This window comes from Melozone crissalis, unplaced genomic scaffold (genome assembly GCF_028551555.1).
Source record: "Melozone crissalis strain CALT ecotype California unplaced genomic scaffold, PUWL_Pcris_2 ptg000011l_1, whole genome shotgun sequence".
NCBI lineage: Eukaryota > Metazoa > Chordata > Aves > Passeriformes > Passerellidae > Melozone > Melozone crissalis.
The window spans coordinates 1,739,510-1,810,716 of NW_026535789.1; the positions used below are offsets into that span (position 1 = coordinate 1,739,510).

General features: G+C 53.0%; 4 gene segments (V, D, J or C); 1 reads left to right on the plus strand and 3 right to left on the minus strand.

The window, feature by feature from the left end:
• Nucleotides 1–6,983: 6,983 nt before the first annotated feature.
• On the minus strand, nucleotides 6,984–18,267 carry LOC128933561 (Ig heavy chain V region 914-like). The segment is given in 4 exon segments: nucleotides 6,984–6,988; nucleotides 15,766–16,133; nucleotides 17,300–17,309; nucleotides 18,210–18,267. Coding segments are annotated over 4 exon segments (441 nt in total).
• Nucleotides 18,268–25,879: 7,612 nt separating this feature from the next.
• LOC128933562 (immunoglobulin heavy variable 3-48-like) lies at nucleotides 25,880–26,278 on the plus strand. The segment is given in 1 exon segment: nucleotides 25,880–26,278. A coding segment is annotated over 1 exon segment (399 nt).
• A 20,792-nt stretch (nucleotides 26,279–47,070) lies between these two features.
• LOC128933563 (Ig heavy chain V region 914-like) lies at nucleotides 47,071–48,987 on the minus strand (the record flags this gene model as incomplete). The annotated part of the segment is given in 2 exon segments: nucleotides 47,071–47,135; nucleotides 48,651–48,987. Coding segments are annotated over 2 exon segments (402 nt in total), but the record flags the coding sequence as incomplete, so codon positions are not given.
• Nucleotides 48,988–49,485: 498 nt separating this feature from the next.
• On the minus strand, nucleotides 49,486–49,886 carry LOC128933564 (immunoglobulin heavy variable 3-64D-like; the record flags this gene model as incomplete). The annotated part of the segment is given in 2 exon segments: nucleotides 49,486–49,508; nucleotides 49,568–49,886. Coding segments are annotated over 2 exon segments (342 nt in total), but the record flags the coding sequence as incomplete, so codon positions are not given.
• Nucleotides 49,887–71,207: the final 21,321 nt, after the last annotated feature.

The window sequence follows — 71,207 nt, forward strand, 5'->3', positions numbered from 1 at the left end:
CAGAAGAGGCGCATGGACCCCCCCGGGTTGCTGGAAGTGCCCCCCCCACTCCAGCAGGGTCACGGCCGCCCGGAGCCCTGCGGGACAAAGGGGAGATGGGGATGAGGCAAAAGCTCATCCCTTGACCAAAATCCTGACTCTTTGCCCCAAATTGGGACCCTTGGAGTTCATCATCCGCCCCCCAGGTGGGTCCTGTCCCTTTTTTCCTCGATGGCCACGCCCACTTTGAGGTCCTCAACCAATCAGGTTTCTCACCCCCATCATCTCCCCTTTGTCCCGCAGGTCTCCGGGACGCCGTGACCCTGCTGGAGTGCGGGGGGGACCTCCAGCCCCCTGGGGGGTCCCTGCGCCTCCTCTGCCGAGGGTCTGGGTTCAGTTTTGGGAATTATGGCATGTACTAGGTGCATCAGAGACCCGGGCAGGGGCTGGAGTTTGTGGCGAGCCTCACCAGTGATGGCGCCACTCCCAGATACACTCCATCATTGAAGGGCCGGGTCACGATCTCCAGGGACAACGGGCAGAGCTCGGTGACGCTGACCATGAACAACCTCAAGGACGAGGATTCCGCCGTTTATTTCTGTGTCAAACTTTGCAATGGTTACGCTGGCAATGCTATTTATGCTGGTTTTGGCGTCACTTCTGGTAGTGACCATGATGGTCACCAAATGTCTCCAATCCCAGAGATCCTTCCCCAAAATCCCAGCCCTTCTCCTATAACTTCACCATTTTCCCCCAAACTCTGCCCCTGCAGACTCAACTCTCCGTTTTCCCCCAATTTTGCCCATTTCTCCCCAGTCTGGCCCTTCCCCTCCATCCCAGTGTGGAACGGGGATCGCTCCAGGGCCCTTTACACACAAAGTTTTTTGTGCAGCTGGCGCTCTTCCGCAGCACCCCGTGGCTGAGCTTCCCTCTGCCAAACACAGATGTTCACAGTGACCAAAACCAGGAACTTTCTGTTTCCTTTCCTGGCCCAGCCGGGCCCCGGCAGCTGCCGGGGAGGAAGCGGGGGTGTGGTAGATAGGGAAAAGGCGCTGCGGAAGATCTCGCGATGTCACGGAAAGGCAGGACCCTGTGTTCCCCTTAGGTAAGACCATCTGCTTCCCGTAGATAAGAAACTAACATAGGAAGGTAGCCTCCCTCAACCAAATACCGGTAATTTTCCATCCCCTACCCAGTAACAGTCCACCCCTTACTAACCATAGATGGTAAAGACAGACCCACGCTGATGTAGAGACCCGTTAGACTATAAAAACCCAAGAGAGGAGATAATAAAGGCCTTTTGACCGTCCATCACATTGATGCCTGCGTGTGTCATTGGCCCGAGCGGCCCTGGAGAGTTTGGGCCGCCGTGCTGTTCCTCTGAACCAGGTCGCCTGCCTTGCTCCAGAAGGCAATATACTAGTGCCGACACCCGGGAAAGCTGCAGGGCCTGGGGAACGGGAATTCTCCTGGACAGAGGACGGCGGCTGTAGCGGCGGGTCCGACTACAGCGGGAGGGATGCCTCCGGACCAGCGTGGACCATGGGATCCACAGTGAAGGTCGTAAGTCAGGCTCATGAGCAATGGGGAATTAAAGGTGAGCTCAGGAACTCTAATCTTGCTATTGCAAGGCTCCTAGAGCTGGGGACGATCGAACGTCTGGTAAATATATTATATTCGGAAGCGCGGGAGAAGTGCACTGCCACCTCAGCAGAGGACTCAAAGTCCGCAGGCAGTGGTAAAAACCTCAAAGCGTGGGGGAAAGTAGAAGAGGCCCTACGCGAGACGTTAGAAGAACAGGAGACGCGGAAAGCCGCGCGTACACGTTTATTAGCTACACCAAAGCTGGGGGTGGGGGCCGCGACACAAACCGCCTCTGAGAGCGATCGGATTGACGGCGGGAACATGCGGGGGCCGGGCGCGTTCCACCCCTCCCCGAGCCCGAGCTCAGACCCCCCGGAGCCCCCAGGAGACCCCCCATAACCCCCAGGGGACCCCCCGACCTTCCCACGGAGCCCGCCGGGTCCTAGCCCCCCTGCGGAACCATCCGAAAAAACCGCGGTTTCTCTATCCGTCCCTTCCCCGCCGGTCGCCCATCCAGCACAAGAGGCAGAGCAGCGCGCGCGATGCTTCTGGCAGAGACCCGCGGAGAAGGCGTGGAACGCGGCCGGATTGTCGGGCCCCATAGGGATCGGTAAAAACTCGCCCCCGCCATGTGCGTTTAAAAATGGCGCCGAACCACATGGCGAGGGCGGAAGGGAGGAGGAGAAGGGCGGAAATGCAGTCAGCCTGCTTAACAACGTATGCGCGGGCGAGCGGGAAGGGGGGGCGGTCCCCGCGGTAGAGTGCAAAACCAACCAGAGCGCTCTATTCAAATTAGGTCCTTATAGGGCAAGGACCTCCCCCGGCAGGAGGCAGGGGGACCCCAGGGGGAGGGAGCGGCACCACCCCCAAAGGGAGGAGCGGGGTCGGAGCTGCACAAAACGGCACAGAGCGCCGGAAGTGTACCGGCAGTCAGCTTCCGCCTCAGAGTCAAGTAACATCTGCTCAGACAGCTCCGAAGAGCCGACCGAGCCCGGCTGGGACTCGGAAACCGAGAGAGCAGAATCAATGCGGTTTCGAGCGAAACCGAATAAAGCTTCAAACAATATCGGGAAACAATCACAACACAAACTCACCGACTGGGGAAAAATAAAAGCAGCCTGTGGGGACCGGGCACCGGCAGCCTCCATGCACGCTTTCCTGGGGGGTGTTGCCTGAGCACAGGGGAACCAACAAAGGGCATATACCCCAGTTAACCCAAAAGAAGCCAAAGCGGTTTCAGAAATAGGGATCAACTCAGCTGTAGTACCCACTCTTGAGGACGACCTTTCTAGCAATAACGATCTGCTCACTTTTGATATTACGCAAATAAGCCGCATGCTTTTTGACGGGGCGGGGCGGATAATATTTAAGCAGGAATGGCAGGACGACTGCGTTAGCCCAGGCTTCTGGAGAAGGGCAGCAACTCAGCGAGCTGTCCCCAGCCGGCACAGCTTTCCCTGGCAGCACCCTCACTCCAAGCATCCCAGCCCTGGGGAAACGGGAGAGGGAGGGGGCGCGCGGGCCACACTCAGCCTCCTCCCGCTGCAAATGCGAGACGGCCCTGCTACAGCAACCCCCAGTGGGGCAGGGGATCCTCATACCCCATGTCCCCACAGGGAGCAGTCAACTTTGCAAAATTCTCCACCCCTGTTAGGAAGGGACGTCCTTTCCATGCTCGGATTTCGGATCACAAATTTACCATGAGGGCCACTGCCGTACACCCTCCGCTGCCAATCAAATTGACTTGGAAATCATCAGACCCTGTATGGGTTGAGCAGAGGCCCCTGACAGAGCCTCGAGCGGCAGCCTTGCTGGAACTGGTCGATCGAGAACTGCAAAAGGGTCACATAGAACCCTCCACCGGCCTATGGAACACCCCTGTATTTGTGGTCCCCAAAAGGTCCGGACAAGGCTATCGTCTTGTCCACGACCTGAGAGAAGTGAACAAGACTATCAGACCCATGGGTCCAGTCCAGACACTGCTTCCCGCGAACTCAGCCATCCCCGCAGGGCAGCCATGCGCAGTACTGGACATCAGGGACTGCTTCTTTTCAATACCCCTGCGCCCTGAGGACAGAGAGCGATTCGCCTTTTCCGTGGCACTTCGGAACGGCGAGCAGCCTAACCTTCGCTTCCAATGGAGAGTGCTTCCACAAGGCCTGGTCGACAGCCCGACCATATGCCAAATCACCGTGGACAAAGCACTGATGCTAGTCTGACACTCCTATCCCACCGCAACCATCATCCAGTATATGGACGACATCCTGGTCGCAGCACCATCGACAAGCCAAGTGGATCACCTGGTGACCACAGTCACGGAGACCCTTCAGGCCAACGGCTTCGAGATCGCGAGCGCAAAGATCAAGAGAGGACCCTGCATGACCTTCCTGGGAGTAGGTATCACAGGCTCCTACGTGACACCCCCTGAGATGAAGGTCAACCGAGACACCGAGACGCTCCACGACGTGCAACGCCTGGTAGGATCGCTGCAGTGGCTTCACAACATCGTCCAGATTCCTCCCGAGGTCATGGACCCTCTATACGACCTCCTGAAAGGAAAGAACCCCTGGGATCCCAAGGAGTTGACACCGCAAGCAACGAGCTCCCTCGACTTCATCGAAAACCAGATGTCCACTGGCACACTTGCCAGGTGGAACCCAGCCATGCCACTGGACCTGTACGTCCACTTTACACCGAAGGGGGGAGTGGGAGCGCTGGCCCAAGGATTTGCAGAAAAGGCCCGACCGATCCAATGGGTGGTCCTCGGAAGACCCGCTCGTGCATTTTCCCCAGCAATCGAGTGCATCGCCAGCCTCATCATGAAAGGCAGGAGACTCGCCTTGAAACACCTAGGGACAGAGCCGACAAGCATCCACCTTCCGTTTCGCAAGCAGCCGACCACAGAGTCAGCCGCAATATCGGAGCACCTGGCCCTTGCTCTCTCCGGCTTCAGAGGAGAAATCTCCTACTCCTCCAGACCACCCTGGACTCAGCTGCTGACCGTAGTCGACATGGACACGCCACCGAAGGTCAAGGACAGACCGCAGCCGGGACCAACGGTCTTCACAGACGCTTCCTCCACAACTTCAACCGCAGCAGCAGTGTGGCAGGCAGGAGAGCAATGGCACTGCGTCAAAGCGTGTGACTCCACGCTGTCAGTGCAACAGCTGGAGGCAGCAGAAATGGTTTTGGCGTGCGGGCTCTTCCAAGACGAACACCTCAACATCGTAACGGACTCTATATTCGTGGCAAGGCTCTGCCTAGCCATGGCAGGACCAGGAATGTCAACATCAGCAGCAGCCCTAATGCTGGAAGAAGCACTCTCCTCGCGACAGGGCACCGTGTCAGTCATCCACGTCAACAGCCATGACCCAGTCAAGGGTTACTTCCAGATCGGCAACGACAAAGCGGACGCCGAAGCAAAAGGCGCTGGGACCTTGCAAAGAGCTCGTCAACTGCACGAGTCGCTCCACATCGGAGTCAAAGCACTGGCGAAGAGATGCAAAATTTCAACAGCGGATGCAAAACATGTGGTAGCCACCTGCCCTCATTGCCAGAAGTCACCCCTTTGGACCTACGGAGTCAACCCGAGAGGTCTCAAGCCCTCAGAAATCTGGCAGTCAGATTTCACCTGGAGTCAACTGCTGAAGCCCCGAGCATGGCTAGCAGTGACAGTGGACACTTATAGCGGAACGACCATAGCTACACAGCACCCCAAAACTAACTCCAAAACCACAATTCAGCACTGGCTGACAGCCATGGCTTGGCTTGGTATCCCCAAGCAGATCAAAACGGACAACGGCTCCAATTTCACCTCCAAACAAGTACAGGAATTCGCCTCGAAATGGGGCATCACGTTAGTGCAAGGCGTCCCATATAACAGTACCGGACAGGCCACAGTTGAGAGAGCAAACCAGACCCTGAAAACCAAGATAGAAGTGTTGGCAAAAGCAGAAGGCTTTGCCAATGCCATTCCCCCAGGAGATCAGGCACGTATGCTGGCAACCGCTTTGCTGGCACTGAATCAATTCCCTAGGGGAGATGAAACAAACAGTCCCATCCAAAAACACTGGGCCACTCAAACGCTAGAAGAGGGCCCACAGGTGGTAATCAGAAACGAGCTAGGCGAGTGAGAACGAGGTTGGAGGCTGATGCTCACGGGGTGAGGGTACGCAGCAGTCAAAAAGGACGGCAAAATCAGGTGGTGTCTACTTAAGTCGATTAAACCGGACCTTCATAGCGAGCAGAATGAGACTGACGAGAATTGCAAGCATTTGTTTACAGGACCTGCTCATGAGACGTCCTCGTGACGCGCACATCCCGGTTCCAGATGAAAGAGACAGACCACCAAGCCGCCAGGCAGCACCCGAGAGACCCGCACGGGTGAGACCCAAGCACCAAGGGTTTCTGTGGGATTTTGCTGTTGGGGCTTGTTGCCAGGGAGCAAGCCAGCCCAGACCACTACCCCCATCGGCCCTTCAGGTGCGTCATGCGACACCTTAGTACGGGCAAAGTACTCAGAGAAATCGCCACACCGTGCTCCGCATCACCGACCGGTTTCCAGGACAGCCAAAGGTACACCCCTATTCCCCACACGTCACACACTCGTACCTATCCTACTGGTGCCCAGCCTCAAACCCTGGGAAAAGCTACTGCAATCAACCAGGGTGGGGATATTGTGGGCACTGGGGCTGCGAAACCATAGTTACAGATGCCAGACCATCAGGGCCTGGGTGGGATCCACAAGAGCCAGACAAATTCTTACAATTCACCTGGGCACCCATCGGCTGCAGAATACCCTTCTTCTCTCACGGAAACTTCCATCGAAACCAACATAAAATCCCTAGATTTCGGGCATGCACTGACTACAACATGACGGTCTTGTAGCCAGATCACCCTAGCTGGGCCACAGGCAAAACGTGGACAGCGGTCCTTCAAGGGTCAAAAGAGAGGGCGAACGTGCAAATTATCAGGCTCCAACTGTCAGCACCCCGAGCGGTCGGACCCAACAAAGCGACTAAAAGCGTACCGAAAGGTAGAAATGTAACCTACCCCAAAACCTTACCCACAGGGGTCAGCAAAGTCCCGAACGGTCAAGCGGAAACCTTTCAGATGAGCCGCTTAACTGAGTCAGACTCAGACCCAATCCTTCGTATGTTAGAAGCTACCTTTGTAGCCCTGAACGAATCCAACCCTAACCTAACCGAATCCTGCTGGCTTTGTTACGATGTCAAACCCCCCTTTTACGAAGGAGTCGCTCTAAACACTCCCTTCAGTTACTCCACAGCCAATGCCCCTCACCAGTGCAGATGGGATACCCCTCGCAAAGGAATCACCCCGAGTCAAGTCACAGGCCGAGGCAGATGCTTTGGCAATGCAACCCTAGCTAGGCGGAGGAGCAACGTCTGCACTAAAATCGTCTAGCCTAACAGGAAAAACAATAAGAGGGCAGTCCCATCCGCATCTGGGAGGTGGGTTTGCCAGCGATCCGGAGTGAGTCCTTGTGTGTTCCTTCCCAAATTCAATGACTCTAACGACTTCTGTGTCCAAGTTCTGATTGTTCCTAGGGTCCTGTACCACTCAGACGAAGAAATGTACCATCTTCTTGAGGGACCCAGCCGGATCCACAAAAGAGAAATATTGACAGGTTTCTAACAGTCGCCTTCGGACCATGCCTGCTGAACAAGCTGGTCTCGTTCGTTCAGAGCCGCCTGGAACGGACCAACATTCGGTTCTTAGGCCAACGACAATTGCAGAGAATTCAACCAGGGAATTCAACCAGGGAACACAGCCAGTCACAAGACTTTCCGAACTTGTCTGGCAAAAGCTTACTCAGGTTTCCCAAGACCCCTTTCCCTTGTCGAACTTCAACCTTATACCTCACTTCAGTACCTATGTATATGACTACCTCATTCATTTGTGAAAAAGGCGGGGGAGATGTGGTAGATAGGGAAAGGCGCTGCGGAAGATCTCGCGATGTCACGGAAAGGCAGGACCCTGTGTTCCCCTTAGATAAGACGATCTGCTTCCCGTAGATAAGAAACTAACATAGGAAGGTAGCCTCCCTCAACCAAATACCAGTAATTTTCCATCCCCTACCCAGTAACTGTCCACCCCTTACTAACCATAGACGGTAAAGACAGACCCACACTGATGTAGAGACCCCTTAGACTATAAAAACCCAAGAGAGGAGATAATAAAGGCCTTTTGACCGTCCATCATATTGATGCCTGCGTGTGTCATTGGCCCAAGCGGCCCTGGAGAGTTTGGGCCGCCGTGCTGTTCCTCTGAACCAGGTCGCCTGCCTTGCTCCAGAAGGCAAAAATCCCCATCTGCCCTTTGTTCCGCAGGGCTCCAGGCGGCCGTGACCCTGCTGGAGTGCAGGGGGGACCTCGAGCCCCCCGGGGGGTCCCTGCGCCTCCTCTGGCGAGGGTCCGGTTTCGGTTTTGGAAATTTTGGGATGGGCTGGCATCGCCAGAGGCCTGGTCAGGGGCTGGAAGCAGTAGCAAGTATCAGCAGCAGTGGCAGTGCCTACTACATGCAATCAGTCAAGGGCCGGGTCACGATCTCCAGGGACAACGGGCATAGCTCGCTGACGCTGACCATGAACAACCTCAAGGACGAGGATTCTGCCACCTATTTCTCTGCCAAATCTTACAATACTGGTAGCGCTTATGCTGCTGCTTATATTGACCATTCCGGTGGTGGCACCACCCCATCAGAGCCCCTCTTGTCCCCAATCCCAGACCCTTCCCCCAAACCTCAGCCCTTGACCCTTTGTCCCAAATCTCCCCCATTTGCCCCAATGGTAAGCACTGACCCCAAACCCTCCCCTGCTCCTGCCCCAGAACTCAACCATTGGCCCCAAACATTCAAACACGTCCCCCAGTTCAGGCCTTGCTCTCCAAGAGTTCCCATTTTTGACTGTGCCCATCAATAAATCAGAGTTCAGGGAGATGGGGAAGATTTGAGTGAAATGGGCAAAACTGGGGAAACTCCAGGGCTGCGGCAACAGGGGCAGAGTCTGGGGGAATACAGCCAAGATTTGAGGAGAAGGGCTGGGATTTTGGGGAAGAATCTGTGGCAATTGGAGACATTTGGTGACCATCAAGGGCATGGGATCGCTGAGAGCATCATCAATAAAAACATAACTAGCGCCGCAATATTTGTGACGTCTGGCACAGAAATAGGATCCGGAATCCTCGTCCTTGAGGTTTTTCATGGTCAGCGTCACCGAGTTCTGCCCGTTGTCCCTGGAGATCGTGAACTGACCTTTGACCGATGGCGCGTAGCCAATGTTGCCACCGTTGTTGCTGATCCCTGCCATGAATTCCAGCCCCTTCCCAGGTCTTTGACGCATCCAGCCCATGTTGAAATTCCCAAAATCGAACCCAGACCCTCGGCACAGCAACGTCAGGGACCCCCCGGGGGGCTGGAGGTCCCCCCCGCACTCCAGCAGGGTCACGGACACTCGGAGCCCTGCAGGAAAAAGGGGAGATGGGGAGGAGGAGCTGGATTGGCTGCGGACCCAAAGTGGGCACCGCCATGCCAGAAGTGTGTGGGTTCCACCTGGGAGGATTGGCAGGTGCTGCAGGAGGAGGATGGTGAACTCCAAGGGTCCCAATTTGAGGCCAGCATCCGGATCTGCATGCAAGATTTAATATTTGGGTTGATTTTGTTCCCCACCCCCATCTCCCCTTTGTCCCGCAGGGCTCTGGGCAGCCGTGACCCTGCTGGAGTGCGGGAGGGACCTCCAGCCCCCCGGGGGGTCCCTGACATTGCTGTGCCAAACATCTGGCTTCAATTTCACAAAATCTGCAATGTTCTGGATCTGCCAGAGACCCGGGCAGGGGCTGGAATTCGTCGCAGAGATCTGGAGCAGCGGTGCCACCTACTACGCGCCGTCGGTCATGGGCCGGTTCACGATCTCCAGGGACAACGGGCAGAGCTCGGTGACGCTGACCATGAACAACCTCATGGACGAGGATTCCGGATTCTATTTCTGTGCCAAAAGTTGGGATGATTGTTGCGGCCCTGCTGCTGGTAAAGACATTGATTGTGATGATGTTGGTCACGGTGGTTTTTTCTGAGTCCTCAATTTTGAGTTCCATCCTCTCCCAAAACCAGACCCTTCCCCCAAACCTCAGCCCTTTACCCTTTGTCCCAAATCTCCCCCATTTGCCTAAATGGTCAGCACTGACCCCAAAACCCTCCCCTGCTCGTGCCCCAAAACTCAAACATTGGCCCCAAACATTCACCCTTGGCCTCCAGTTCAGGCCTCCTCCAATCATGGCCTGGGGAGCTGGGGGAGATTTGGGTGAAATGGAAAAAATTGGGAAGACAATCGAGACTAGGGGAAGGATGGGGCAAAGTTTGGGGGAAAATGGTGAACATTTGACACAAAGGGCTGGGATGCCCGGGAAGGATGGCTGGGCATTGGAGACATTTTTTGACCAACATGGGGGTGGACCGCTGACAGAATTGTCGACAATAAGAGCAGGACCAGAAAAACCATACTCATTATTGCTACGTTTGGTGCAGAAATAAACGGCGGAATCCTCGTCCATGAGGTTGTTCATGGTCAGCATGACCGAGCTCTGCCCGTTGTCCCTGGAGATGGTGAACTGACCATTGATTGATGGCGCGTGGTGGGTGGTGCCAACACCATTGATACTTGTGAGGTATTCCAGTGTCTTCCCAGATTTCTGGCGAATCCAGAACATTCCATAATATCCGAAATCGAACCCGGCCCCTCGGCAGAGGAGGCGCAGGGACCCCCTGGGGGGCTGGAGGTCCCCCCCACACTCCAGCAGGGTCACAGCCACCTGGAGCCCTGCGGGACAAAGGGGAGATGGGTATGAGGCCAAAGCTCAACCTTTGACCCAAATCCTGACCCTTGGCCCCAAACTGGGATCTTTAGAGTTCATCATCCTCCTCCCAGGTGGATTCCACCCCTTTGTCCAGCTGGCCACACAAACTTAGGGGCCCTTGACCAATCAGGTTTCTCATTTCCATCATCTCCCCTTTTTCCCGTGGGACTCTGGGCGGCCGTGACCCTGCTGGAGTGCGGGGGGGACCTCCAGCCCCCCAGGGGGTCCCTGCGCCTCCTCTGCCGAGGGGCCGGGTTCTGTTTTGGCAGTTTTGAAATGGAATGGGCTCGACAGAGGCCCAGGCAGGGGTTGCAGTGGGTCGCAGGGATCAGGTATGATGGTTCTTACTATGGTTCTTACCTACTATGCGCCATCATTCAAGGGCCGGTTCACGATCTCCAGGGACAACGGGCAGAGCTCGGTGACGCTGACCATGAACAACCTCAAGGACGAGGATTCCGCCACTTATTTCTGTGCCAAACGTGCTTATGGTGATAATTGGGCTTATGCTGATGCTTATCATTTTGTCCTCGTCCCCGTGCCCTTGCTCCCCTCCTGTCCCCATTCCCCAGGCCCTTCCCACAAACCCCAAGCCCTGACCCCATTGCTGTCCCCTTGTCCCAACCCTGATAAGACCCAGATGTCTGATTTGTGCTGATCCCCGAGCCATGCTGGCCAATCTGGATAAATCTTGGAGACAGAGAGCCCCAACAGCCAATCAGCTCAGAGATGCCACTATCTCAGCAAGCTCCGTGACTTCAGCTCTTTAGTGATTCTCAGCTCTCAGGATTCCAGCTCTTTTATTGATTATAGCTCTCAGGGTTTCAACTCGTAAGGGATTCTCAGCTCTCAGGATTCCAACTCTTTGCTCACTCTGTGGGGCGCCTTTGGCTGGGGCAGAAACAGACAGACAGAAAGGAGCAGGAGAGGTCCTGGTGGTTCCACAGCCATGGTTCATTGAGGGATCTGTGAGGGGTTCCAGCGACAGCTCTTCTCCAGTCAGATGGGATAAACCAGCCCCTTTTTATAGGGTACAGGGGGATCCAAACGTGCCCAACAGTGAGGGTCAGGGAGAAGTCACCAATGGGGTTACAGAGATAAGCTCTGGTGTGAGAGGCAGAAGACAGGAGATCATTTTGCTGTCCCATCATTACTGAGCAGTTCCAGCTGTTACGTCTCAATCCTGCATGGAGCTCGCGCAATCTCTGTGGACTCTGCTAAAGGACATGAGGTCAACACGATAGGCAACAGTCTCCCAGCCAGTACCATCATCAACACATTAGGCGCAGAAATAGGATCCGGAATCCCCGTCCTTGAGGTTGTTCACGGTCAGCGTCACCGAGCTCTGCCCGTTGTCCCTGGATATCGTGACCCAGTCCTTGAAAGACGACGTGTAGGCGGTGGTGCCACCACTGGTGATCCCCGCCAGCCACTCCAGCGCCTGTCGGGGTCTCTGGCGGATCCAGTACATGGTGAAACTGCCGAAACTGAACCCAGACTCTCGGCAGAGGAGGCGCAGGGACCCTCCGTGGGGGTGGAGTTTCCCCCCGCACTCCAGTAGGGTCACGGCCGCTCCCCCATCCCCAAACCTTCAGTGGTTTTGCCACCAATTCCCTTTGTTTGTCCCCAGACATCCAACAGTGGTGTCCTGAATGGTAAAGTGCCTTCACCCCTGCAATTAGCCCCAGTGCACCCATTAATTATTCTGACAGCTCTGCCTGACTTTTGCACTTGCTCACCCCCATCTCCCCTTTGTCCCGCAGGGCTCCGGGCGGCCGTGACCCTGCTGGAGTGCGGGAGGGAACTCCAGCTCCCCGGGGGGTCCCTGCGCCTCCTCTGCCGAGGGTCCGGGTTCAGTTTCGGGGGTCACTCCATGCAATGGATCCGCCAGAGCCCTGGCAGGGCCTGGAATGGCTCGCGGGGATCCACAGCTCTGGGGGTTTCACCTACTATGCGCTGTCGGTCAAGGGCCGGGTCAGGATCTCCAGGGACAATGGGCAGAGCTTCACAGCCCTGACCATGATCGATCTGCAGGATGAGGATTCCGGATCCTATTTCTGTGCCAAAGCTGCTGGGGCTGTTGGGGATGACCATGGTGCCAATGCTATTGACTCCACCCCCATCGCTGTGTCCCCAAATGTCCCCAAACCCCAGACCCTCCCCCCAATCCCAGCGCTCGTCCCCACTCTCGGTGACTGAATTCATGTCCCCAGCCCCGGGCCCAGCGCTAAGCTTTGGGGCAGAGTTTGGGGGAAGATCAATGGCCAAGGGTTGGGGTTTGGGGCCAGAGAGGGGAAAGGGAAATGGAGAAATGGTCATGGGCTGGGTCGGGGGCTGGGAGCTGGGAAAGGTCTGGGGAATAGGGACAGGGGGGGACGCAGCAATGGGGATGGGGTCAATACAGCAGGCATCGTTATCACCAGCATAAGCAGCAAAACCCTTGGCGCAGAAACAGGATCCGCAATCCTCGTCCTTGAGGTTGTTCATGGTCAGCGTCACCGGGCTCTGCCCGTTGTCCCTGGAGATCCTGAACCGACCCTGCACTGATGGTGCGTAGTCGGTGCTGCCACTGCTGTGGATACTCGCGAGCCACTCCAGCCCCTAACCTGGTCTCTGCCGATACCAGCCCATCCCAAAATTCCCAAAACTGAACCTGGACCCTCGGCAGAGGAGGCGCAGGGACTCCCCGGGGGGCTGGAGGTGCCCCCCGCACTCCAGCAGGGTCACGGCCGCTCCCCCATCCCCAAACCTTCACTGGTTTTGCCCCAGAAACCTTTTTTCTTGCCTCAAATTTCTAGCAGAGCTTTCCTGTATTGAAAAGTTCCTTAAACCCTGCAATGAGCCCCAATCAACCCATTAATTAATTGGACACCTCAGCCTGAGTTTTGCATCGCCCCATCCCCAACTCCACTTTGTCCCGCAGGGCTCCGGGCAGCCGTGACCCTGCTGGAGTGGAGGGGAGACCTCCAGCCCCCCGGGGGGTCCCTGCACCTCCTCTGCCGAGGGTCCGGGTTGCGTTTCGGGAGTTTTGGATTCAGTTGGTTTCGCCAGGGACCCAGGCAGACTCTGGAGTGGCTCACAGGGATCACCAGCAGTGGCAACACCTACTACAATCCATCCTTCAAGGGCTGGTTCAGGATCTCCAGGGACAACGGGCAGAGCTCGGTGACACTGACCATGAACAACCTCAAGGACGAGGATTGCACCATTTATTTTTGCGGAAAATCTGCTGGTACTGGTGATGGTGGTGCTGCTGCTAATTGGGGTCATGATGATGGTTGTGCCCTCATCTCCATATCCCATCCTGTCCCCGTTCCCCAGACCCTTCCCCCAAACCCCCTGCCCACACCCAGCCCTTGACCATTGATCCCAACCTTGCTCTGCCTCGGCCCCAATTCTCACCTGCTCACCCCAAACCACAACTCCTGACCCCAAATCTCCTCTTTGTGCCCAAAAACTTTGCTCGGAAGGTCGGGGTTTGAGGCCCAGGGTCCCGATTTGGGGACAAAGTTTGAGGATTCTTTTCAGCAGCTGCTGCTGCAGGGAGCACAAGTGGGGATTTGGGGCAAAATCGGGCGACTTTGGGGGCCAAAGCAGTTGGGTTTGGGACAGACCTAATCAGGGGGTTTGGCTCTGTGGTTGGTGGTGGTGGAAATGGGGGAGATCTGGGACAAAGGGTCAAGAATGGATCAAGTGCTGAGATTTGGGGGAATGGTCAGGGAATTGGGGACAGGAGGGGACACTGAGATGGGGAGGGATCCAACATGGGGGCCTTTAGCAGAAGCACCAGGACTCCAATTATCAGCATAAGCACGTTTGGCGCAGAAATAGGATCCGGAATCCTCGTCCTTGAGGTTGTTCATGGTCAGCGTCACCGAGCTCTGCCCGTTATCCCTGGAGATCGTGAACCGGCCCTTGACCAATGGTGCGTAGTAGGGGCTGCCACCTCTGGAGATACTTGCAACCAATGCAGCCCCTGCCAAGGTCTCTGGCGGATCCAGCCCATCCCAAAACTGCCAAAATCGAACCCGGACCCTCGGCAGAGGAGGCACAGGGACCCCCTGGGGGGCTGGAGGTCCCCCCCGCACTCCAGCAGGGTCACGGCCGCCCGGAGCCCATCCCCAAACCTTCACCAATTTCTCTCATAACTCCCCTTGTTTAGCCCCAAAACCCCACCAGAGTTTTCCATATCTCAACATGCCTGAAAACTGCAATAAACTCCAATCAATTCTTTAATTAATTAGAAACCTCATCCTGAGCATTCTGCATTGATTACACAGTTAATACACTGTTAACGACCCCCAATTCACCCCGGGGCCCCAACCCGGGCACATCCCGGCCACGGCCTCGAGCTCCCTCCGCCTCCTGGCCCTGGGGATCCTGCTGCTGCTTCTATGTGGGCCCCACCCCTTTTTTCAACAAGCCACGCCCCTTCTCCCCTGCTTGCTCAATCAGGCGCCCCATCCCCATCTCCCCTTTTTCCCGCAGGGCTCCGGGCGGCCGTGACCCTGCTGGAGTGCGGGGGCACATCCAGCCCCCTGGGGGCTACCTTCACCTCCTCTGCCGAGGGTCCGGGTTCAGTTTTGGGGATTATGGAATGAACTGGATCCACCAGAGACCCGGGCAGGCTTTGGAATACATCGCAGGCATCTACTACAATAGTGCCTACACCTTCTACGCGCCGTCGGTCAGGGGCCGGTTCACGATCTCCAGGGACAACGGGCAGAGCTCGGTGACGCTGACCATGAACAACCTCACGGACGAGGGTTCCACCGTTTTTTTCTGCGCCAAGTGTGCTGCTAATAATTACCCTGAAAGTGCTGGTCATAGTGACGATTCCCATGGTGTCCCCACCCCCATCCCCGTTTCCCCCTCCTGTCCCCGTTCCCCAGACCCTTCCCCCAAACCCCCTGCGCACATCCAGCCCTTGGCCATTGATCCCAACCTTGCTCTGCCTCGGCCCCAATTCTCACCTGCTGACCCCAAACCACAACTCCTGACCCCAAATCTCCTCTTTGTTCCCAAATTTTGCTCAAAGGGTTGGGTTTTGGGCCCAGGGTCTCAATTTGGGGACAAAGGTTGAGGATTCTTGTCAGCGGCTGCTGCTGCAGGGAGCACAAGTAGGGATTTGGGGCAGATTCAGGCGATTTCTGGTGCCAACTTATTTGGATTTGGGGCAGAACCAGTTCGCGGGTTTCGGCTCTGTGGTTGGTGGTGTTGGAAATGGGGGAGATCTGGGACAAAGGGTCAAGAATGGGGTCAAGGGCTGAGATTTGGAGGAAGGGTCTGAGATTTGGGAAGAGGAGGGGCTCTGAAATGGTGATGCCACCACCGGCATGGTCAGTATAGGCAGCAGCAGCAGCAGGGCTACCAGTGCCGTAAGATTTGGCACAGAAATAGGTGGCGGAATCCTCGTCCTTGAGGTTGTTCATGGTCAGCATCACCGAGCTCTGCCTGTTGTCCCTGGAGATCGTGAACCGGCCCTTGACCGATGGCGCGTACTCGGTCCCACCAGCATTGTTGGTGATCCCCGCGACCCATTCCAGCCTCTGCCCTGGTCTCTGGCGGACCCAGTTCATCTCATAACTGCCAAAACTGAACCTGGCCCCTAGGCAGAGGAGGCGCAGGGACCCCCCAGGGGGCTGGAGGTCCCCCCCGCGCTCCAGCACCTTCACGGCTGCCCGGAGCCCATCCCCAAACCTTCACTCTGGTTGTTTGGTCCCCAATCTCTACCAGAGATGTCGGAGGAAGGAGACCCAGACACCAATTGGTTCATCCAAATCCAATTTATTGATGGAATATGGCGGGTTAAATACAGTTCTTAATAAGCTTCATACATATTGCAAAAGTTGAGCTCAGGATTGGTTAGTTACATATCAGCAACTACACCTACTTCTGCATTCTTGTGCTTATTCTTTTGTTACATTCTGCAGATATTCAGGACTAATCTCACCTCCCTTTCCTCATGTTGCAGCAAGGTCATCCGGCATTCTTGCCTGTCAGCAGTCACTGAATCAGAGACTGCTGACCTCCCTTTCAAGCTTAACCAGCGGCATTATGTCAGGATGGCCTTTCTCACTTAACCAGCTATTAACCAACCTCTCCACATTTCCCCCGTTTTCTTCTTGAGCAAGGAGATTAGTTTGCCAGGTTTTTGCTATCATACGGCTAACCATGCTTTGAATATAATTAAAGACACAAGGTAAAATAAGCAAAAACATTAAGATCACACCCAGTAAGCCGATAGCATATGTCACAATGTTCCTTAGCCATGGTCCAAGCCCTAAGCTTTTAAGCCATTTGTCAATTCCTAAACCTTCTTCTTCTTTAAGATGGTGAAGTCCCTGTTGCAGTTCTTTTATCTTAGTGTGAATGCACACCGAATGATCAAATTCATGCGACACATTCCCTCAAACTCTTCACATCCATGCCCATGTGCTAAGAGCAAAAAATCTACAGCAGCTCTATTTTGTAAAACAGTATGGTTAACACTCTGCACATCTGCAGTTAACATGTCCAGAATTTGGGATGTCTTGTTTAGCTCATTTCTTGTCCAGCACCCTAATTGCTTTGCTAAATTCATAGCCTTATTGGCAGATCCTCCTGGCAAGACAGTTGAAACTACTACTTGTCTGAATGTACCCCAAAACTGTGGATCTCCTATCTGGCTGTAGTCCAAGTCATGTATGCTACGTCTCTTCCTGTGTGAATTTTGACTCAGTTGCATTAGTAAGGACACATTAGGGTGGAACAATGACAATTTTCCCAAATAACAGGGTCCGCCCTGTGGTTTAGCTGGTACACCATTCCACGCCCTGTCTCCACAAATGAAAAATATTCCTTCGACAGTGTACCGTATTCCCTACCATGCACCAGCTGCAGGCAAAGTGGAGAGGTACAACGGACTGCTAAAAACCCGGCTGAAAGCTTTGGGTGGGGGATCTTTCAAAAATTGGGAGCAGCATTTGGCAAAAGCCACCTGGTTAGTCAACACCTGAGGTTCCACCAACCGAGCAGGTCCTGACCAGTCTGATTCCCTGAATGTAATAGAAGGAGACAAAGTCCCAGTTGTCCCTTCCTCGGCTGTTTTATGACCTGGAAAGTCTCAGAGATGGCCTTGGGCAGCCCGTGCTTCAAAGGACGAGAAGAGGCTTCAGGTCTTTCTCGGACTTCAGTGTTTATTGGTTGTTTATTTAAAAGATTTTTCTCTCTGCCCGACAGAGGTCCGCACAGCAAGCCAGCCACGTGCACACTGCGAGCCCCCGGGACGGTCACATATCTTTATACTCAAAATTACTCAAATCCTCCCATTCTCATACAGGTGCACACTACTCTAATTAACTTATCCCTTCACCATTTATCCCCGTGAAATCCTCCCATCCTCATACAGGTGCACACTACTCTAATTAACTTATCCCTTCACCATTTATCCTCGTGAAATCCTCCCATCCTCATACAGGTGCACACTGCGAGCCCCCGGGGCGGTCACTTATCTTTACACTCAAAATTACGTATACAATATTTACCTATTCTTTCCAATACCTTTCACCCTTATTGACCGGTGCACTTTTAGCAAGAACCAATCCCAAAGTGCCACCGCCACCACAGAAGATGGAGGCCAAGAAGAAGAAGAAGAAGAAGAAGGACAGGACACGCCCCAATTCCTCCATCTTACTTCTCCAGACCCCCCTGTACCGAAATCCTAAACCCTGTGTTTTACACTCTAATTAACTCATCCCTTCACCATTTACCCCGGTGAAATCCTCCCGTCCTCACACAGGCGTCGTCTCCCGTGCAGGATCAAAGTCCAGCCACCAGACACTTCTGGCGACATTCCAGGACCCCCGAGCCCCCCAAGGGTGGTCTCGGTCACTCTGCACCTCAGTCCTGAGGGGCTGAAATCCCACACCAGTGGTACATAGCAGAGGTTTTTTAGGGAAGACAGTTTGGATCAATCCTGCCTCAAATACACACAAACCCATTCGTGGGGTTGTTTTTGCTCAGCAAACCGGTTGCACGTGGTGGGTAATGCAAAAAGATGGAAGGACACGGTGTTGTTGTTCAGGGAGATCTGATTGTGGGGTGAGAATGATTTGGAAATGTCACCGTTCGTTGGGTGTTGCTGCCGTTGTCTGTACATCAAACGACACAGACATGAGATAGAGGGAAATGTGTAAGGGGGATTTGATGGGGATTCCAGGCATTTTGGGGTGAAATTCGCGGGTTTTGGGGGGATTTGGGGCATTTTGGGGAATTTGGTGATTTTGGGGGGAATTTTAGCGAATTTTGGGGGGGATTTGGGATTTTTTGGGGGGAATTTTGGGGGGGGTTTTAGCGAATTTTGGGGGGGAATTGGGATTTTTCAAGGAGGATTTGGGGGGGTTTTGGGGAGAAATTTGGGGGAATTTGGTGATTTTGGGGGGGATTTTAGTGAATTTTGGGGAGGGATTTGGGATTTTTTGAGGGGAATTTTGGGAGGGATTTTAGGGGGAAATTTGGGGGAATTTGGTGATTTTGGGGGGGGGTTTAGCGAATTTTAGGAGGGGATTTGGGATTTTTCGGGGGGGATTTTGGGGGGGATTTTGGGGGAATTTGGGGGAATTTGATGATTTTTGGGGGGATTTTAGCGAATTTTGGGGGGGGGAATTGGGATTTTTCTGGGGGAAATTTTGGGGGGGTTTTGGGGAAATTTGTGGGAATTTGGTGATTTTGGGGGGGATTTTAGCAAATTGTGGGGGGCAATTGGGATTTTTCGGGGGGAATTTGGGGAGATTTTGGGGGAATTTGGGGGAATTTGGTGATTTTGGGGGGGATTTTAGTGAATTTTGGGGGCGGATTTGGGATTTTCCCCAATTTTTTGGGGGGGAAATTTGGGGGAATTTGGTGATTTTGGGGGGGATTTTAGCGAATTTTGGGGGCGGATTTGGGATTTTTCCCAATTTTTTGGGGGGAAAATTTGGGGGGAAATTTGGGATATTGGGGGGATTTTGAATTTTGGGGGCATTTGGGAGGGGGTTTTGGGGGGCGTTTGGGGTTTTTTGGAGCGTTTTGGGATTTATGGGAGAGATTTGGAGATTTTTAGGGGGTCCCAGGAGGGTTTTGGGGTGTCTTCAGGGGGAATTTCGGGGGATTTTAGGCAGATTTGGGGTCCCGAGCAGTTTTTGGGTGATTTTGGGGGATTGTTTTGGGGGGGCCCAGAAGATTTTGGGGAGATTTGGGGGATTTTGAGGGGGTCCCAGGAGGATTTTGGGTGGATTTTGTGGGTTCTGAGTGGGATTTTGGGCGGTCCTGAAAGGGATTTTGGGATTTTGGGGTCATGGAAGGGATTTTGGGGCGGTTTTGGGGTCTCTGAGGGAATTTTTGGGGGCATTTTGGGGCGATTTGGGGTCTCTGAGGGGATTTTGGGGCAAATTTGGGTGTTCTGAGTGGATTTTGGGGTCTTGAAAGGAATTTTTTTGTCATTTGAGGTTTCTGGGGGGATTTTGGAGTCCTTGAAGTGATTTGGGGATTTTTTTGGGTGGTCTCTGAGGGGATTTTTGGGCGATTTGGGGGCTCTGAAGGGATTTTAGGGGATTTCAGATTTCTGAGGGGCTTTTGGAGCTCTGAGAGCATTTTGGGCGAATTTTTGGGATTTCTGAAGAGATTTTTAAGGGGAATTTGGGACTCTGAGGGCATTTTTGGGCTCCTGGAAGAGATTTTGGGGCGATTTTGTGAGTTCTGAGGGGATTTTAAGGGTCCTAAAAGGGATTTTGGGGCGATTTTCGGGGGGTTTGGGGGCGCCCTCAGTGAATTCGCGGCCGTGTCTCGGGGATCCCTGCCTCTGATTGGTTCCCCGGGGCGCCTCCGGACCAATCAGAAGCCGTCGCTGGGCAGATTTCCCCCGCCCAAGGGCGCTCTTCCCGCACACGGTGCTGATTGGTTGCCGCCCTTTTCTCTCGACCAATCAGCGGCCGCTGTTGAGGAGGAGGCGGGAAACTGCGGATTTGGGTTTATTTTAATTAATTTTTAAATTATAATTAATTGATTTGGGATTTTATGGCTATTTTGATTCCCTTTTTTGGCGTTTGGTTTGTTTAGTTTAATTGGATGCAATTGCAGTTTTATTTCGGTTTATTGGAGTTTGTTTAGTGTAATTAAATTAATTTCAAGTAATATAAACTTATTTTCAATTAGGACAAATTTTAATTTTTCTAATTATTTATTTCAATTAATATGAATTTATAATTTTTCCAATAAAAGTATTATTGCAATTAATGAAAGCCTATTAATATGTTTTATTCGTTTAAAAAAAAATTATTTATTTTATGAATAAATTATTATAAATTTTCTCAATCAATAAAAACCTATAAATGTATTTTATTGTTTCAAATTAATATCCATTTATAAATGTTTGAATTAAAAATTTTCTTCAATTACTAAAGCAGATTAATTTATTGCAATAATTTCCATGAATATAAGTTGATACATTTTATAAAAAAATCAATAAAATTTTTAATTAATAAAGATATACCTATTTATTATATTTATTCCGATTATCATAAATTAATAAATTCTACCAATATAAATTTGTATTTTTATTTATTAAAAATCTAAATATTGTTATAAATTAATTTCTCTCAATATCAATTTTCTAATAATTCAATTTCCTATAAATTTATTTTTCATTTTTTATAATAAGAAATCATTGATAAGATTAAAATTTAATTAAAAAATAAAATCTAAATAACTTAAATTAAATTAAATTAAATTAAATTAAATTCCTCTTCTTGTATTTTATCAAATTTTGGGATTTAATTCCTGGATTTTCATCCGTTCCTTGAATTAATTTTATTTAATTCAATTTATTTCAATTAATCTCCTTTATTTGTTTTTCATTCCTCTGCTTTAATTGATTTTTATTTCTCTTTTCCCCCCATTTCCTCCTTAATTTGCATCAATTTCCTGCCTCTGTTTTTGCCGTTTTCTATTTTTATAAATTTATTTTCATTCCCTTTTTTCAATTGTTAATCTTGCCCTTTCTTTCCGATTGAATTCAATTTTTTATTTTAAAAATACAAATTATTAATTCCACTTATTTCCTATAATATTTCTTTTATTTCATTTTTATTTCATTGGTTTTTTTCTGATTACTCTTTTGCTCCCATTCTTTTTTAATCGTATTTTATTTTATTTTATTTTATTTTATTTTGTTCGATTTTATTCTATTCTATTCTATTTTATTTTAATTTTTTATTTTATTTTATTTTATTTTATTTTATTTTATTTCATTTTATTTTATTTTATTGTTTTTTTTTTCTTTTCCTGTCTTTTATTTTTCTTTTTTTCCTCTTTTAGTTTAATTTAATTTTTATTTTATTTTATTTTATTTTATTTTGTTCGATTTTATTCTATTCTATTCTATTTTATTCTATTTTATTTTATTTATTTTAATTTCATTTCAATTTAATTCTAGATTAAATTTTGGTTTCTTTGAAATTCAAAATTTTTAAAATTTAAATTAATGATTTCATTTTAATTTTCATTCAAATTCATTTTAATTTTAAAATTTTCAAAATCCATTCATAGAAATAAGAATAAAGAATACGCCTTAATGAATAAAAACAAATAAAAATAAATTTTTTGTGATTAATAAAAATAATAAAAATAAATCTTAATAAATTCAATTGAATCAAAATGCAAATAATGATAAACGAATAGATTTTAATAAAATAAAATAAAATAAAAGCAACATTAATTATATTGAATTATTTTATTTTATTTCACTGAATTTTCTATTAAATTTTGAATTTTTTTCAATTTTCCATTTATTTCATTACAATTCTTTTATTCCCTTTAATTCCATTTTCTTTCATTGATCCCCAAAGGGAAAAAACGAAAATAACGAAGAAAACCCAGAAGAAAATGGAATTCTTGATTTTTGATTGAAACAATATTAATTAATAGCGATTAATAAACGGTCATTGACTTTAATCGATGTTAATAAAGATTAGAAAGGAAGGAACCTGGCAAAATATTAAAATAAGAAATAAAAACAATAGAAATAAAAGCAATAAAAATAAAAATAAAATAAAATAAAATAAAATAAATGAAAACAATATAAAATAAAATAAAATAAAATAAAATAAAATAAAATAAAAAATGATATTTTTTTTTTTAGTATTATTATCAAAAATATATAAATAAAAAATATTGTCATTCATAAACCTCAAATAAACAAAGTTAACAAATAATTGATGGAAGTAATTAATTAAAAATATAATTTAAAAAATAAAAAAAATATAAAATAAAAAAATATTTTATTGTTTTAGTATTATAATATTAATATTAATATTAATATAAAAATAAAAATATAAATTAAAACTATTGTCATTAATAAACCTCCAATAAACAAAATTAACAAATTAATGATGGAAGTAATTAACTAAAAATAGAATTAAAAAAAATAAAATAAAATAAATTTACTTTCAATTAAAATTCATTTAAATTGAAAATAATTTAATTTACTAAAACTTCCTTAAATAAAAAGGAAATAAAACAAAATAAAACTTCAAATCAATTAAATTAAATGAAAATAAACTCAATAAAAAAAAATAAAATAAAAAAAATAAAATAAAATAAATTGACTTTAAATTAAAATTCATTTACATTGAAAATAATTATATTTACTGAAACTTTGTTAAATAGAAATGAAATAAAACAAAATAAAACTTCAAATCAATTAAATTAAACTAAAATAAACTCAATAAAAATAAAATAAAATAAAAAATAAAAAACAATAAATTGACTTTAAATTTAAATTCATTTAAATTTAAAATAATTTAATTTACTGAAACTTTGTTAAATAAAAAGGAAATAAAGCAAAATAAAACTTCAAATCAATTAAATGAAACTAAAATAAACTCAATAAAAAGAAAACAAAATAAAATAGAAATAATCTACATTAAACTAAAATAAATTAAATTAAGTTAAATGAAACTAAATTAATTTAAAATCGTACTTAAATTAAAAAATTCACCTGGAAACCAATAATAACAGAAAATCACAAAAATCGGAATTAAAAGTTCCAAAATAGGCAAGAATTAAAATTCAATAAAAATAAAAATTAAAAGGAAAATAAAAATGAAACTTTTAAAAGAAATTAAATAAAAATAAACTTTCCAAAAAAATTCACGATATGATTTAATTTAAAATGGAAATAAAAATATAAATTTTAAAATAAAATTGAAGTTATCAATAAAGTAAACATGTAATTTTAAATTAAAGTGAAATAAATCAAAATTAAAAACAAATTAAAAATAAAAAGAAATAAAAATGAAATTAAAGTTAAAATTAAAGTAAAATAAAATTAAACAAGATAAAATTAAATATATAAATTAAAAAGGAACTTAAAGGTAAAATTGAGGCTGAAATTCCATTTAGAAATTAAGATAAAATTGAAAACACAATAAAAAAATAAAATTAAAATGATGTAAGGAAAAGAAAATTAACTTAAAATAAATTTAGAAATAAAATTAGAATTGAAAATAGAATAAAAAGTTAAAATGAAGAGAAAAAAGAAAATGAAAGTTGATGTTAAAAATATAAAATAAATGCAAAGTGAATTATAGTAAAAATTAAAATTCCAAATAAAATAATCATTAAAATAAAATGATTATTTTATGTAAATTTAATTGAAATTTCAATTTAATTGAAATTTAATTGGAAAAGAACAGGAAAATTAAAAGAAAAATAAACTTAATATGAAATTAAAAAATGAAAATATACTCACAATTGTAATTAAAATTTAAATAAGTTCAAATGAGTTTAAAATGAAAATCCAAAATAAAAATTACAAATAGAAATAAAATAAGGTTGAAATTAAATTTTAAACTAAATTTAAAAATAAAAGCAATAGAAAATTAGGTTAGAAAATGGAAATAAAATAAAAATAAAATTAAATCAAACTTAAATGAGAAAAAAAAAAAGAAAAAGAAAAGAAAAATCAAAAAAAAGAAAAATAAAATTAAATTAAACTAAAAATGGAATAAAAAAAGAAAAATAACATAAAATCATAAATTAAAATGACATAAAATGAAATAAAATAAAAGAAAATAATAAAATAAAATAAAATAAAATAAAGCAAAATAAAATAAAATAAAATAAAATAAATTACATAAAATTGAATTAAAAAATAAATTAAACTAAAAGAGGAATAAAAAGAAAAATAAAATAAAATAAAAAAAAATGAAATAATAAATAAAATTTAAAAAAATAAAATAAGGTAAAATAAAGTAAAATAAAATAAAAAATAAATAAATTAAACTAAAAGAGGAATAAAAAGAAAAATAGAATAAAATCAGATAAAATAAAAATATAATAAAATAAAAAAATTAAAATAATTAAATAAAAAAATTTAATTAAAGTAAATAAAAGAATATACTAAAATAAAATAAAATAAAATAAAATAAAATAAAATAAAATAATAAAAAAGTAAAATAAAATAAAATAAAATAATATAATAAAACGAAATAAAATAAAATAAAATAAAATAAAAGAAAAGAAAATTCTTTACCCCAAATCCTTACTCTGCAACCCAAATCCTCATTCTTGGCCCCAAATCTCAACCTTACACCCCAAATCTTCGTTCTTGGCCCCAAATCCCCACTCCAGGCCCCAAATCTCAACCTTTTGCCCCAAATCTCAGCTCCTAGCCCCAGACCTCTGCTCTTGGCTCCAAGGCTGAACCAATGTCCCCAAACCTGGATGCAAATGGTCGAGTTTTGGGGAAAAATGGTCCAGATTTGGGTCCGTGGACTTCAGCAATGGGGTCAAGGGCAGGAGGGAAGGACCAGGTGAACGGGGATGGGGACGGGACCAAAATTAGATCCAGCAGCATGAGCCTCCCAACCCCAACCATCATAGGCGGTTTTGGCACAGAAACAGGATCCGGAATCCTCGTCCTTGAGGTTGTTCATGCTCAGCGTCACCGAGCTCTGCCCGTTGTCCCTGGAGATCCTGAACCGGCCCTTGACCGATGGCGCGTATCTGGGGGTGGAACCATCACCGTTGATCCCCGCGACGAATTCCAGCCCCTGCCCGGGTCTCTGGCGCATCCAGAACATTGCAGATTTTGTGAAATTGAACCCAGATGTTTGGCACAGCAACTTCAGGGACCCCCCGGGGGGCTGGAGGTTCCCCCCGCACTCCAGCAGGGTCACGGCCGCCCGGAGCCCTGTGGGACAAAGGGGAGATGGGGATGAGGCCCCGGATCCAGGTGTGGGTCCGGCTGGGGGTGACCAGATCCAAAAGGGGTCCTCGAGCCCCCTGGGAGGGCCAGCAGGATCGGGAGGAGGAGAAAGTGCCAATATTTGGGGCCAACACCAGGATCTGCATGCAAGAATCAACATTTGGATGGATTTTTTCCCTGATCCCCATCTCCCCTTTGTCCCGCAGGGCTCCGGGCGGCCATGACCCTGCTGGAGTGCGGGGGAGACCTCCAGCCCCCCGGGGGGTCCCTGCGCCTCCTCTGCCGAGGGTCCGGGTTCGATTTTGGCAGTTCTGACTTTGAATGGATCCGCCAGAGACCTGGGCAGGGACTGGAATACGTCGCCTATATCAACACTGGCAGCACCACCTGGTACGCGTCGTCGGTGCAGGGCCGGTTCAGGATCTCCAGGGACAACGGGCAGAGCTCGGTGACGCTGACCATGAAGAACCTCAAGGACGAGGATTCCGCCGTTTATTTCTGCGGGAAATCTGCCTATAGTAGTTGGGTTGCTGCTGTCTATGACTTTGACCATGGCCCAATCCCTGTGTCCCCATCTGTTCCTGTTTTCCAGACCTTTCCCCCACACCCCAGCCCCTGACCCCACTCCTGACCCTTTGGCCCAACCCTGCCCTGCTTTGGCCCCAAATCTCAGCTCTTGGCCCCAAACCTCAGCTATTGGGTCCGAGTCTCAACCAAGGTCCCCAAGTCTGGGTGCAAATGGTCGGGATTTGGTGAAAATGGGCCTGATTTGGGTCTGTGGCTGTGACTCAGTTTCACCGCTGCAATTTTGGGCAAGAATGGGTCCAGTCGGGTAAAAATCTTTGGGATTTGTGGGACGAGGGTGAGCTGAGGGTGAAACCGGCCCTAATTTGGGGCCAAGAGCTGAGATTTGGGGCCAGAGCAGGGCAAGGTTGGGACAAAGGCTCAGGAGTGGGGACAGGGGTTGGAGGGAAGGTTCTGGGGCATGGGGACAGGAAGAAAATGATAAACAAAAGCACCAGCACCCCAACCAGCGCCAGAAGTAAAAGCACATTTGGCACAGAAATAGGTGGCACAATCCTCGCCCTTGAGGTTGTTCATGGTCAGCGTCACCGAGCTCTGCCCGTTGTCCCTGGAGATCGTGAACCGGCCCTTGACTTAATCCGCGTACCAGGTGCTGCCACCATCATACCTGATCCCCGCGACCCATTCCAGCCCCTTCCCAGGACTCTGACGAACCCATTCCATTTCAAAAGTCCCGAAAAGGAACCCGGACCTTTAGCAGAGGAGGCGCAGGGACACCCCGGGGGGCTGGAGGTGCCCCCCGCACTCCAGCAGGGTCACGGCCGCCTGGAGCCCTGTGGGACAAAGTGGAGATGAGGATGGGAAACCTGATTGGTTGAGGACCTCAAAGTGGGCGTGGCCATCTGGAAAAAGACATGGGACCCACCTGTGAGGAGGATGATGAACTCCAAGGGTCCCAGTTTTGGCCCAGAGTCAGGATTTGGGTCAAGGTTTGAGCTTTGGCCTCATCCCCATCTCCCCTTTGTCCCGCAGGGCTCCGGGCGGCCGTGACCCTGCTGGAGTGCGGGGGAGACCTCCAGCCCCACGGGGGGTCCCTGCGCCTCCTCTGCCACACATCTGGCTTTGATTTCATGACATTTGGCATTGGTTGGATGCGCCAGAGATCTTGGAACACGCTGGAATTCATCGCAGGGATCAGCAGAAGCAGTAGCAAAATGTTCTATGCAGATTCAGTCACGGGCCAGTTCACATTGACAAGTGACATCTGGCAGAGCTAGGTGACGCTGACCATGAACAACCTCAAGGACGAGGATTCTGCCACCTATTTCTGTGTGAAATCTGGCTTTGACAGTCGGTATGTTGCTTCTGATATTCGTTATTCTGGTGGTTGAGTTGGTTTTTTCACAGTCCCCATCTGTATCCCCATACCCCAGACCCTTCCCACATTCCCCATCCCCTGACCCCACTCCTCACCCGCTGTCCCAGCCCTGCTCTGGCTCTTTCCCAAATGTCCCCTCTGGGCCACACTCAGTGCCCTCGCACCCCAAATGTCACCGAAATGTCTGGATTTGAGCCCAAAGTTGAGCTGAGGGGTCAAGAATTCAAATTTTTGCCCAAAATTCCCATTGTGAGGCCAAGGGGCAGATTTGGGTTGGTGGATGTGACTCGGTGCCCGCAGGGGAGATTTGGGGTAAAACTGGATAAGTCTGGGGGCAATGGTTGGGATTGGAGGGGCGAGGCCGAGCTCAGGGTGAATCCAGCCTTGATTTGGGGCCAGGAGCTGAGATTTGGGGCCAGGAGCTGAGATTTGGGGCCAAGAGCTGAGATTTGGGGCAGAGCCAGTTCAGAGCTGGGACACGGGGACAGGAATTTGGTCAGGAGCTGCGGTTTGGGGAAAGAATCGGGAAAATGGGGACAAGTGGGGAAACAGCAAAGCGGATGGGGACAAAAGGATTCGCAGCAACAGCCCAAGCAGCACCAGCAGATTTGGCACAGAAATAGGATCCGGAATCCTCGTCCTTGAGGTTGTTCATGGTCAGCGTCACCGAGCTCTGCCTGTTGTCCCTGGAGATCTTGAACCGGCCCTTGACTGAATCCGCGTACCTGGTGCTGCCACCATCACTGTTGATGCTGGCGATGAATTCCAGCCCCTGCCTGGGTCTCTGCCGCATCCAGCCCATCCCAAATTTCCCAAAATCAAACCCGGACCCACAGCAGAGGAGGCGCAGGGACCCCCCGGGGGACTGGAGGTCCCCCCGCACTCCAGCAGGGTCACGGCCGCCTGGAGTCCTGCGGGACAAAGGGGAGATGGGGAAGGGGAAAAAATCAACCCAAATATTGATTCTTGCATGCAGACCCTGATGCTGGCCACAAACTGGGACTCTTGGACCTCACCATCCGCCTCCTGCAGCACCTGCCAATCCTCCAAGGTGGATCCCACACACTTCTTCTGGCATGGCGGTGCCCACTTTGTGTCCATAACCAACCCAGCTCCTCCTCCCCATCTCCCCTTTGTCCTGTGGGGCTCCGGGCGGCCGTGACCCTGCTGGAATGCGGGGGGTCCTCCAGCCCCCCGGGGGCTCCCTGCACCTCCTCTGCCGAGGGTCCGGGTTCAGTTTTGGGAATTTTGACATGCTCTGGATCCGCCAGAGCCCCGGGCAGGGGCTGGAATGGCTCGCAGGCATCTACAGCAGTGGTTCCAGCACCGCCTACGCGCCATCAGTCAAGGGCCGGTTCAGGATCTCCAGGGACAACGGGCAGAGCTCGGTGACGCTGACCATGAACAACCTCAAGGATGAGGATTCCGCCACCTATTTCTGTGCCAAGAGTGCTCGTGCTGCTGCTGGTTCAAATACTGCGTATGCTATTGGCTCCTCCCTCATGGTCGTGCCCCCTCCTGTCCCCGTTCCCCAGACCCTTCCCCCCAGTCCCCAGCCCCTGACCCCACTCCTCACCCTCTGTCCCAGCCCTGCTCTGGCTCTGACCCAAATGTCCCCTCTGGGCCACACTCAGTGCCCTCGTTCCTCAAATTACATTTAATTTTTCAAATTTTGGGGCCAAAGTTAAGGTCAGGACTCAAAAATTCAAATTTTGGCCTGAAATTGCCGATGTGTGGCTAATGGGCGAGATTTGGGTCGGTGGCTGTTACTCGGTGCCCGCAGGGGAGACTTGGGGTAAAACTGGACAAGTCTGGAGGCAATGGTTGGGATTGGAGGGATGAGGCCGAGCTCAGGGCGAAACTGGCCCTAATTTTGTGCTGGGAGCTGAGATTTGGGGCCAAGAGCTGAGATTTGGGGCTGTGAGCTGAGATTTGGGGCCAGGAGCTGAGATGTGGGTTCAGAGCAGGGCAAAGTTGAGACAAAGGGCAGGAGTGTGGTCAGGGTTTGGTGGGAAGGGTCTGGGGAACAGGGACAGGTGCGTCCCAATAGCCGGCCAATAGCACCAACATTATAACCACCAACAGCATCAGATTTGGCACAGAAATAGGATCCGGAATCCTCATCCTTGAGGTTGTTCATGGTCAGCGTCACCGAGCCCTGCCCGTTGTCCCTGGAGATCCTGACCCGGCCCTGCACCGACGGCGCGTACATGGAGCTCCAGCCCTCCTTCCGAATGCTCCCAACCCACTCCAGCCCCTGCCCGGGTCTCTGGCGGACCCAGAACATGGTGATGCCACCAACATCCAACCCGGACCCTCGGCACAGCAATGTCAGGGACACCCCGGGGGGCTGGAGGTCCCCCCCGCACTCCAGCAGGGTCACGGCCGCCCGGAGCCCTGCGGGACAAAGGGGAGATGGGGATGAGAAACCTGATTGGTCAAGAGTGCCCAAATAGGCATAGCACGCTTGAAAAAAGGGATGTGACCCACCTGGGAGGAGGATGATGATGTCCAAAGGTCCCAATTTGGGGCCAAGAGTCAGGATTATGGGTTCAAGGGTTGAGCTTTGGCCTCATCCCCATCTCCCCTTTGTCCCACAGGGCTCCAGGCGGCCGTGACCCTGCTGGAGTGCGGGGGGGACCTCCAGTCCCCCCAGGGGGGGTCCCTGCGCCTCCTCTGCCAAGGGTCCGGGTTCAGTTTCAGCAGTTTTCCCCTGCAATGGATCCGCCAGAGACCCGGGCAGGGGCTGGAATACGTTGCGGTGATCTGGAGCAGTCCTGCTTACACCTACTACAGTCCATCGGTCAAGGGCCGGTTCACGATCTCCAGGGACAACGGGCAGAGCTTGGTGACGCTGACCATGAACAACCTCAAGGACGAGGATTCCGGATCCTATTTCTGTGCCAGGGGTGCTGATGATAATGGTGCTGTTAATGATGCCTATGGCATTGAGGCCACGCCATGGCTGTGTCCCCCCATGTCCCCATTCCCCAGACCCTTCCCCAATCCCCAGCCCCTGACCCCATTCCTGTCCCCGTGTCCCAGCTCTGAGCTGGCTCTGCCCCACATTCTCAGCTCTTGGCTCCAAACCTCAGATCTTGGCTCCACGTCTCAGTCTAGGTCTCCAAACCTGGGTGCAAATGGCCGAGATTTGGGGAAAATGGGCCAGATTTGGGTCTGTGGGAGTCACCAATGGGGTCAAGGGTTGGAGGGAAGGATCAGGGGAACAGGGTAGGGTGGCACACAGGGATAGGGATGCGGTCCAACAGCAGCACCAGCAGCATAAGCACCCAAACCAGCAGAAGCACATTTGGCACAGAAATAGGATCCGGAATCCTCGTCCTTGAGGTTGTTCATGGTCAGCGTCACCGAGCTCTGCCCGTTGTCCCTGGAGATCGTGACCCGACCCTTGAACGCAGACGGGTATCTGGTGTATCCATCGCTGTCAATGTCTGCGTCAAATTCCAGCCCCTGCCCAGGTCTCTGGTGCACCCAGCTGATCCCAAATTGTCCAAAACTGAACCCGGACCCTCGGCAGAGGAGGCGCAGGGACCCCCCGGGGGGCTGGAGGTCCCCCCCGCACTCCATCAGTGTCACGGCCGCCTGGAGCCCTTCCCCAAATCTTTACCAATTTCCCTCATAACTCCACTGGTTTGGTCCCAAATCTCCATCAGATTTTTCTGGAATCCTGAGGTCCCTCAAACCCTACAAGTTAACTCAATATTCTCATTAATTAATTGCACACCTTGTCCTGAGTGTTCCACATTGATTTCAAAACTAAAACCAGCATTAACCATCCCCAACCCCGGCACATCCCGGCCACGGCCTCAAGCTCCCTCCGGCTCCTAGCCCTGCTGCTCCTGCTGCCCCTCCCAGGTGGCCCCACCCCTTTTCCCCTTCTGAACCAATCAGATTTCTGATCCTTATCTCCCCTTTGTCCCGCAGGGCTCCGGGTGGCCTTGACCCTGCTGGAGTGCGGGGGGGCCCTCCAGCCCTCCGGGGGGTCCCTGCGCCTCCTCTGCTGAGGGTCCGGGTTCAGTTTTGGCAGTTTTGGGATGTTCTGGATCCGCCAGAGACCTGGGCAGGGGCTGGAGTGGGTTGCGAGTATCAGCTACAATGGTGGTTGGACCGCGTACACGCCATCGTTCAAGGGTCGGTTCACGATCTCCAGGGAAAACGGGCAGAGCTCGGTGACGCTGACCATGAACAACCTAAAGGATGAGGATTCCGGATCCTATTTCTGTGCCAAACGCACTGGTGCTGGTGCTGCTCCTTATGCTGCTGATGTTTGAGGTTTCGGCCCCATCCCTGTTTCCCCTCCCGTCCCCGTTCCCCAGACTCTTCCCCAAAATTCCAGCCCCTGACCCCACTCCTGTCCCAGTGACCCAACCCTTCCCTGCTCTGGCCCCAAATCTCAGCTCCTGGCCCCAAATCTCAGCTCCTGGCCCCAAATCAGGGCCGGTTTCACCCTGAGCTCGGCCTCGTCCCTCGAATCCCAACCACTGCCCCCAGACTTGTTCAGTATTACCCCAAATCTCCCCTGCAGGCACAAAGTCACAGCCACCGACCCAAATCTGCACCATTGGCCTCAGATTGGGAATTTTAGGCCAAATTTGAATTCTTGATCCCTGATCTTAACTTTGGGCCCAAATCCTGACATTTTGGTGACATTTGAGGAACGAGGGCACTGAGTGTGGCCCAGAGGAGACATTTGGGGCAGAGCCAGAGCAGGGCTGGGACAGAGGGACAGGAATGGGGTTTGGGGGAAGGGTCTGGGGCGCGGGCATGCAGACAGGGACACAGTGATCAGATCAGTTTGATCAAGACGAGCTGCAGCATTACAACAACCATCTGTACTGGTTTTGGCACAGAAATAGGTGGCGGAATCCTCGTCCTCGAGGTTGTTCATGGACAGCATCAGCGACCTCTGCCCGTTGTCACTCGTCAATGTGAACCGGCCCTTGACCGAGTCCAAGTAAAAGATGCTGCCACTTCTTCTGCTGATCCCTGCCACAATTTCCAGCCCCTGCCCGGGTCTCTGGCGGATCCACAGCATTGCAAATTTTTCGAAATCAAACCCAGAGGTGCGGCAGAGGAGTCTCAGGGCCCCCCCGGGGGCTGGAGGTCCCCCCCGTGCTCCAGCAGGGTCATGGCCGCCCGGACCCCATCCCCAAACCTTCACCAATTTCTCTCATAACTCCCCTTTTTTTAGCCCCCAAAACCCCACCAGAGTTTTCCAAATCTCAACATGCCTCAAACCCTGCAATTAACCCCAATCCATTCTTTAATTACTTAGACACCTCATCCTGAGCATTCTGCATTGATTACACAGTTAATGCACTGTTAACGACCCCCAATTCCCCCCGGGACCCAAACCCGGGCACATCCCGGCCACGGCCTCGAGCTCCCTCTGGCTCCTGGCCCTGCTGCTCCTGCTGCCCCTCCCAGGTGGGTCCCAACCCTTTTTCCTGGAAGTCACGCCCCTTTTCCCCTTCTGGACCAATCAGGTTTCCCATCCCCATCTCCCCTTTTTCCCGCAGGGCTCCGGGCGGCCGTGACCCTGCTGGAGTGCGGGGGGCACCTCCAGCCCCCCAGGGGATCCCTGCGCCTCCTCTGCCGAGGGTCCGGGTTCGATTTTGGGAGTTATAAAATGTTCTGGGTGCGCCAGAGACCCGGGAAGGGGCTGGAATACGTTGCAGATATCAGCAACACTGGTGGCTACACCGACTACGCGCCATCGGACAAGGGGCGGTTCAGGATTTCCAGGGACAACGGGCAGAGCTCGGTGACACTGACCATGAACAACCTCAAGGACGAGGATTCCGGATCCTATTTCTGTGGGAAATGTGCTTACACTGGTGGTTGTAGTTCTGATGATGGTGCTATTGACGTGCCGGGCATGACCCCATCCCCAACCAGCCTTGCAGGAGCATCAGGGCGCAGGACGGTCAGGACAGACGGACGGACACAAGAGATCTCTGCAGCCAGGTCTGGAATTTTGGGTTTATTGCAAAGGACGAACTGCAGGGCCCTGCTGGGAGCTGCCAGGCACAGCTGGAGCAGGACTGAGAGAAGAAAGGGGAGAGCGGGAGAAAGGGTGAGGCGGTAAAAGAGGAAGAGAGTAAGAGAGTAAAAAAGGTCAGAGAGTAAAAAGCGTGAGAGAATAAAAAGGGTAAGAGAGTGAAAAAGTGAGTGAATAAAAGGGTAAGAGCATAAAACTGTAAGAGAAAAAAAGCATGAGAAAGTGAGATTCCCACCACCATACAATAAATCATCTTCTGTGTTGAATATTCTAATTCTCACTAACCAATCTAGTACAATATACAAATGCTATAGCATTTCATCCAGCCTATAAGAATCATTACATTACTACACTTTGTTACATTTTAAACCCTAAAAACTCCTCTTTGGAGTTACTTTAAACCCTAAAAACCCGTCTTTGGAGTAACTTTAAACCCTAAAACTCCTCTTTGGCCCCTTCTGCCAAGCTGTGGGGTCTGCTCTGACCCTTGGAGCTGTCTGCAGGCAGAGGGTGTTGTTCCATCAAAATGGGATCACCTTCAGCTGGCCACACCGTTATTTTCCAGTTGTTCAGTCACTGAGGGATCTCAAAGCTTGCTTTCATTTCAATCTCGCTGATGGTTTCCATATTCTCAAAATCTTTTGCCAGGCAATCATAGTGATAAGGCTTTGCTGTTCCATCCTCCCCAAACAGCATCAGCATAAGCACCGTGACCATCGGTGTTCTTGGCGCAGAAATAGGATCCGGAATCCTCGTCCTTAAGGTTGTTCATGGTCAGCATCACCGAGCTCTGCCCATTGTCCCTGGAGATCGTGAACCGGCCCTTGACGGAATCCGCGTACCAGGTGCTGCCACCACTGCTGGTGATGGTTCCGACCCACTCCAGCCCCTGCCCAGGTCTCTGGCGGATCCAGGCAATCCCAAAATTGCCAAAACCGAACCTGGCCCCTCGGCACAGCAACGTCAAGGACCCCCCGGGGGGCTGGAGGTCCCCCCCACACTCCAGCAGGGTCACGGCCGCCCGGAGCCCTGCGGGACAAAGGGGAGATGGGGATAAGGCAATGCAAAACTCAGGCAGAGCTGTCCAATTAATTAATGGGTGGATTGGGGTCAATTGGAGGCTTGAAGGCACTGTATAATACTGGGCATCTCTCTTGGAGATTTGGGGCCAGACAAATGTAATTTGGGACAAAGCCAGTTAAGGTTTGGGGATGGGGGAGGGGCCGTGACCCTGCTGGAGTGCGGGGGGGACCTCCAGCCCCCCAGGGGATCCCTGCGCCTCCTCTGCCGAGGGTCCGGGTTGAATTTTGACAGTTTTGGGATGGGTTGGTATCGACAGAGACACGGGCAGGGGCTGGAATTAATTGCACAGATCAGCAAAGGTGGCAGTACCGACTACGCGGATTCGGTGCAGGGCCGGTTCACGATCTCCAGGGACAACGGGCAGAGCTCGGTGACGCTGACCATGAACAACCTCAAGGACGAGGATTCCGGATCCTATTTCTGTGGGAAAGCTTCGTGCTCTGGTCGTGTTCCTAGTGCTGGTTATGTTGATGATGCCCGTTATGGCCTCCAGCTCCTGGTTCCGATACCACTCCCAGCACTGACTCCCAAGAGTTCTGATTTTCGTCCCAAATCTCACCTCTTGACCCAGCCCTTGACCCTTTGTCCCCATTTGCCCCAATGGTCAGCACTGACCCAAAACCCTCCCCTGCTCCTGCCCCAACACTCAACCATTGGCCCCAAACCTTCACCCCTGGCCTGCAGTTCAGGCCTCCTCCAATGAGGCCCAGGGAGCTGGAGGAGATTTGAGGACATCAGGGAGATTTGGGGTGAATTTTGCTGCCAACTTACTTTGGTTTGGGGCAGAACCAGTAAGGGCTTTGTGGCTTCGTGGTTGGTGTTGCTGGAAATGGGGGAGATCTGGGGGAAAGGCTCAGGAATGGGGTCAAGAGCTGTGATTTGGGGAAGGGTCTGGGGACTGGGGACAGGAACGGCTCACAACTGGTGGTGTGACCACCGGCAAGGTCAATATAAGCAGCAGCATCATCACCACCACCATAAGCAGATTTGGCACAGAAATAGGTGGCGGAATCCTCGTCCTTGACATTGTTCATGGTCAGCGTCACAGAGCTCTGCCCGTTGTCCCTGGAGATCGTGAACCGGCCCTGCACCGATGGCCCGTACCAGGTGCTGCCACCACTGCTGCTGATCCCCGTGAGCCACTCAAGCCCCTGCCCGGGTCTCTGACGCACCCAGAACATTTCAAAATTCCAAAAATTGAACCTGGCCCCTCGGCAGAGGAGGCGCAGGGACCCCCCCGGGGGGCTGGATGTGCCCCCCGCACTCCAGCAGGGTCACGGCCGCCCGGAGCCCTGCGGGACAAAGGGGAGATGGGGATGATGAGATGCAAAACTCAGGTGGAGGTGTCCAATTAATTATTGGATGGATCGGGGGTAATTGCAGGGTTTAACATAAGTTAAAATATAAGGAACCTCTGTTAGATATTTGAGGCCAGACAAAGGGAGTTTGGGGCAAACCGGAGAAGGTTTGGGGATGGGGGAGCGGCCGTGACCCTGCTGGAGTGCAGGGGGGACCTCCAGCCCCCCGGGGGTTCCTTGCAGCTCCTCTGCCGATGGGCAGGGTTCAGTTTCGGGAGTGTTGCCCTGAAATGGCTCCGACAGAGACCCGGGCAGGGGCTGGAATGGGTCGCGGGGATCTGGAGCAGTGGTGTCAACACAGAGTACGTGCCATCGTTCAAGGGCCAGGTCACGATCTCCAGGGACAACAGGCAGAGCTCGGTGACGCTGACCATGAAAAACCTCAAGGACAAGGATTCCGGATCCTATTTCTGTGCCAAGGGTGCTGGTGCTACTGCTTCTGATAATTATGCCTATGTTATTGTCCCCGCCCCCATCGCTGTGTCACCACTTGCCCTCACCTGTCCCAGACCCTTCCCCAATCCCCAGCCCCTGACCCCATTCCTGTCCCCGTGCCCCAACCCGGCCCTGGCTCTGCCCCACATTCTCAGCTCCTGGCTGCACACCTCAGATCAGGGCCCACTCGGGGCCATTTTGGCTCCTGAGCTCTCCTTGCCCATTCTGACCCTGCCCTTGACCAATGGAACCTTCCAGGTGACTCCACCCTTAGACCCATCTGCTTCTCTCAGCATGGAGCCCTTGGCTCGTGACAAAGTTTAAAAATTCAATTTCCCCAATATTTTATGTGTTTTTGCGTAAAAAAACAGGGTTTTTTCTCCATACCTCCCAGAGAGGATTCCAGCCCAGCCCCAAAGAACAGCCCCAGACACCGAAGCCGCTGAGGGAGAAGTGAAGCCCCAGGTGGGAGCGAGGGAGGGAGGGAGGAGAAGACGCCGTGATTTTGGGGCTCCGCAGCCTCCCCCCACTTCCTCCCCAGCAGCTGCCGGGGCCCGGCCGGGGCAGGAAAGGAAACAGAAAGTTCCTGGTTTTGGTCATTGTGAACATCTGTGTTTGGCAGAGGGCAGCTCAGCCTCTGGGCGCTGCGGCAGAGCGACGGCTGCACAAAAAGCTTTGTGTGCAAAGGGCCCCAGAGCGATCCCGGTTCCGTATTGGGACGGAGAGGAACTGGGGGAGATTGTGGCGAAATGGGCAAAACTGGGGGAAACCAAAAGCTGGGGCAGCGGTGGAGTTTAGGGGGAAATGGTCAAGATTTGAGAAACAGGGGTGGGGATTTTAGGGAAGCATAGGAGAATTCTGAGATATTTGGGAACAGAGAGGAGAGGACTTTGGACCAAAACCACCATCAACACCATAACCAGCACCACCACCACCACAACTACTACTGTAACATTTGGCACAGAAATAGGTGGCGGAATCCTCGTCCTTGAGATTGTTCATGGCCAGAGTCACCGAGCTCTGCCCGTTGTCCCTGGAGATCCTGAACCGGCCCTTGACCGACGGTGCGTAGTCGGTGTAACCTCCAGTGTAGTAGATCCTTGCGACATATTGCCACCCCTGCCCGGGTCTCTGGCAGATCCAGAACATGTCAACAATCCCGAAACTGAACCCGGACTGTCGGCAGAGGAGGCGCAGGGACCCCCCGGGGGGCTGGAGGTCTCCAGCAGGGTCACGGACGCCCAGAGTCCCGCGGGACAAAGGGGAGATGAGGATGATGGAAAACATCCGCTCAAATGTTGATTCTTGCATGCAGATCCTGATCTGATATTGCCCAAAAATTGGGACCCTTGGACCTCACCATCTTCCTCCTGCAATTCCTGCCAGTCATCCCGGGTGGATCCCACACGCTTTCTCTGGACTGGCAGCGCCAACTTTCACCGCACAGCCAATCCATCCCCTCTGCCGAGAGTCCGGGTTCAGTTTCGGCAATTTTGCCATGAACTGGGTGCGCCAGAGAACCGGGCGGGGGCTGGAATTCGTGGCGTACATAAACATTTGTGGAGCCACTTACTACGCGCCATCGGTCAAGGGCCGGTTCACGATCTCCCAGGACAACAGGCAGAGCTCGGTGACGCTGACCATGAACAACCTCAAGGTCGAGGATTCCAGATCCTATTTCTGTGCCAGGGCTGCTGATGGTTATGGTGCTGCTGCTAATGCTGACGATGCCCCTGATGGTCACAAGCTCCTGCCTTTCATCCCACTTCCATCATTGAGTCCCCAGAGTTCTGCTTTTCATCCCAAACCTCACCCATTGACCCAGCCCTTGACCCTTTGTCCCCTTTTGCCCCAATGGTCAGCACTGACCCCAAACCCTCCCCTGCTCCTGCCCCAAAACTCAACCATTGGCCCCAAACCTTCACCCCTGGCCTCCAGTTCAGGCCTGCTCCAACCAGGTCTTGGGAGCTGGTGGAGATTTGGGAGGAATGGGAAAAACTGGGAGAAATTCGGGGGTTGGGGCAGCAGGAGCGGAGTTTGGGGTAAAATGGCCGAGATTTTATGAAAAGGGCTGAGATTTGGTGGAGAGATCAGAGGACTATGGGATATTTGGGAACAAAGTGGAGGGATCTGGGACCAAGATCAGAACCAGCAATAAATGCCACACAAACAGTACCATCACTATTGGCACAACCACCATCAACGCATCTGGCACAGAAATAGGATCCGGAATCTTCGTGCTTGAGGTTGTTCATGGTCAGTGTCACCGAGTTCTGCCGGTTGTCCCTGGAGGTCCTGAACCGGCCCTTGAACGATGGCGCGTAGGCGATGTTGCCACCATTGTCCTTGATACCTGCCACGAATTCCAGCCCCTGCCCGGGCCTCTGGCGCACCCAGGACATGGAGAAATTCCCGAAATTAAACTCGGACCCTCGGCAGAGGAGGCGCAGGGACCCTCCGGGGGGCTGGAGTTCCCCCCCGCACTCCAGCAGGGTCACGGCCGCCCGGAGCCCTGCGGGACAAAGGGGAGATGGGCACCAGGACCAGCTGTGCCATTCTCATTCCCAGCACGAAGTCAGACACCATTCCCTCTCTCTCTCTGTCTCTCTCTCTCTCTCTCTCTCTCTCTCTATCTCTCTCTTTCATTTACATGATTTTTCCTGGAGCAGCACAGAGAGAAGATGAAGAGGAAACAATTCCCACCTCTCCTCGCTGCTCCTGCTGTTTCTGCACGTGTGGAAAGTGTCAGGGGGATTGTTCCCCTCCAGGGATTCATCATTTGGGTTCTGCTGCAGATTGTTTTGTTTCCTTGGCCAATGGGCTCCAAGCCATGACCTGGCTCTGTCAGACTCTCATGGGGATTCTTTAGGATTTTTTCGTGTCTTTTGTACGGAATTCTTTTAGTATCTCTTTAGTACAGATGTAATATAGCATTAATGAGATATAATATAGTATTAATGAGATATAATATAGCATAAATGAGAAGTTATATAGAATTAATGAGATATAATATAGCATTAATGAGATGTAATATAGTATTAATGGGATATAATATAGAATTAATGAGATATAAAATAGTATTAATGAGGTATAATATAGCATTAATGAGATGTAATATACCATTATGGAGATGTAATATAGTATTAAAGAGATGTAATATAGTATTAATGAGATATATTACTAATGAGATGTAATATAGTAATAATGAGATATAATATTGTAATTATGTAATAAAATATAATATTAATGTAATATAGTAGAGATTAATTAGAGCAATTGTTCAGCATTCTGCATAATGGAGTCAGATGCCGTGACCCTGCTGGAGTGCGGGGGGCACCTCCAGCCTCCCAGGGGGTTCCCTGCGCCTCCTCTGCCGAGGGTTTGGGTTCAGTTTTGGGAATTTAGGGATGCAGTGGGTCCGCCAGAGAGCCGGGCAGGTGACGGAGTGGCTGGGGGGGATTAAGAGTGATGGTTCCAGCACCGGCTACGCACCCTCAGTAAAGGGCCAGGTCCCGATCTCCAGGGACAACGGGCAGAGCTCGGTGACGCTGACCATGAACAACCTCAAGGACAAGGATTCTTCCACCTATTTCTGTGCCAAATCTGTTAATGTTTGGTATGATCCTGCTGGTGATGTTTATAGATTTGACATTGCCCCCCATCCCCGTGTCCCCCCCTGTCCCCGTTGCCCAGCCCTCTCCCCCAAACCCCCAGCCCACACCCAGCCCTTGACCATTGATCCCAACCTTGCTCTGCCTCGGACCCAATTCTCACCCGCTGACCACAAACCACAACACCTGAGCCCAAATCTCCTCTTTGTTCTCAAGACTTTGAATTAAAAGTGGAGATTTAAGGCCAAGGTTAAGACTTGGGTCAACTTTCTTGCCAGGTATGGAGAATTTGGTGAAGAACCACTCTAGGGTGGGGACAGAGTCAGGATTGGGCAAAAGTGTTTGGGTTTTAGGGAAGGGTCTTGGATTTGAGAGCAGGTCGGGACACGGCCACGGGGTCCAGACCAAAACCATCCACACCAGCACCAGTGCCCCAATTGTTATAAGCAGATTTCATGCAGAAATAGGATCCGGAATCCTCGTCCTTGAGGTTGTTCATGGTCAGTGTCACCGAGCTCTGCCCGTTGTCCCTGGAGATCATGAACCAGCCCTTGACCGACGGCGCGTACCAGGTGCTGCCACCAGTGTTGATCCCTGTGAGCCACTCCAGCCCCTGCCCGGGTCTCTGGCGCATCCAGTTCATGTCGTAGCTCCCGAAACTGAACCCAGATGCTCGGCAGAGGAGGCGCAGGGACCCCCAGGGGGGCTGAAGGTGCCCCCTGCACTCCAGCAGGCTCATGGCCGACCGGAACCCTGCGGGACAAAGGGGAGATGGGGATGAGGCCAAAGCTCAACCCTTGACCCAAATCCTGACTCTTGGCCCCAAATTCTGACCCCTGGACCTTCTCATCCTTCTACAAAGTGGGTCCCAACTCTTTTCCAACTGGCCACACCCACTTCATGCCCACAGCCAATCAGGTTTCTCATCCCTATCTCCCCTTTGTCCTGCAGGGATCCGGGCGGCCGTGACCCTGCTGGAGTACGGGGGGGACCTCCAGCCCCCCGGGGAGTCACTGACTTTGCTGTGCTGAGGGTCCAGGTTCAATTTTGGGAGTTTTGCAATGCAATGGGTGCGCCAGAGACCCGGGCAGGGGCTGGAATTCTCGCCTACATCAGAAACACTGGTGGCGCCATCTACTACGCGCCATCAGTCAAGGGCCGGTTCAGGATCTCCAGGGACAACAGGCAGAACTCGGTGACGCTGACCATGAACAACCTCAAGGACGAGGATTCCGGATCCTATTTCTGTGCCAAAACCTCTGCTACTGGAAATGTTAATCCTGGTTATGCTATTGGCCCCGTCCCCATCTCTGCATCCCCCCCTGCCCCCGTTCCCCAGACCCTTCCCCAATCCCCAGCCCCTGACCCCATTTCCTCACTCTCTGCCCCAGCCCTGCTCCGGCTCTGCCCCAAATGTCCCCTCTGAACTACACTCAGTGCCCTTGTTCCCCAAATGTCACCGAAATGTCAGGAATTGGGCCCAAAGTTTAGATCAGGGATCAAGAATTCAAATTTTAGCCCAAAATTCCTGATGTTAGGCCAAGGGGCAGATTTGGGTCAGTCGCTGTTACTCGGTGCCTGCAGGGGAGATTTGGGGTCAAACTGGACAAGTCTGGGGGCAATGGTTGGGTTGGAGGGCCGAGGCTGAGCTGGGGGTTAAACCGGCCCTGATTTGGGGCCAGGAGCTGAGATTTGGGGCCAGGAGCTGAGATTGGGGGCCAGAGCAGGGTGAAAGGAACAGGAGTGGGGTCAGAGGTTGGAGGGAAGGGTCTGGGGAACCGGGACACAGTTGGGGCTGAAACCACAAATATCAGCAACATAACCACTAGCACCAGTAGCATCGTGTTTGGCACACAAATAGGATCCGGAATCCTCGTCCTTGAGGTTGTTCATAGTCAGTGTCACGGAGCTCTGCCCATTGTCCCTGGAGATCCTGAACCGACCCTTGACGGAATCCGCGTACCTGGTGCTGCCACCATCACTGTTGATGCTGGCGATGAATTCCAGCCCCTGCCCGGGTCTCTGGCAATACCAGACCATCGCAAAACTGCCGAAACTGAACCTGGACCCTCGGTAGAGGAGGCGCAGGGACCCCCCGGGGGACTGGAGGTCCCCCCGCACTCCAGCAGGGTCACGGCCGCCCGGAGACCTGCGGGACAAAGGGGAGATGGGGATGGGGCCAAAGCTCAACCCTTGACCCAAATCCTGACTATTGGCCCCAAATTGGGATCTTTAGAATTCGTCATCCTCCCAGGTGAATTATACCCGTTTGTCCAGCTGGCCACACCCACTTGGAGGCCCTTGACCAATCAGACTTTTGATTTCCATCATCTCCCCTTTGTCCCGCAGGGCTGCGGGCGGCCGTGACCCTGCTGGAGTGCGGGGGGCACCTCCCGCCCCCCGGGGGTTCTCTGCGCCTCCTCTGCCGAGGGTCCGGGTTCGATTTTGGGAATTTTGGGATGGGCTGGATGAGGCAGTACCCTGGGGAAGAACTGGAGTGGGTGGCAGGGATCAGCACCAGTGGCAGCACCATGTGCAGCCCATCAGTGCGGGGCCAATTCACGATCTCCAGGGACAACGGGCAGAGCTCAGTGACGCTGACCATGAACAACCTCAAGGACGAGGATTCCGCCACCTCTTTCTGTGCCAAGGATGCTTATGATGCTTCTGGCAATGCTTCTGAATATATTGAAGAGGGCAGTGTTAAATCCATCCCTATCTCATTGTCCCCTCCTGTCCCCAAAGGCCCAGACTCTTTTTCCAAATCTCAGCCCTTGACCCCATTCTTGACCGTTTGTCCAAAATCTCCCCCATTTTCACCCATGGTGACCACAGACCCCAAACCCCGACTGGTTCTGCATCAAACCCAACTGAGTTGGTGCCAAGATTTGCCCACTTTCACCCCAAATCTCGACCCTTTGAGATCTTTCGGGGAACGAGGGGGAGATTTGGGGCCGAGAGTTGAGTTTGGGGCCAGACCCAGGGGAGGGTTTGGGGCCAATGGAGAGCGTTGGGGCTAAGGGGGCGGGGCTGGGACAAAGGGTCAGGGGTGGGTCAGGGGGGTTTGGGGAAGGGTCTGGGGACAGCTGAGGACAGGGACGGCGCCAGGACCCCAAACACCAACCCAACCACCCATAAAAAGCAGTAAGAGCAGTGCTAACGCCAGAAGATTTGGCACAGAAATAGGATCCGGAATCCTCGTCCTTGAGGTTGTTCATGGTCAGCGTCAGCGAGCTCTGCCCGTTGTCCCTGGAGATCCTGAACCGGCCCTTGACTGAACCTTCGTACCTGGTGCTGTCACCACCACTGTTGATGCTGGCGATGAATTGCAGCCCCTGCCCGGGTCTCTGTCGAACCCAGCCCATTGCAAATTTCCCAAAATCAAACCTGGACCCTCAGCAGAGGAGGCGCAGGGACCCCCCGGGGGGCTGGAGGTCCCCCCCGCACTCCAGCAGGGTCACTGCCGACCAGAGCCCTGCGGGACAAAGGGGAGATGATGGAAATCAAAAGTCTGATTGGTCAAGGGCCCCCAAGTGGGTATGGCCAGCTGGACAAAGGGGTAGAATCCTCCTTGGGCGAAGGTGATGAACTCCAAGGATGCCAGTTTTAGGCCAAGAGTCAGGATTTGGGTCAGTGGTTGAGCTCTGGCGTCATCCCCATCTCCCCTTTGTCCCACAGGGCTCCGGGCGGCCGTGACCCTGCTGGAGTGCGGGGGGGACCTCCAGCCCCCCGGGGGGTCCCTGCGCCTCCTCTATCGAGGTCCGGGTTCAGTTTTGGCAGTTTTGGGATGGGCTGTTATCGACAGAGACCCGGGCAGGGGCTGGAACACATCGGAGGGATCCAAAGCGATGGCAGCACCTACTATTTGCCATCGTTCAGGAGCCAGATCAGGATCTCTAGGGACAACGGGCAAAGCTCAGTGACGCTGACCATGAACAACCACAAGGACGAGGATTCCGGATCCTATTGCTGTGCCAAAAACGCCTATGATTGTTGCGGTTGGGAGGCTCATCCTGCTGGTTCTAATTTTGGTCCCGTCCCCACCCCCGTTCACCAGGTCCTTCCCTCCTACCCTTGACCCCACTGTTGACCCCCACAGACCCAAATCTTGACCATTTTTCTCAAATCTTGACCATTTGCACCGAGGGTTGAGAGCCTTGGTTGAGCCTTGGAGCCAAGATCTGAGGTTTGGGTCCAGCAGCTGAGATTTGGGGCAGAACCAGCTGAGTTTGGAGCCAATGGTAACAAGTGAACCCCGCTGAGATCTGGGGCACAAAGGGCAGGGTTTTGGGGATGAACCTTTGAGAATAATTTCTGAATTCTGAAAGCCGCATGGAAATGTGTGAGGTGAGACAATGATTGGGGAGATTGGGGAAAATGGTCAAGATTTGTGGCCAACACTAAAGATTTGGGGGTAGAATGTGAGGTTTTGGGAGGTTTGTGGGCACAGTATCGTGGAGGGGCCACCACTGGCATCGTCACCATAAACAGCAGCAATATTAGGACCACAACCACTGCTGTAACATTTGGCGCAGAAATAGGATCCGGAATCCTCGTCCTTGAGGTTGTTCATGGTCAGCGTCACAGAGCTCTGCCCGTTGTCCCTGGAGATCCTGAACCGGCCCTGGACTGAATCCGCGTAGCCGGAGTTGCCACCATCGTTCCTGATCCACGCAAGCCATTCCAGCCCCTGCCCGGGTCTCTGGCGCACCCAGAACATGTTGTAGCTCCCAAAACTGAACCTGGAGCCTCGGCAGAGGAGGCGCAGGGAACCCCTGGGTGGCTGGAGATCCCCCCCGCACTCCAGCAGGGTCACGGCCGCCTGGAGCCCTGCGGGACAGGGGGGAGATTGGGATGAGGCGATGCAAAAGTAAGGCAGAGGTGTCCAATTAATCAGTGGGTGGATTGGGACTAAATGCAGGGTTTAAGGCACTTTACCATTCAGGATACCTCTGTTGGATGTTTGGGGCCAGACAAAGGGAATTATGGGCAAAACCAGTGAAGGTTTGTGTATGGGGGAGCGGCCGTGAGCCTGCTGGAGTGCGGGGGGGACCTCCAACCCCTCCGGGGGGTCCCTGTGCCTCCTCTGCCGAGGGTCTGGGTTTGATTTTGGACAAACCAGTTTTATTTGGGTTCGCCAGATGTCTGGGCAGGGGCTGGAATGGGTTGCACGGATTGACTACGATGGAGACACCTTCTATGGGGATTTGGTGCAGGGCCGATTCACGATCTCCAGGGACAACGGGCAGAGCTCGGTGACGCTGACCATGAACAACCTCAAGGACGAGGATTCCGGATCCTATTTCTGTGGCAAAGCTCCAGAAGGAAAATATGCTCCAGCTTCTCTTTATGGTTTTGACCCCTTTCCCATGGCTGTGTCCCCACCTGTCCGGGTTCCCCAGACCCTTCTCCCAAACTCTTCCCCTGACCCCATTTCTGACGCCATCTCCCAACCCTGCTCTGGCTCTGCCCCAAATTCTCCACTCTTGACCACAAAGTTGACCGAGATTAACCCTTGACCAGAAGTATCCACTTTCAGAATCAAGTTTTGGGGAACAAAGTAGAGATTTGGGGTCAGGAGTTGTGATTTGGGGTCAGCGGGTGGGAATTGGGGCCAAGGCAGAGCAAGGTTGGGATCAATGGTCAAGGGCTGGGTGTGGGCTGGGGGTTTGGGGGAAGGGTCTGGGCAATGGGGAGGGGGGGGACACAGGGATGGGGATGGGGACACCATGGGGATCGTAACTACGAGCAGCATGTTCAGAGTAATTATTAGCAGCACACTTGGCGCAGAAATAAACGGTGGAATCCTCGTCCTTGAGGTTGTTCATGGTCAGCGTCACCGAGCACTGCCCGTTGTCCCTGGAGATTGTGAACCGGCCCTTGACCGATGGATTGTAGTAGGTGGTGCCACCAGTGCTGTAGATGCCTGCGACGTATTGCAAACCCTGCCCGGGTCTCTGGCGGATCCAGTACATTCCATAACTCCCAAAACTGAACCCGGACCCTCGGCACAGCAACATCAGGGACCCCCCGGGTGTCTGGAGGTACCCCCCGCACTCCAGCAGGGTCACGGCCGCCCGGAGCGCTGCGGGACAAAGGGGAGATGATGGAAATCAAAAGTATGATTGGTCTAGGGCTTTTAAGTGGGCGTGGCCAGCTGGACAAGGGGATAGAACACTCCTGGGAGAAGGATGATGAACTCCAAGGGTCCCAGTTTGGGGCCAAGGGTCAGGATTTGAGTCAAGGTTTGAGCTTTGGCCTCATCCTCATCTCCCCTTTGTCCCGCAGGGCTCCAGGCGGCCGTGACCCTGTTGGAGTGCGGGGGGCAATTCCAGCCCCCCTGGGGGTCCCTGCGCCTCCTGTGCCGAGGGTCCGGGTTCAGTTTCCGGAATTTTGGGATGGGCTGGATCTGCCAGAGACCCGGGCAGGGGCTGGAATGGGTTGCAGTGATCAGCTGGGGTGGTTCCTACACCTACTACGCGCCATCGGTGCAGGGCCGGTTCAGGATCTCCAGGGACAACGGGCAGAGCTCGGTGACGCTGACCATGAACAACCTCAAGGACGAGGATTCCGGATCCTATTTCCGTGCCAAGGATTCTTATGGTGGCTGGAATGCCGCCGATGCCATTGGTTTCACTCCCGGTGTTTGGGTTGGTGTTTGGGGTTTCAGCCCCGTCCCTGTCCCCAGCTCTCCCCAGACCCTTTCCCAAACCCCCCTGTCCCACCCCTGACCTTTTGCCCCAGCCCCACCCCCTTTGCCCCAACGCTGCCCATTGGCCCCAAACCATTCCCTGGGTCTGGCCCCAAACTTAGCTCTCGTCCCCAAATCTCCCGCTCGTGCCCCAAAAGTGCCCAAAGGGCCGAGATTTGGGGACAGCGGGTGAGGTTTGGGTCAGCGGGTGCGCCTGGGAGCCCAAAGTGGGGATTTGAGGCAGAATCGGGCGAGTTTTGGGGCCAAAGCAGGAGGGTTTGGGACAGAACCCGTTTGGGGGTTTTGGCTCAGTGCTTGTTGTTGGACTGGGGCATGGTTCTGGGCAAACTCTCCAAGGGCGAGGAGGAGAAGGCTGAGATTGGGGAAAAATGATAAAAACTGAGGGGAAGGGCAGAGTTGGGGCAGCAATGGCAGAATTTAGGTGAAAATGACAGAGATTTGGGGGAAAGGGCTGGGATTTGGGGAGGGATCAGAGAATTCTGTGATACTTGGGCACAGAGAGGAGAGGGCCTGGGACCACAGCCACCAACACCATGGTCACCAAAAGCAACAGCATCACAATCACAACTACTGCCGGCACATTTGGCGCAGAAATAGGATCCGGAATCCTCGTCCTTGAGGTTGTTCATGGTCAGCGTCACCAAGCTCTGCCCGTTGTCCCTGGAGATCGTGAACCGGCCCTTGACCGATGGCGCATAGCCGGTTTTGGAACCACTGCTCCAGATCCCTGCGACGCATTCCAGCGCCTGCCCAGGTCTCTGGCGGATCCAGAACATTCCATAATCACCAAAATTGAACCCGGACCCTTGGCAGAGGAGGCGCAGGGACCCCCCGGGGGGCTGGAGGTCCCCCCCGCACTCCAGCAGGGTCACGGCCGCCCGGAGCCCTGCGGGAGAAAGGGGAGATGGGGATGAGCCCAAAGCTCAACCCTTGACCCAAACCCTGAACCTTGGCCCCACATTGGGACCCTTGGAGTTCATCATCCTCCTCCTCCTGCTCCTGATGCTCCTCCCAGGTGGATCCCACTCCATTTTCCAGTTTAACATCCCCACTTTGACCTCACTTCCAATCAGGTTTCTCATCCCCATCTCCACTTTGTCCCGCAGGGCTCTGGGCGGCCGTGACCCTGCTGGAGTGCGGGGGGTACCTCCAGCCCCCCGGGGGGTCCCTGCGCCTCCTCTGCCGAGGGTCCGGGTTCAGTTTCATGACTTTTGAAATGGATTGGGTTCGTCAGAGTCCTGGGCAGAGGCTGGAATGGCTCGCGGCGATCATGTACGATGGTGGCAGCACCTGATACGCGGATTCAGACAAGGGCCGGGTCAGGATCTCCAGGGACAATGTGCAGAGCTCGGTGACGCTGACCATGAACAACCTCAAGGACGAGGATTCCGGATCCTATTTGTGTGCAAAATCTCCTTATGCTGGTTCTCATTACGAAGCTTATATTATTGATGTTGGTTTCAGCCCTGCCTTTCTTGAGGGGTTCCCAAATGCCCCAAGTCCTCAGACCCTCCCCCCAAACCTCAGCCCTTGACCCTTTGTCCCAAATCTCCCCCATTTGCCCCAATGGTCAGCACTGACCCCAAACCCTCCCCTGCTCCTGCCCCAAAAATCAACCATTGGCCCCAAACCTTCACCCCTGGCCTCCAGTTCAGGCCTCCTCCAAACAGAGCCCGGGGAGATCGGGGAGATTTGGGTGAAATGGGCAAAACTGGGGGAAAGCCGAGAGTTGGGGCAGCAGGGGCAGAGTTTGCAAAGAACTGGTGAAGATTTGATGAACAGAGCTGGGAGTCGGGGAAAGATCTCGGGGGATTGTGGGCACTTGGGACTGCAGTCGGGCTGGGGCCACGGCAGGAATTGTCAATACGAGCAGGACCAGCAGAAACATAATCATAACTGCTACGTTTGGCGCAGAAATAAACGGCGGAATCCTCGTCCTTGAGGTTGTTCATGGTCAGCGTCACAGAGCTCTGCCCGTTGTCCCTGGAAATTGTGACCCGGCCCTTGACCGATGGCGCGTAGTAGGTGTTGGCACCACTGTAGTAGATGCTTGCGAAGTATTCCAAAGCCTGCCTGGGTCTCTGGCGGATCCAGTACATGGAGAAACTCCCGAAATCGAACCCTGACCCTCGGTAGAGGAGGCGCAGGGACCCCCCGGGTGTCTGGAGGTCCCCCCCGCACTCCAGCAGTGTCACGGCCGCCCAGAGCCCTGCGGGACAAAGGGGAGATGGGGATGAGGCCAAAGCTCAACCCTTGACCCAAATCCTGACTCTTGTCCCAATACTGGGACCCTTGGAGTTCATCATCCTCCTCCCAGGTGGGTCCTGCCCCTTTTTTCCCGATGGTCACGCCCACTTTGAGGTTCTCAACCAATCAGGTTTCTCATGCCCATCTCCCCTTTGTCCCGCAGCGCTCCGGGCGGCCGTGACCCTGCTGGAGTGCGGGGGGGACCTCCAGCCCCCCGGGGGATCCCTGATCCTCCTCTGCCTGGGGTCTGGGTTTGATTTTGACAAATTTGACCTGTTCTGGACCCAGCAGAGACCCGGGCAGGGGCTGGAATTCATCGCTAGCATCTACTACGCCAGTGCGGGTTACACCTTCTACGCGCCGTCGGTGCAGGGCCAGTTCACGATCTCCAGGGACAACGGGCAGAGTTCCATGTCCCTGACCATGACCAACCTCAAGGACGAGGATTCTGGATCCTATTTCTGCGCCAGATCTGCTCCTGTTTACTATAATTATGGTGCTGGTTATACTGACGGTGAACATCACCCCATCCCCAACCAGCATTAGGAGCAGCAGCATAACGATCAGCATCTTTGGCACCGAAATAGGATCCGGAATCCTCGTCCTTGAGGTTGTTCATGGTCAGCGTCACCGAGCTCTGCCCGTTGTCCCTGGAGATCGTGAGCCGGCCCTTGACCGATGGTGCGTAGCCGCTGCTGGAACCATTGCTGTTGATGCTGGCGATGTATTCCAGCGTCTGCCCGGGTCTCTGGTGGATCCAGTGCATTCCAAACTGTCCGAAACTGAACCCGGACCCTCGGCACTGCAACGTCAGGGACCCTCCGGGGGGCTGGAGGTCCCCCCCGCACTCCAGCAGGCGCACGGCCGCCCGGAGCCCTGCGGGACAAAGGGGAGATGGGGATGAGGCAAAAGCTCAACCCTTGACCCAAATCCTGATTCTTGGCCCCAAACTGTGACCCTTGGAGTTCATCATCCTTATCCCAGGTGAGTCACATCCCATTTTCCAGCAGACCACACCCGCTTTGACCCCACAGCCAATGAGGTTTCTCATCCCCTTTTTCCCACAGGGCTCCTGGCGGCCGTGACCCTGCTGGAGTGCGGGGGGAACCTCCAGCCCCCCGGGGGGTCCCTGACGTTGCTGTGCCAAGGGTCTGGGTTCAATTTTGGGGATTATGGAATGTATTGGATCTGCCAGAGACCCGGGCCCGGTTTGGAATATGTCGCAGGGATCTACAGCACTGGTGGCACCATCTACTACTCACCATCGGTCAAGGGCCGGTTCAGGATCTCCAGGGACAACGGGCAGAGCTCGGTGACGCTGACCACGAACAACCTCAAGGATGAGGATTCCGCATCCTATTTCTGTGGGAAAGCTTCGTGCTCTGGTTGTGTTCCTAGTGCTGGTTATGTTGATGATGCCCGTTATGGCCTCCAGCTCCTGGTTCTGGCACCACTCCCATCATTGAGTCCCAAGAGTTCTGATTTTCGTCCCAAATGTCACCCATTGACCCAGCCCTTGACCCTTTGTTCCCATTTGCACCAATGGTCAGCACTGACCCCAAACCCTCCCCAGCTCCTGCCGAAAGCTCAACCACTGGCCCCAAACCTTCACCCCTGAGCTCCAGGTCTGACCTTGCTCTCCAAGAGTTCCCATTTTCACCTTTGCCAGCTCAGACAATCAAGGCCCGAGGAGCTGGGGGCGATTTGAGGAGAACGTGGGGATTTGGGGCGAATTTTGGTGCCAACTTACTTTGGTTTGGGGCAGAACAAGTAAGGGCCTTTTCGGCTTCGTGGTTGGTGTTGCTGGAAATGGGGGAGATCTGGGGGAAAGGGTCAGGAATGGGGTCAAGGGCTGAAATTTGGGGAAGGGTCTGGGGACTGGGGACAGGAAGGGCTCAGAAATGGTGGTGCCACCACCGGCAGGGTCAATATCAGCAGCAGCATGAGCACCAGCACCATAAGCAGATTTGGCACAGAAATAGGATCCGGAATCCTCGTCCTTGAGGTTGTTCATGGTCAGCACCACCGAGCTCTACCCGTTGTCCCTTGAGATCATGACCCGGCCCTTGACCGATGGCGAGTAGCAGGTGCTGCCACTTTTGGTGATACTGGCGACTGGCTCCAGCCCCTGCCCAGGTCTCTGGCAATGCCAGCCCATCCCAAAACTGCCAAAACTGAACCCGGACCCTCGGCAGAGGAGGCGCAGGGACCGCCCAGGGGGCTGGAGGTCCCCCCCGCATTCCAACAGGGTCACGGCCGCTCCCCCATCCTCAAACCTTCACCGGTTTTTCCTCAAATTCCCTTTGTCTGGCCTCACATCTCCAACAGCGATTTCCAGTATTGTAAAGTGCCTTCAACCCTTCAATAAGCCCCAATCCACCCATTACAATTTCTTGTCATCCTGCTGCTCCTGCTGGCCCTTCCGGGTTGGTCTCCCCGTGTTTTCATCAGGCAACACCCACTTTAAGGCTCTCGACCAATCAGGTTCCTCATCCCCATCTCCCCTTTGTCCTGGGCAGCCGTGACCCTGCTGGAGCGCGGGGGGGCACTCCAGCCCCCCGGGGGGTCCCTGCACCTCCTCTACCAAGGGGCCGGGTTCAGTTTTGGGGATTATGGAATGCACTGGATCCGCCAGAGACCCGGGGAGTGGCTGGAATTCGTCGCCTACATCAGCAACACTGGTGGCAGTACAAACTACGCCCCATCGGTCAAGGGCCGGTTCACAATCTCCAGGGACACCGGGCAGAGCTCGGTGACGCTGACCATGAACAACCTCAAGGACGAGGATTCCGGATCCTATTTCTGTGCCAAAGCTGCTGGTGCTGGTGGTGGTGCTGCTGCTGATAGGTTTGGCCCTGTCCCTGTCCCCACGTCCCCTCCTGTACCCGTTCCCAAGATCCTTCCCTCAAACTCCAGCCCCGGACCCCGTTCCTGTCCCCTCTCCCAGCTCTGAACTGGCTCTACCACAATCTCAGCTCCTGGCCATGTACCTCAGCTCTTGGCTCCAAGTCTCAACCAAGGTCTCCCAAACCTGGGTGCAAATGGCCGAGATTTGGGGAAAATGGGCTGGATTTGGGTCCATGGGGGTCAACAATGGGGTCAAGGGCTGAAGGGTAGGATCGAGGGAACGGGGTGGGAGGGGCACACAGGGATGGGGATGGGGTCCAACAGCAGCACCGGCAGCATAAGCACCCCAACCAGCAGAAGCACATTTGGCTCAGAAATAGGATCCGGAATCCTCATCCTTGAGGTTGTTCATAGTCAGCGTCACCGAGCTCTGCCCGTTGTCCCTGGAGATCCTGAACCGACACTTGACAGAATCCGCGTACCAGGTGCTGCCACCATCGTACCTGATCCCTGCGACCCATTCCAGCCCCTGCCCGGCACTCTGACGAACCCAATCCATCCCAAAACTGCCAAAACGGAACCCGGCACCTCGGCAGAGGAGGCGCAGGGATCCCCCGGGGGGCTGGAGGTCCCACCCGCACTCCAGCAGGGTCACGGCCGCCTGGAGCCCTGCGGGAAAAAGGGGAGATGGGGATGAGAAAACTGATTGGCAGTGAGGTAAAAGTGGGGGTGTTAAACTGGAAAATGGGGTGGGATCCACCTGGGAGGGGAAGCAGGAGCAGCAGGAGGAGGATGATGAACTCCAAGGGTCCCAATTTGGTGCCAAGGTTCAGGGTTTGGGTCAAGGGTTGAGCTTTGGGCTCATCCCCATCTCCCCTTTGTCCCGCGGGGCTCCGGGCGGCCGTGACCCTGCTGGAGTGCAGGGGGGGACCTCCAGTCCCCCGGGGGGTCCCTGCACCTCCTCTGCCGCGGGTCCGGGTTAAGTTTTGGGAGTTTTGGAATGAACTGGATGCGCCAGAGACCCGGCCAAGGGCTGGAATACATCGTCAGTATCAGGAGCCGAGATTCCAGCGCGTACTATGCGCCATCGGTGCAGGGTCGGTTCAGGATCTCCCGGGACAACGGGCAGAGCTTGGTGACGCTGACCATGAACAACCTCAATGACGATGATTCCGGATCCTATTTCTGTGCCAAACATGCTGATAGTGGTTGTTGTAGTACTGCTGCTTATAGTGACGATGGCTGTGGTGGATCCATCCCCATCTCTGTGTCCTCACTTGTCTGCAAACTGAGACTGTCCCTTCAAATTGTCCCCCAAACCTCAGCCCTTGACCCTTTGTCCCAAATCTCCCCCATTTGCACCAATGGTCAGCACTGACCCCAAACCCTCCCCTGCTCCTGCCCCAAAAATCAACCATTGGCCCCAAACCTTCACCCCTGGCCTCCAGTTCAGGCCTGCTCCAATCAGGGCCTGGGGAGCTGGGGGAGATTTGGGTGGAATGGGCAAAACTGGGAGAAAGTGGGAAATTGGGGCAGCAATGCCAGAGTTTGGGCGTAAGTGGTGAACATCTGAGGAGAAGGTCTGGGATATTGGGAACGGATCTGCTGGGATTGGGGACATTTGGTGACCATCATGGCGGGTGGGACCATTGCCGGAACTGTCACTAAGAGCAGCACTATCATAACCGTAACTACTACCAGTACCACGTTTGGCACAGAAATAGGATCCTGAATCCTCATCCATGAGGTTGTTCATGGTCAGGGACACGGAGCTCTGCCCGTTGTCCCTGGAGATCGTGACCCGGCTCTTGACCGACGCCACTTAGTCGGTGTAAGCACCACTGCTGATACTCGCAATGTATTCCAGCGTCTTCCCAGTTTTCTGTCGGATCCAGATCATTCCAAAACTGCCAAAATCGAACCCGGACCCTCGGCAGAGGAGGCGCAGGGACCCCCCGGGGGGGTTGGAGGTCCCCCCCGCACTCCAGCAGGGTCACGGCCGCCCGGAGCCCTGCGGGACAGAGGGGAGATAGGGATGAAGCCAAAGCTCAACTCTTGACCTAAATCCTGACACTTGGCCACAAATTGGGACCCTTGGAATTCATCCACCTCCTGCAGAATTTGCTGTCCCTCCCAGGTGGATCCCACACCCTTTTTCTGGAATGGCAGCGCCCACTTTGACCGCAAAGCCAATCCAGCTCCTCATCCCCATCTCCCCTTTGTCCCGCAGAGCTCCGGGCGGCTGTGACCCTGCTGGAGTGCGGGGGAACCTCCAGCCCGCCGGGGGGTCCCTGATGTTGCTGTGCCGCACCTCTGGCTTCAATTTCACAAAATCTGCAATGTTCTGGATCCGTCATAGACCCGGGCAGGGGCTGAAATATGTCACGGGGATCAACAGTGATGGTTCCACCCCCAGATACGCGCCATCGGTCAAGGGCCGGGTCACGATCTCCAGGGACAACGGACAGAGCTCGGTGACGCTGACCATGAACAACCTCAAGGATGAGGATTCCGGATCCTATTTCTGTGGCAAAAACGCCTATGATGGTTGGGGTTGGGAGGCTCATGCTGCTGGTCCTAATTTTGTTCCTGTCCCCATCCCCGTTCACCAGATCCTTCCCTCTTATCCTTGACCCCATTGTTGACCCCCACAGACCCAAATCTTGCCCTTTTTTCCCAAATCTTGACCATTTGCACCAAAGGTTGAGAGCCTTGTTTGCGCCTTGGAGCCAAGAGCTGAGGTTTGGCGCCAAGAGCCGAGATTTGGGGCAGAACCAGCTGAGTTTGGAGCCAATGGTAACAAGTGAACCCCGCTGAGATCTGAGGCACAAAGGGCAGGGTTTTGGGGATGAACCTTTGAGAATAATTTCTAATTCTGAAAGCCGCATGGAAATGTGTGAGGTGAGACAATGATTGGGGAGATTGGGGAAAATGGTCAAGATTTGTGGCCAACACTAAAGATTTGGGGGTAGAATGTGGGGTTTTGGGATTTTTGTGAGCACAGTATCGAGGAGGGGGCCACCACTGGCATCGTCATCATAACCAGCATCAATATTAGGACCACAACCAGTGCTGTAACATTTGGCACAAAAATAGGATCCGGAATCCTCGTCTTTGAGGTTGTTCATGGTCAGCGTCACCGAGCTCTGCCGTTGTCCCTGAAGATCATGAACTGGCCCTGGACCAAATCTGTGTACCTGGTGCTGGAACCGTCGCTGTTGATGCTGGCGTTGAATTCCAGCCCCTGTCCGGGTCTCTGGCGGATCCAGCCCATTGCAAAATTCCCGAAATTGAACACAGACTCTCGGCAGAGGAGGATCAGGGACCCCCCGGGGAGCTGGAGGTTCCCCCCTGCACTCCAGCAGGGTCACGGCTGCCCGGAGCCCTGCGGGACAAAGGGGAGATGGGGATGAGGCCAAAGCTGAACATTGACCCAAATCCTTACACTTTAGCCAAAACTGGGACCCTTGGAGTTCATCATCCTCCTCCCAGGTATGTCGCAATCCTTTATCAAGCTTTCCCCTCCCAGTTTTTGGCCCTGAACCAATCAGGTTCCTCATCCCCCTCTCCCCTTTGTCCCGCAGGGCTCCGGGCTGCCGTCACCCTCCTGGAGTGCGGGGAGGGCCTCCAGCCCCCCGGGGGATCCCAGCGCCTCCTCTGCCGTGGGGCTGGGTGCGATTTCTAGAGCAACGGAAATTTCTGGATGCGTCAGAGACCCGGGCAGGGACTGGAGTGGCTCGTCGTGATCAGCAGGGAGGGTTCCAGCGCCCACTACGGGGCGTCATTCAAGGAGCGCATGAGGAGCTCCAGGGACAACGGGCAGAGCTCGGTGACGCTGACCATGAACAACCTGAAGGACGAGGATTCCGGATCCTATTTCTGTGCCAAATCTGCTGATAATTATTCGGGGAATAATGCTTATAATGTTGACCCCATCCCCATGGCTGTGTCCCCTCCCGTCCCTGTTCCCCAGACCCTTCCCCCAGTCCCCAGCCCCTGACCCCATTCCTGTCCCCGTGTCCCAGCTCTGCCCCAATCTCAACTCCTGGCCCCACACCTCAGCTCTGTGCTCCAAGGCTCAACCAAGGTCCCCAAATCTGGGTGCAAATGGTCGAGATTTGGGGAAAATGGGCCAGATTTGGTCCGTGGCTAGGACTCAGTTCAACCACTGGGATTTTGGCACACAGTGGGTCCAGTCTGGGGGCGATGATTGGGATTTCATAGACGAGGCTGAGGTCAGGGTGAAACCGGCCCTGATTTGGGGCCAGAGCTGAGATCTGGGGCCAGAGCAGGGCAGGCTTCAGACAAAGGGTCAGGAGTGGGGACAGGGGTTGGAGGGAAGGGTCTGGGGAATGGGGACAGGGACGGAGATGAAACGACAACCAGCAGCAGCATTCCAAACACCAGTGCGTGGTTCTTTGGCACAGAAATAGGTGGCAGAATCCTCGTCCTTGAGGTTGTTCATGGTCAGCGTCACCGAGCTCTGCCCGTTGTCCCTGGAGATCCTGACGCGATCCTTGAACGATGGCGCGAGGTTGGTGCCGGAACCATCGCTCCTGATGCTCCTGACCCATTCCAGCCCCTGCCCGGGTCTCTGGCGGACCCATTGCATGGCAACACTGCCAAAACTGAACCCGGACCCTCGGCAGAGGAGGCACAGGGAACCCCTGGGGGGCTGGAGGTCCCCCCCGCACTCTAGCAGGGTCACGGCCGCCCGGAGCCCTGCGGGACCAAGGGGAGATGGGGATGAGGAACCTGATTGGTCGAGGACCTCAAAGCAGGCGTGGCCATATAGAAAAAGGTGTGGGACCCACTTCGGAGGGCCAGCAGGGGCAGGAGCACACACCTGCTCCTCCCAACCGGTTCGGGAGGGATTCTTCAGAAATGAGTAGTAAGCACCTGTTTATTTCACAGGCACGGCACCCCCCAGCACAGAAAATAAACAACACCAAATGACGCCACTCCTTCATTGCTCTGAAAAAGATGACAAATTCAGAAAGTCTCCCTCAGGGTTTGTCGCTCTGTTATCAGTCCCTCCGGTGCTGGGGCAGCTGCTGCAGCCACAAGGTGCAAACTCTCGGTGTTTCCCAGGTCCTAGTCCAGAGCAGGTCCAAAAAAGGGAAAGGAGAAACAGTCCAGGGAAAATTCTGATTGCCAGGTTGAACTAACTAAAGAGCAGGAGCAAAAAGCAAGAGCAAAATATGCCCTGCGTACTGCCCCGTCTCTGTGTGCCACCGACTGCTGGGGGAGTGAAAAGCTGATAACAAAATAAAAGAAAACAAAAACAAAACAAATCAAAACAAAATATTCTCTCTTAGAGCCATTCTTGAAGTCACAGACCATAATAGCCAGCAAAAAAGAAAAATTACAGGGGATGCAAGACACCTACTGACACCCTAGGACAACAAGGAGTCAAAAACTGGAACAAAGGCCAAGCTTTGGGGCAAAACTCGAGTGTTTGGGGACACAATGATGAGTGCGGATCAAATACCAGAGCTCCAGGCCATGGCCAGCACCGTAGGCCAACAACTGGTACAAGAAGATTTCATGCAGAAATAGGATCCGGAATCCTCGTCCTTGAGGTTGTTCATGGTCAGCGTCACCGAGCTCTGCCCGTTGTCCCTGGAGATCGTGAGCCGGCCCTTGAACGACGGCGCGTAGTAGGTGCTGCCACGGCTGCTGATACTGGCAATGTATTCCAGCCCCTGCCCAGGTCTCCGGCGCACCCAGCCCATCCCAAATTGTCCGAAACTTAACCCGGACCCTCGGCAGACGAGGTGCAGGGACCCTCCGGGGGGCTGGAGCTCCCCCCCGCACTCCAGCAGGGTCACGGCCACCCGGAGTCTTGCGGGACAAAGGGAAGATGGGGATGAGGGAACAAATCCACCCAAATGTTGATTCCTGCATGCAGATCCTGATGTTGACCCCAAATTTTGGAACTTTCTCCTCCTCCCGATCGTGCTGCCCCTCCCAGGTGGGTCGAGGCCCCTTTTTGGATCTGGTCACCCCCAGCACAGCCCACTCCCGGATCCGGGGCCTCATCCCCATCTCCCCTTTGTCCCGCAGGGCTCCGGGCGGCCGTGACCCTGCTGGAGTGTGGGGGGGACCTCCAGCCTCCTGGGGGGTCCCTGCGCCTCCTCTGCTGAGGGTCCGGGTTCGATTTTGGGGATTTTGGAATGATCTGGATCCGACAGAAATCTGGGAAGACGCTGGAATACATTGCGAGTATCAGCAGTGGTGCTTACACCGACTACGCGCCGTCGGTCAAGGGCCGGTTCAGGATCTCCAGGGACAACGGGCACAGCTTGGTGACGCTGACCATGAACAACCTCAAGGATGAGGATTCCGGATCCTATTTCTGTGCCAAACGCGGTACTGTTAGTAGTTACGGTTATGATAGCGCTGCTCTTAGTGACAGTTCCGGCAACGGTCCCACCCGCCATGATGGTCACCAAATGTCTCCGATCCCCGCAGATCCTTTCCCAATATCCCAGACCTTCTCCTCAGATGCTCACCATTTACCCCCAAACTCTTGCATTACTGCCCCAATTTCCCACTTTCTCCCAGTTCTGCCCATTCCATCCAAATCTCCCCATGCTCCCTGGGCCCTAATTGGAGGAGGCCTGAACTGGAGGCCAGGGGTGAAGGTTTGGGGCCAATGGTTGAGTTTTGGGGCAGGAGCAGGGGAGGATTTGGGGTCAGTGCTGACCATTGGTGCAAATGGGGGAGATTTGGGACAAAGGGTCAAGGGCTGAGGTTTGGCTGACAATTTGAAGGAAGAGTCTCAGTTTGCAGACAGGTGAGGACACGGAGATTGGGATGGATCCACCACGGCCATCGTCACTATAAGCAGCAGCATCACCATAACCACCAGTAGCACGTTTGGCACAGAAATAGGTGGCGGAATCCATGGTCCTTGAGGTGGTTCATGGTCAGCGTCACCGAGCTCTGCCCGTTGTCCCTGGAGATCGTGACCCGGCCCTTGAACGACGGCGCGTAGTTGGTGCTGCCACCGCTGCTGCTGATACTGGCGATGTATTCCAGTGTCTGTCCGGGTCTCTGGCGCATCCAGAACATTCCATAGCTCCTGAAAGTGAACCCAGAGGCGTGGCACAAAAACGTCAGAGACCCCCCGGGGGGCTGGAGGTCCCCCCCGCACTCCAGCAGGGTCCCAGCTGCCCGGAGCCCTGTGGGACAAAGGGGAGATGGGGATGAGGCCAAAGCTCAACCCTTGACCCAAATCCTGACTCTTGGCCACAAATTGGGAGCCTTGGACTTCATCCTCCTCCTCCCAGGTGGGTCCCGCCCCTTTTTCAAGCTGGCACTGCCACCCATTCATGCCCACAGCCAATCAGGTTTCTCATCCCCATCTCCCCTTTGTCCGGCAGGGCTCCGGGCAGCCGTGACCCTGCTGGAGTGCGGGGGGGACCTCCAGCCCCCCGGGGGGTCCCTGCACCTCCTCTGCCGAGAGTCCGGGTTCAGTTTCGGCAGTTTTGGATTCAATTGGTTTCGCCAGAGACCTGGGCAAACTCTGGAGTGGCTCGCAGCGATCAAAAACGATGGCAGCACCTACTACACACCGTCGGTGCAGGGCCGGTTCAGGATCTCCAGGGACAACGGGCAGAGCTCGGTGACGCTGACCATGAACAACCTCAAGGACGAGGATTCCGCCGTTTATTTCTGCGGGAAATATGCTGATACTTGTGCTGGTGGCACTGCTGCTGGTTATGTTGACAATGCCAGTGTTGTCCCCACACTCATCCCGGTGTCCCCACCTGCCCTCATGTCTCAGACCCATCCCCCAAACCCCAACCCCTGATGCCATTCCTGTCCCTGTGTCCCAGCCCTGGGCTGATCCTTCCCCAAATTCTCATTTCCTGGCCAACTGGTTGACCCAAATCTTGACACTTGGCCTGAAATTGTCCTTTTTAATACGAAGTTTTGGGGCACAAAGAGGAGATTTGGCGTCAGGAGTTGTGGTTTGGGGTCAGCGGGGGAGAGCGGGGGCTGGGGCAGAGCAAGGTTGGGATCAATGGTCAAGGGCTGGGTGTGGGCTGGGGGTCTGGGGGAAGGGTCTGGGCAATGGGGACAGGGGGGGAAACGGGGATGGGGATCGGGTCAAAGCATTCAGCACCAGCAGTACCATCATAGGAACCAGCATCAAAACATTTGGCACAGAAATAAGATCCAGAATCCTCGTCCTTGAGGTTGTTCATGGTCAGCGTTACTGAGCTCTGCCCATTGTCCCTGGAGATCGTGACCCGGCCCTGGACTGATGAGGCGTACATGGTGCCACCATCGCTCCAGATCGCTGCCACCCACTCCAGCCCCTGCCCGGGTCTCTGGCGCACCCAGAACATGGTGAAACTCCCGAAACTGAACCCGGCCCCTCGGCAGAGGAGGCGCAGGGACCCCCCGGGGGGCTGGAGTTCCCCCCCACACTCCAGCAGGGTCACGGCAGCCCGGAGCCCTGCGGGACAAAGGGGAGATGGGGATGGAAAAAGCTCAATCCTTGACCAAAATTGTGATTATTGGCCCCAAATTCTGACCCCTGGATATTCTAATCCTTCTCCAAAGTGGGTCCCGACTCTTTTCCAACTGGCAACTTCCACTTTGAGGTCCTCAACCAATCAGGTTTCTCATCCCCATCTCCCCTTTGTCCCACAGGGCTCCGGGTGGCCGTGACCCTGCTGGAGTGCAAGGGGGAACCTCCAGCCCCCCGGGGGGTCCCTGCGCCTCCTCTGCCGAGGGCCTGGGTTCAATTTTGGCAGTTTTGACATGGCCTGGATCCACCAGAGACCCGGGCAGGCGCTGGAATTTGTCGCAAGGATCAGCAGCTCTGCTGGTTCTAGCACCGAGTACGCGCCATCGGTCAAGGGCCGGCTCACGATCTCCAGGGAGAACAGGCAGAGCTCGGTGACGCTGACCGTGAACAACTTCAAGGACGAGGATTGCGGATCCTATTTCTGTTCCAAGGGTGCTGATGTTTACGGTGCTACTCCTAATGCTGGTTGGGGATGGGGTGACATTCACCGTCAGTATAACCAGCACCATAATTATAGTAACCAGGAGCAGATCTGGCGCAGAAATAGGATCCAGAATCCTCGTTCTTGAGGTTGGTCATGGTCAGGGACATGGAGCTCTGCCCGTTGTCCCTGGAGATCGTGAACCGTCCCTGCACCGACGGCGCGTAGAAGGTGTAACCCCCACTGCGGTAGTCGATGTTGGCGGTGAATTCCAGCCCCTGCCCGGGTCTCTGCTAGGTCCAGAACAGGTCAAATTTGTCAAAATCAAACCCAGACCCTTGGCAGAGGAGGATCAGGGACCCCCTGGGGGGCTGGAGGTCCCCCCCACACTCCAGCAGGGTCACGGCCGCCCGGAGCCCTGCGGGACAAAGGGGAGATGGGGATGAGAAACCTGATTGGTAAAGAACCTCAAAGTGGGCGTGGCCATCAGGAAAAAAGGGACAGGACCCACCTGGGGGGAGAATGATGAACTCGAAGGGTCCCAGTTTTGGGACAAGAGTCAGGATTGGGGTCAAGGGTTGAGCTTCAGCCTCATCCCCATTTCTCTTTTGTCCCGCAGGGCTCCGAGCGGCGGTGACCCTGCTGGAGTGCGGGGGGGACCTCCAGCCCCCCGGGGGGTCCCTGCGCCTCCTCTGCCGAGGGGCCGGGTTCCATTTCAGCCGTTCTGATCTGCACTGTATTCGCCAGAGCCCCGGGCAGGGGCTGCAGTGGGTGGCCGCCATCGACAGCCACGGTGGCACTGACTATGCGCCGTCACTGCGGGGCCAGGTTGCGATCTCCAGGGACAACGGGCAGAGCTCCATGTCCCTGACCGTGAACAACCTCAAGGACGAGGATTCCAGATCCTATTTCTTTGCCAAGGAGTCCAGCACTAACATTGCTGCTGGTGTCCTCGAATCTATTGACCTGTGCCCATCCGCGTGTTCCCACCTGTCCCCGTTCCCCAGGTCCTTCACTCCAACCCTTGACCCCATTGTTGACCCCCACGGACCCAAATCTTGCCCATTTTTCCCAAATCTCAACCGTTTGCACCCAGATTTGGGGACATTGGTTGAGCCTTGGAGCCCATAGCTGAGGTTTGGGTCCAGGAGCGGAGATTTGGGGCAGAACCAGCTGAGTTTGGGGCCAATGGTCACAAGTGAACCCCGCTGAGATCAGGGGCACACAGGGCAGAGCTTTGGGGATAAAGCTTTGACATTTGGGACAAAAGCTGAAAGGTGCAGAGAGATTTGAGAGGTGAGGCAGTGATGGTGGAGACTGGGGGGGAAATGGTCAAGATTAACCTTTTAGACTAAAGATTTGTGGGTAAAGTTTGGGAATTTTGGGATGTTTTAGGGTTTTCAACGGCTGGGGTGGGTCCACCACTGGCATGGTCAATAAGAGCAGCATAAATATAAGTTGGACCACAGAGACTGCTGTAACATTTGGCACAGAAATAGGATCCGGAATCCTCGTCCTTGAGGTTGTTCATGGTCAGCATCACCGAGCTCTGCCCGTTGTCCCTAGAGATCCTGAACCGGCCTTTGACTGAATCCGCGTAGCCGGAGTTGCCACCATCGTTGCTGATCCACGCGATGTATTCCAGCCCCTGCCCGGGTCTCTGGCGCACCCAGAATATGTCGTAGCTCCCGAAACTGAACCCGGACCCTCGGCAGAGGAGGCACCGGGAGCCCCCGGGGGGCTGGAGATCCCCCCAGACTCCAGCAGGGTCAAGGCCACCCGGAGCCCTGCGGGACAAAGGGGAGATGGGGATGAGGAGCTGGATTGGTTGTGGACACAAAGTGGGCACTGCTGTGCCAGAAGAAGGGTGTGGGATCCACCTGGGAGGGCCAGCAGGAGCAGGACGAGAAGGAGGATGAACTCTAAGGGTCTCAATTTGGAGTCAGTTGTAGGGATTTTGGGTTCCAGGGTTGAGCTTTGGCCTCATCCCCATCTCCCCTTTGTCCCGCAGGGCTCCGGGCAGCCGTGACCCTGCTGGAGTGCGGGGGGGACCTCCAGCCCCCCGGGGGGTCCCTGATCCTCCTCTGCCGAGGGTCCAGGTTCAGTTTTGGGAGTTATGAAATTTTCTGGGTCCGCCAGAGACCCGGGCAGAGGCTGGAATACGTTGCAGATATCAGCAACACTGGTGGCTACACCGCCTACGCGCCGTCGGTCAAGGGCCGGTTCAGGATGCCCAGGGACAACGGGCAGAGCTCGGTGACGCTGACCATGAACAACCTCAAGGATGAGGATTCCGGATCCTATTTCTGTGCCAAATATGCTTACACTGGTGGTTGTAGTTCTGATGCTGGTGCTATTGACGTGCCGGGCTTGGCCCCATTCTCCAACCAGCACTGTTGGACCATCAGGGCGCAGGACGGTCAGGACAGACGGACGGACACGAGAGATCTCTGCAGCCAGGTTTTGGCATTTGGTTTTTATTGTGAAGGACGAACTGCAGGGCCCTGCTGGGAGCTGCCAGGCACAGCTGGAGCAGGGCTGAGAGAAGAGAGGGGAGAGAGGATGAGAGGGTGAGAGAGTAAGAAAGTAAAAAAGGTAAATGAGTAAAAGGGTGAGAGAATAAAAAGGGTAAGAGAGTGAAAGAGTCAGTGAATAAAATGGTAAGAGTGTAAAAGAGTAAGAACATAAAACTCTAAGAGAATAAAAGGGTAAGAGAGTGAGGTTCCCACCAAAATAAAATAAATCTTCTTCTCTGTAGAATATTCTAATTCTCACTAACCAATCTAGTACAATATACAAACCCTAAAGCATTTACATACAGTCTATAAGAATCGTTTCATTACCATACTCTATTACATTTTAAACCCAAAAAACTCCTCTTTGGGCCCCTTCTGCCAAGCCTAAGACCTGCTCTTTGGAAACCCTAAAAACTCCTTTTTGGAGTAATTTTAAACCCTAAAAACTCCGCTTTGGACTAATTTCAAATGCTAAAAACTCGTTTTTGGAGTAACATTAAACCCTAAAAACTCCTCTTTGGCCCCTTCTGCCAAGCTGTGGGGTCTGCTCTGACCCTTGGAGCTGTCTGCAGGCAGAGGGTGTTGTTCCATCAAAAGGGGATCACCTTCAGGCAGCCACACCGTTGTTTTCCAGTTGTTCAGTCACTGAGGGATCTCAAAGCTTACTTTCATTTCAATCTCGCTGATGGTTTCCATATTCTCAAAATCTTTTGCCAGGCAATCACATTGATAACGCCTTCCTGTTCCATCCTCCCCAAGCAGCATCAGCATAAGCACCGTGACCATCGGTGTCCTTGGAACAGAAATAGGATCTGGAATCCTCGTCCCTGAGGTTGTTCATGGTCAGCGTCACCGAGCTCTGCCCGCTGTCCCTGGAGATCCTGAACCGACCCTGCACTGATGGTGCGTAGTCGGTGCTGCCACTGCTGTGGATACTCGCGAGCCACTCCAGCCCCTGACCGGGTCTCTGCCGATACCAGCCCATCCCAAAATTCCCAAAACTGAACCCGGACCCTCGGCAGAAGAGGTGCAGGGACCCCCCGGGGGGCTGGAGATCCCCCCCGCACTCCAGCAGGGTCACAGCAGCTCCCCCATCCCCAAACCTTCACTGGTTTTGCCCCAGAATTCTTTTTTGTTGCCTCAAATGTCCAGCAGAGGTTTCCTGTATTGAAAAGTTCCTTACACCCTGCAATTAGCCCCAATCAACCCATTAATTAATTGGACACCTCTGCCTGACTTTTGCATCGCCTCATCCCCATCTCCCCTCTGTTCCGCAGGGCTCCGTGCGGCCGTGACCCTGCTGGAGTGCGGGGGGGACCTCCAGCCCCCCGGGGGTTCCTTGCACCTCTTCTGCCGAGGGTCCGGTTTCAGTTTTTGGAGTTTTTCCATGCAATGGGCCCGACAGAGACCCGGGCAGGGGCTGCAGTGGGTCGCGGGGATCAGGAACGATGATGCTGACACTGGCTATGTGCCATCAGTCAGGGGCGCGGTGAGGATCTCCAGGGACAACGGGCAGAGCTCGGTGACGCTGACCATGAACAACCTCAAGGACGAGGATTCCGGATCCTATTTCTGTGCCAAATCTGCTGCTGCTGGCAATTGGGGTGATGCTGCTGCATATGCTGAAGACACCAGTTGTGGATCCACCCCCGTCCTCATGTCCCCCCTGTCTCGGGTCCCCAGACGCTTCCCCCAAACCTCACCCATTGACCCTTGGTCCCAAATCTCCCCCATTTGCCCCAATGGTCAGCACTGACCCCAAACCCTCCCCTGCTCCTGCCCCAAAAATCAACCATCGGCCCCAAACCTTCACCCCTGGCTTGCAGGTCAGGTCTTTTCCAATCAGGGCCCGGGGACCTGGAGGAGATTTGTGTGAAATGGGCAAAACTAGGGGAAAGTCGAGAGTTGGGCAGCAGGAGCAGAGTTTGGGGGAAAAGGGCTGAGATTTCAGGAGAAGGGCTGGGAATTTTTGGGAAGGATCAGAGAATTTTGTGATACTTGGGAACATAGGAAAAAGGGCTTGGGACCACAACCACCATCAACACCATAAGCATAAGCGCCATTACCACAGCCACTGCTGTAACATTTGGCGCAAAAATAGGATCCGGAATCCTCGTCCTTGAGGTTGTTGATGGTCAGCGTCACCGAGCTCTGCCCGTTGTCCCTGGAGATCGTGAACCGGCCCTTTAACGATGGCGGGTAGAAGGTGTTGGCACCATCACTGCTGATCCCTGCGAGCCACTCTAGCCCCTGCCCGGGTCTCTGGCGAACCCAGAACATGGAGAAACTGCCAAAATCGAACCTGAACCCTAGGTAGAGGAGGCGCAGGGACCCTCCGGGGGGCTGGAGGTGCCCCCTGCACTCCAGCAGGGTCACGGCCGCCCGGAGCACTGCGGGACAAAGGGGAGATGGGGATGAGGCCAAAGCTCAACCCTTGACCCAAATCCTGATTATCAGCCCCAAACTGGGACACTTGGAGTTCATCATTCTCCTCAAAGTTGGGTCTCGTCCCTTTGTCCAGCTGGCCCTGCCCACTAGGAGTCTCTGGACCAATCAGGTTTCTGATCCTCATCTCCCCTTTTCCCGCAGGGCTCCGGGCGGCCGTGACCCTGCTGGAGTGCGGGGGGGACCTCCAGCCCCCCGGGGGGTCCCTGCGCCTCCTCTGCCGAGGGTCCGGGTTCAGTTTCAGGAGCTACAACATGAACTGGGTGCGCCAGAGACCCGGGCAGGGGCTGGAGTGGCTCACAGGGATCAACACTGGTGGCAGCGCCTGGTACGCGGATTCAGTCAAAGGCTGGTTCAGGATCTCCAGGGACAACGGGCAGAGCTCGGTGACGCTGACCATGAACAACCTCAAGGACGAGGATTCCGGATCCTATTTCTGCGGGAAATCTGCTTGTAACAATTGGGGTACTGGTGCTGGTGTGGATGGTTTTGGTCCGGACCCCGTGGCCGTGTCCCGACCGGCTCCCAAATCCAAGACCCTTCCCTAAAACCCAAACCCTTTTGCCCATTCCTGACTCTGTCCCAACCCTAGAGCGGTTCTTCCCCAAATTCTCCATACCTGGCAAGAAAGTTGACCCAAGTCTTAACCTTGGCCTTAAATCTCCACTTTTAATTCAAAGTTCAGGGCACAAAGAGGAGATTTGGGGTCAGGAGTTGTGGTTTGGGGTCAGCGTGTGAGAATTGGGTCCGAGCAGAGCAAGGTTGGGATCAATGGTCAAGGGCTGGGTGTGGGCTGGGGGTTTGGGGGAGAGGGCTGGGCAACGGGGACAGGGGGGGACACGGGGATGGGGGGCGCAGTCAAATCTATAAACAACACCAGCAGGATCATACCAAACATTAACAGATTTGGCACAGAAATAGGTGGAAGAATCCTTGTCCTTGAGGTTGTTCATGGTCAGCGTCACCGAGCTCTGCCCGTTGTCCCTGGAGATCGGGACCTGGCCCTTTACTGAGGGTGCGTAGCCGGTGCTGGAACCATCACTCTTAATCCCCCCCAGCCACTCCGTCACCTGCCCGGCTCTCTGGCGGACCCACTGCATCCCTAAATTCCCAAAACTGAACCCAAACCCTCGGCAGAGGAGGCGCAGGGAACCCCCTGGGAGGCTGGAGGTGCCCCCCGCACTCCAGCAGGGTCACGGCATCTGACTCCATTATGCAGAACGCTGAACAATTGCTCTATTAGATTTCTACTATATTACATTAATATTATATTTTATTACATTAATACAATATTATATCTCATTATTACTATATTACATCTCATTAATAATATATTATAGTTCATTAATAATATATTAAATCTCATTAATTCTATATTATAACTCATTAATACTATATTATATCTCATTAATACTATATTACATCTCATTAATACTATATTACATCTCGTTAATGGTATATTACATGTCATTTATACTATATTATATCTCAATAATTCTATATTATATCTCATTAATGCTATATTACATCTATACTAAAGAGATACTAAAAGAATTCCGTACAAAAGACACGAAAAAATCCTAAAGAATCCCCATGAGAGTCTGACAGAGCCAGGTCACGGCTTGGAGCCCATTGGCCAAGGAAACAAAACAATCTGCAGCAGAACCCAAATGATGAATCCCTGGAGGGGAACAATCTCCCTGACACTTTCCACATGTGCAGAAACAGCAGGAGCAGCGAGGAGAGATGGGAATTGTTTCATCTTCATCTTCTCTCTGTGCTGCTCCAGGAAAAATCCTGTGACAGAAAGAGAGAGACAGAGAGAGAGAGGGGGAGAGAGAGAGACAGAGAGATAGAGGGAGAGAGAGAGAGACAGAGAGAGAGAGGGAATGGTGTCTGACTGTGTGCTGGGAATGAGAATGGCACAGTTGGGCCTGGTGCCCATCTCCCCTTTGTCGCGCAGGGCTCTGGGCGGCCGTGACCCTGCTGGAGTGCGGGGGGGACCTCCAGCCCCCCGGGGGGTCCCTGTGCCTTCTCTGCCAAGGGTCCGGGTTAAATTTCGGGAGTTTCTCCATGTTCTGGGTGCGCCAGAGGCCCGGGCAGGGGCTGGAATTCGTGGTAGGGATCAAGGACAATGGTGGACGCATCGCCTACGCGCCATCGTTCAAGGGCCGGTTCACGATCTCCAGGGACAACGGGCTGAGCTCGGTAATGCTGACCATGAACAACCTCAAGGACGAGGATTCCGGATCCTATTTCTGTGCCAAATGCATTGATGGTGGTTGTGCCAGTAGTCATGGTACTGTTGGTGTTGCATTTATTTCTGGTCCTGATCTTGGTCCAAAATCCCTCCACTTTGTTCCCAAATATCCCATAGTCCTCTGATCTCTCCACCAAATCTCAGCCCTTTTCATCAAATCTCAGCCATTTTACCCCAAACTCCGCCCCTGCTGCCCCAACTCCAGAATTTCTCCCAGTTTTGCCCATTTCACCCCAATCTCCGCCGGCTCCCAGGCCCTGATTGGAGGAGGCCTGAACTGGAGGCCAGGGGTGAAGGTCTGGGGCCAATGGTTGAGTTTTGGGGCAGGAGCAGGGGAGGGTTTGGGGTCAGTGCTGACCATTGGTGCAAATGGGGACAAAGGGTCAAGGGCTGGGTCAAGAGGTGAGGTTTGGGATGAAAAGCAGAACTCTGGGGACTCAATGATGGGAGTGGGATGAAAGGCAGGAGCTTGTGACCATCAGGGGCATCGTCACCATTAGCAGCAGCACCATAACCATCAGCAGCCCTGGTACAGAAATAGGATCAGGAATCCTCATCCTTGAAGTTGTTCATGGTCAGCGTCACCGAGCTCTGCCCGTTGTCCTGGGAGATCGTGAACCGGCCCTTGACCGATGGCGCGTAGTAAGTGGCTCCACCAATGTTTATGTATGCCACAAATTCCAGCCCCTACCCGTGTCTCTGGCGCACCCAGTTCATGGCAAAATTGCCAAAACTGAACCCGGCCGCTCGGCAGAGGAGGCGCAGGGACCCCCCGGGGGGCTGGAGGTCCCCCCCGCACTCCAGCAGGGTCACGGCCGCCCGGAGCCCTGCGGGACAAAGGGGAGATGGGGATGAGGCGATGCAAAACTCAGACAGAACTGCCCAATTAATAATGAGTGGATTGGGGCTAATTGCAGTGTTTAAGGCACTTCTCCATACAGGAAACCTCTGTTAGATATTTAAAGCCAGACAAAGGGAGTTTGGGGCAAAAGCGGTGAATATTTGGGCATGTGGGAATGGCCGTGACCCTGCTGGAGTGCGGGGGGGACCTCCAGCACCCCAGGGGGTCCCTGCGCCTCCTCTGCCAAGGGTCTGGGTTCAGTTTCGGGGATTATGGAATGTACTGGATCTGCCAGAGACCCGGGCAGGCTTTGGAATACGTCGCAGGCATCTACTACAATAGTGCCAACACCTACAACGCGCCATCGGTCAAGGGCCGGTTCAAGATCTCCAGGGAAAACGGGCAGAGCTCGGTGACGCTGACCATGAACAACCTCATGGATGAGGATTCCACCGTTTTTTTCTGCGCCAAGTGTGCTGCTAATAATTACCCTGAACATGCTGCTCGTAGTGAGGATGTCCATGGTATCCCCATCCCCATCCCTGTGTCCCCCCCTGTTCCTGTTCCCCTGACCCTTCCTCGAAACCCCCAGCCCACACCCAGCCCTTGACCATTGATCCAAACCTTGCTCTGCGTCGGCCCCAATTCTCACTCGTTGACCCCAAACCACAACTCCTGACCCCAAATCTCCTCTTTGTGCCCCACAACTTTGCCCTGAAGGTCGCGGTTTGGGGCCCAGGGTCCCAATTTGGGGACAAAGGTTGAGGATTCGGTCAGTGGCTGCTGCTGCAGGAAGCACAAAGTGGGGATTTGGGGCAGAATCAGTTTGGGGGTTTTGGCTCCGTGGTTGGTGATGTGGGAAATGGGGGAGATCTGGGACAAAGGCTCAGGAATGAGGTCAAGGGCTGAGATTTGGGTAAAGGTTCTGAGATTTGGAGACAAGAGGGGCTCAGGCAAGGGCGCTGCCACCACCGGCACATTCAATGTAAGTAGCAGCAGCCCAAGCAGCACCAGCAGCTTTGGCACAGAAATAGGATCCGGAATCCTCGTCCTTGAGGTTGTTCATGGTCAGCGTCACAGAGCTCTGCCCGTTGTCCCTGGATTCGTAAACCGGCCCTGCACCGATGGCGCATAGATGGTACTGGAACCATCGCTCCCGATCCATGCGACCCATTCCAGCCCCTGCCCGGGTCTCTGGCGGATGCAGAACATGTCAGAGCTGCCAAAACTGAACCTGGACCCTCGGCAGAGGACCCCCCAGGGGGCTGGAGGTGTCCCCCGCACTCCAGCAGGGTCACGGCCACCCGGAGCCCTGCGGGACAAAGGGCAGATGGGGATGAGGGAAAAAATCCGCCCAAATGTTGATTCCTGCATGCAGATTCTGATGTTGGCCTCAAATTGTGGCACTTTCTCCTCCTCCCGATCCTGCTGGCACTCCCAGGTGGGTCCAGGTCCCTTTTTGGATCTGGTCACCCCCATCACAGCCCACGCCCAGGTCTGGCACCTCATCCCCATCTCCCCCTTGGCCCGCAGGGCTCCGGGTTGCCGTGACCCTGCTGGAGTGCGGGGGAACCTCTAGCCCCCCGGGGGGTCCCTGCGCCGCCTCTTCCGAGGGCCCGGGTTCAGTTTCAGCAGTTTTGGGATGGGCTGGATCCGCCAGAGACCCGGGCAGGGGCTGGAGTTGGTCGGAACCATCACCAGCAGTGGTAGCAGCACCTGCTATGCGGATTCAGTCAAGGGCCGGTTCAGGATCTCCAGGGACAACAGGCAGAGCTCGGTGACGCTGACCATGAACAACCTCAGGGACGAGGATTCCAGATCCTATTTCTGTTCCAAGGACACCGATGGTCACGGTGCTTATGCTGATGCTGCTTGGGGAGGATGGAACAGGAAGGCGTTATCAATGTGATTGCCTGGCAAAAGATTTTGAGAATATGGAAACCATCAGCGAGATTGAAATGAAAGTAAGCTTTGAGATCCCTCAGTGACTGAACAACTGGAAAACAACGGTGTGGCCGACTGAAGGTGATCCCATTTTGATGGAACAACAACCTCTGATTGCAGACAGGCCCAAGGGTCAGAGCAGACCCCACAGCTTGGCAGAAGGGCCCAAAGAGGAGATTTGAGCATTTAAAGTTAGTCCAAAGTGTAGTTTTTAGGGTTAAAAGTTACTCCAAAGAGGAGTTTTTAGGGTTTCCCAAGAGCAGGTCTTAGGCTTGGCAGAAGGGTCCCAAAGACCAATTTTTAGGGTTTAAATTGGAATAGAGTATGGTAATGAAACGATTCTTGTAGGCTGTATGTA